The following is a 67,583-nucleotide window of genomic DNA, read 5'->3' as shown; positions in this document are numbered from 1 at the left end:
CAACAGTGCCACACACACACATACATGCAGAGACCATACACACACACACACACAAATGACTGCACACATTCACGCACACACTCATACATGCACTCACACACAGGTGTTGAACTCTAGTTAAACTGTTAAACCCCTTGTTTCTCTCTTTGACACATGCAAACACACACATTTAGTTACACATGCACACTTGCATGCACACACCGGTATTCCGCTGTGGGTCATGGGGGTGTATGATCTCGGATTATGGGAATGTTCCTGAGCTCTGTAATTTACTTAGCAGTCATTCTTGGATAATCCAGGACAGATGTAGAGGATAAAAGTCACAGCCTTTTATTTTCTAATGTGTCGGGCTCAGGCTGGATTTCATCCCATGAGATTACATCTCAGATCAGTTTCTATAATGTCTAATGTGCCAGGCCATGTTTATTCCTACCAAGATTTGATCTGGGAACAGTGGATGGTGGCTGACTAATCCTCTGGTGAATATTGGATTGACACAGTCACCAAACACAGCCACTCATAAAAATAACAACTTCCTTTTAAGGCAAAGAGTTTCTATCTTCATCTTTCTCCACACCACCCCCTTTCCTCTTTTCATGTAGCCTCTTTGACCTCATTTTTCACTGTCGGGTTCGCAACTGTTTTGTAATGATGCCAGGGTCAGGGCCATAACTAGTAGCACTATGTAGCAAATACAAAATAAATTAATACGTTGAGTTATTTCTGGCATTGCCATGTATTCTTAAGAGGCAGTAAAAAATAGAGTCACAAATCTGACATAGCACTTTCCAGCTGTCAAGCCTCCACAGACTGCAGTGCAAGCATGACATAGTGTGTGTGTCACTGTAAGCACTGCCACACTGAGTTCAGCGTGGCATTTCTCCCCACAGAAGCCATAGTGGGTAAGCCCTTAGATACAAAGTTGTCTGAAAAGGGCGCATCACCACCAACATGTGTGCGTGTGCACATACACAAACACACACTCACAGCACATCTCTGTTAAGGCCAAAGCTTGCATGCCAAAGCGACAGAGGCCATGACATCCCCATGCCACTATTATTCTTACAACTTCCTGCTATTAGAGGGTCTCCTGCCCCTCCAGCCCCTCCGCTCTTCACTGTGGATGTGAACTGTAGTGCTGTTATGCTCCACTTCAGAGGACTTTGGCATTTCCTCTGCTGGGGTGCGGTGGCAGCTGTTGTTAGAGATGGGGTCTAAATGTGGGAATGATTGTTTGTGTGTGTGTGTGTGTGTGTGTGTGTGTGCGCACGCGTGTGTGTGTGTGTGTGTGTGTGTGTGTGTGTAGCGGGGGAGTTGAACATGTGTGTTTATGTGTGTGCATGCGTGGGCGGGTGTAGGTTAATGGGGATTTTCTGCTCGTTTACGGAAACTGTTTCTCTAATTGTCACAGAGTTTTGGTCAGCTTCCTGCCGTTTTGATGCAGCCCAAACAAAGAGTGTGTGGGTGACAAAGTGTTGAGTGGACCACTCACACACAACATCCCTTCATAGACCTCTGAATGATCATGTCTACTTGATAATTCATTTGTTTTAGTGCTTTCGCCTGATTGTTCCACTGTGTTATGGCGCAAGGTGTGGCATAACATCGACCCAAAAAAAATGAATAGGCAAAATAAACTGATGCCTCCGAACAAGGCACTTCCTTGTCAGCGTGGATTTGCCTAAATCCTGTTTTTCTTGGGCATATCCAGGCTTGCATGGCAGGTTTATGTGTGTGCTCAGACCTGATGGGTGGTGTTAAAAGGTCAGGGATGTGTTTGGGTTCAGGGGTCACAGCTTGATCTTTGTCCCCCGGTGGTCATTACATTTCACCAATAATATGTTTTTCATTACTCCCTTCTCCACGCTTTCAGCCTGCAGGATCCACCTAGCTCTCTCTGTGAATGTGTTTTTGTTTGTGTCTGTACAGTCTGTGTGTGTGTGTGTGTGTGTGTGTGTGTGTGTGTGTGTGTGTGTGTGTGTGTGTGTGTGTGTGTGTGCTGTCATCCACTTGTGTGTGTGTGTGTGTGTGTGTGTGTGTGTGTATGAAGTGTTACAATGGTTGGAATGCTCTATCTTCTGCTCATTTTGTCATAAATACAGCCTTTCTGAGGACATTAGCATGCTCACTTGTCTTGTGGATTTACCGTTTTAGAGCTTAAGCTGCAGGAATGTGTGTGTCCTACCTTTTGGAGGCCAGTTGTGCCAGCTGGATTTTTAACAAGTCAGACCTTGCTGTTCACTAAACTTTTTTTTCCTTTCACCACAGGGAATTAAGGCACAGTAGCAAGCACAGATAAATCACCAGTTATAGAAGGTACCACAGTCTTCTGAGGGGATCAGGAATAATGAATCAATCAATACACAGTGTCAAAGATTTCAATTTACAATATTGCCAACTGGGAAAATAGGAAAATTTTTACTCTTTATTTTTCTTGGGCAAACTGATGGCTCTCATCTCCTCTCTCCTCCCTCCGTCTTGGGAATGCTGAGCTCAGTGGAGGAGTTGTGTTATTGCTTTCCTGGAGATATTGAGGTGGACGTGGGAGCGGCCTTCCTCAGCGGTGATGATACATCTGAGTGGAAGTCAGTCACAAGTGATAAGCCAGTGGTGTAAACACATTTATCTGACAGCAGTGCTCATACAAACCTAGCATCAGCTTGAGGCTACTAAGCCAGCCTTAAAACGCACAATGAGGTCAATTCAGGTGCCAGAGAAACATGATAAAGAAAAAAGGAAATGTCAGACATATGTTGGCATGTTGGGAACGAAAGGCGCTGGTTGGCAAGAACAACAGGAAAGAGACAGAAAGAAAGTGAGAGAACATGTTTGTCACACTGACAAACATATCCTTTGCATGTGTAGGCCTATGTCTGTGTGTGAGAGAGAGGATCTACACTGTGTGGGAATGTGGGTGTCTACTCACCAGGCTCTCAGGTGAGGTCACTGCTCAGCTATGCAGCTTCACAGCAGCTCTGCCAGACATATATTTCCCATGAGCCTCGGTGTGAGTGCATGTGTGTGCTATGTGCATGCATGCAATTTTAATTCACATACTTACACTTGTCCAGTGGGTCCACTTGTCCACACTTGTCCAGTGACACTTAACAAACACAGACACAAGAAACTGGAAGACATAGAATTTTCCAAACTACCATTCCTCTACCTCTTTTTCTCTGTCAGACAGCACAAGCACAACGTAAGCGTCTGACTTGCCCTTCATCACGAGGGTTCCATGCATCATTGAAATACAGCAAACATAAACAAGTGGCAGGGTTATGCTAAAAATAAAACAAGACCACAAATCATCGTAAAATGGAGCTCTATGGAGAATAGCCCTTAAACTAGACCATGTTGTCAGGATGATAGAGTATAAGTAAACTTTGCTTTGAGAGGTCCTGATTTAGAGGTGTGTGCCTGTGTGTGTGCGTACGTGTGTGTGCGTCTGTGTGGGCAGACAGTTTTGTTTATGGAACAGACCCTGGGGAGGTCTGGACCAACAAAGTGTCAATGAGAGACACTTTGGAGGAGGGCGAAGTATACACAGGAATGTACTGTCACACCTCAACCAATGGACGTAGTAGTTGCTCAGCTTTTGCATGGAATGTCCACAGCATGTGAGCGTGTGTGTGTGTGTGTGTGTGTGTGTGTGTGTGTGTGTGTGTGTGAGAGAGAGTGATTGCATCCTTGAGAGCCTGTGCCTGTGCATGTGACAGTGATTTTCCTCTGTCTTCTCTCCTGCATGGCTTGGAAAATGTATTATCTTTCATCAGCCAACACTAAGAACAATGAAGAGTATTTCATGGTTTTGATCCAACCATACTCCCCTCCAGCACCCTAGACTGACCCCACATGATGTTTACAGGTTTTGACAGTTGCTCACAAGCATTTCTCAATACTGCTGCATATTTTCAAAACTCTTCATACAACTGCAGCTCGGCACAAATGCCCCAAAATGCACCGAAACTAGCAAAACTCTGCATATATGCCTCAAAAATTCAGTTGTTGCAACAAAATACAAGCACTAATTTTCCTCAGGTAGCACGACAGTAGATGCACCATTTTACGTCAGTTGTTAAACATGTTTTCCTTTTTTTATGACTTTAAGTATTATAAAATGCATAAAATAAAAAGGAAGCAAAAAGATCCACTAATGTAATCCAGTGAAATTGATGTAGTTTACAGTTACTATATGAATATTCAACCAGAGCCTCCCTGACAAATCTTCCAAAGCAGATGGCAGACACTGAACAATTTGATGTATAATATGTGTGTGTTTGGTTGAAATTCAGGGATCAAACACAGAAATAAATAGAAAAAAACTGATTTTTACATACTCTCATTTCCCCCCAGTCCACAGTATGAGCAGTTGTCCAGTTCAGGACCTAAACATTTCTTCTTTTTTTTTTTTTCTTCCAAATACGGTTTCCTAACACAATCAAATCAAATAATCAAAATTGGTATCATCTATGTAGCATTACTTGATATGAAAAAAAGTTACAGATCCTCTGGCTTATGCTAACAAGCTCACTCAGGTAATAACAGTACAGATGAAACTGAAATTTTAAGTTACAGAGAAAGCACATAACGTCAGCTGGCTACATGTACTTGCCCCACTTCACACTTTCTGAGCTGTCACTTACTAGATATTCTGTAATCCTGCCACCGAAGAGAGTCTGCAATGTTAACGAGGTAAAATCTGTCAGTACATGTCTTACTGTCTGTTGAAACCGTCAGTCGGTACTTTCTCTCTGCAGCTACCGTTAACACTGAAGCTGTAGGCTGTAACATTTACAGACAAAACTAAACATTTAAACATTTATGCACAAAACTAAAAGTAATACTGAAAAACCAGTAAACACCAAATATTTTCAAACAATAAAAAACTTAATTGAAACGTGCCAACCCACTCTGGAAAGTAACTGAAATTAAACTGAATAGAAAACCAAAATTTAAAAAAAAATAAATAAAAAATAAAAAATTGCTGAAAAAAACATAACTATAAAAACTCTGGTTTAACTATTGTCTATGTCTACATTTTTTATTAACAATTAATCATAGTTAAAATACCTTTAAAAAAAAAAAAAAAGAAAAGAAAAGATGATTTGACTAAAAGAGTGAATTGTGATTGTCACTGTCCATTTTTTTCTCCTTATGATCAAAACATAACATAAGAAGGCCAACTGGATGAATGTCTTGGTGCTGCATTAAGGTTTTTGAAAAAGGAAAGTCAGTGTCTTCTTTAAACACAACATAATGAAATCCTCAGCAGGTCAGGCAAAGGTATTGTACTACTCAGAGTTGGACTGACGTTTTGTTTAGGAATTAAGTTTACTATTTGTGCTTTACATTGCTGTCTATTTGAATTTTTTGTGTCAGGTTTTGAACTTGAATTTACATGAGGACTCCCTCACAGTTCTTAATGTTCAAGGCCTCGAGCATGAGCAAGATTTATGAAGCAGATCATTCATTTTCTACTGCAATCATATGTCAGTATGCTCCATGAAGACACCCTCAGTTCCTCCACACTGTAGGATCCTCGACTGTGTTTTCTGTTTTGCTGCTCTCAGATGCAGATGCTCTTATCTGCTCCCAAGGGCGACCTGGGAAATGAGAGCCACATGTGGTGATGTCAGCGCGTGTCGGCGGCTCTCGGGCTGTGCTCAGCAACGTTGCGGTGTGGTGGCAGGGCAAAAGCTTGGTCGAGACTCTGAACGCAGCTCTCGCAGCAGCTGACAGAGCGTTCAGGTCTGTAATCAGCTCACATGCCGATGCCCATGAACACACAATGAATGGCGACCATGGACGACAGTGCGGGCACCGCCACAAACACACACTCGTAAATTCACATTTACTACAGAATGAAAGGGAAACTGAACTACGTCATTGGTTGTTAAAAGTTTGGCTGGCGGGCAGCTCGAGTGGTGTTTTACGGGATGATTGCGAGCCAAGGAGAGCATCATGAAACACACACCCATATGTATGTGCTCAGAAACACACACACACACACACACACACACACACACACTAGGCGTTTTTCTAGACATTAAGATGGCATTTAGATACAAATATTCCATCACACATGACCGCCACCTTTCCTCATCACCCCTCCCGTGATACCCATCATCGCCACTTCACTCCACATCACCATGGAAACACTGTGCCCTCCCCCGCCATGTCTCTGTGGTGTGCTGTGATCTCTAACCAGACTTCCTCTATTAAAAGTCCCAGCTCTGACGTGCCAAAAGTATTGATCTTGATGATCCATGTGCGTGCAGGGAGCCACTTGGAAATAGTTTCAGCTGACTCAGTTTCTCGCTCGTCCAAAGTTTCCAGGAAAGAAATATAAGAGGGCATGTGCTAGGTGGGTTGGTAACCATACACAGATTTTTTTTTTTTTTTTTTTTTTTTTTTTTTTAAAGCTGAAAGCAAAACATAATGCTTGGGCAAGATTTATGATATCAAATTTTAAAGGAAAATACACCCTAAACCAGAAGTCACATTGCTCTGATGATTGTGGGTATTTTTGCTCTATCATATCTAACACTAACTGGCAACTCAAAACTGTCCCTGGCCAGAGATCAGCGAACCAAGGCAAAATTAAAGAAGACACTGAGGGTGGTTAAAGTTTAATAGTGAAATAAGATCGATTTTACTGCAATTTTAGTCTAGAATAACCCTCACAGTTATAAGAATGATGAAAAGTGATTTGCAGGATGTGTGTATTTTTTCTCAGCAAGGCATCATCTTGAATGATTTTGATACATTTTGATTATTGCTTTGTTAGTTAACGTTTAATATCAAATCTGAGGATCGACTTAAGGAGCAGTAAACAGAGATGGCTGTGTGGCGTGGGAGCAATCAAGCAAACGAGAAACAAAGAATCCTTTGTGTATCTTTTAAGGCCTGTGAGTGCAAGAAATTATTTAGCGTCAGTGTATCTTTCGCAGTGATGAACTTTCACACTACACTGGCTGCCAATTTGCAGATCCCTCTTGATCCCCCAGATGTTGAAGGAGACGTTCCAACTGGAGATGTTTCCTCTTCTGCCTCCTCTCTTTTATTTTCTTTCTGCACTGGCAGATAATTCTGCCATTTGTTTGAAAGAGTAGAAGTGATAGTCAACAGGGTGACTGTGATCTGCAACATCACAAAAGCAGAATTACTGCTTTTTTGTGCGTATGTGTGTTTGGAGAGAGAGAGAGAGAGAGAGAGAGAGAGAGAGAGAGAGAGAGAGAGGGGCATTGCAAAGGTCTTAATTGAAACTTTACACGCACATAGGATTGCTACCATGGGATATCTGCTATGACTGGATTTTGCCTACAGTCTGACGATGAAATCTATGTATGTACAAACAAACAAACAAACAAACACACAAACAAAAAATTTCAATAGCATAGCTGATTTTGCCCACTAGAGGGCAAAATCAGACAACAGACAGTGTTTGGAGGTCTATTTGACCTATGAGATGGGACAGTGATGGGAGAAAGGACAAAAGAAATCATGGACATAGATTTGTCAGCAGGACATGAATGTTTATCTCCTCAGTGGTTTATGTGTTTTGGGAGTTTAATATATTCACTTTATCATACTATTTTTGGGAACCACATTTTTCCAATGTATAGTTTGCCACCTAGTGGATGCCATCTGACTGGATGACTAGAAATTTGATTTTAATCTCCAACTGACCTCATTAGCATCCCATGCAAATACACATTCATTTATTAAACAATAGTTATCAGAAGCGGGATCAAGTCCCTTTTTTGTGCAAGTCACAAGTAAGTAAGTCAAGTGAGTCCTGGAATTCAAGTCGCAGGTCAGGTCATAAGTCAAGACCGACCAATGCTAATCAAGTCTCAAGTCCTAAACTTTGAGGTTCAAGTCCTAAAAAAATGATCATGTGCTCTTAGTCTTTAGTCCCTTAGCCTTAAAATTTGCATTTCTGACTTTCCAAAAAAAAACAACTTACATTTCAGTGAAATTCCATACATGGGTAACTATGACAGAGACAAATGTTGCTTCAACAGTCATTCAACTGTTTGTCCAGAGGTGACTTGCTGATATGAATTCAGGTCATGTTGAGGTCAAAGATAACTTCCTCCAAGAATGGGTTAATTACAATTATTGATCTTTGGCTTTGGCGAAGGTCACGAGTCACTGGTTTCCAAGTCAAAGTCTTTCTCAATCTCTTCAAGTCCAAGTCATGACCCGAGTCCACACATGTGATAATTGTTGTGCAACCTTGCAACTTTTTAAATAAGGAATATGATGTTTGTAAAATATCCATAAGTCTGCACATTTGGATTCCACGACTGATTTGTTGTTGTTGGTTCATGCACAGTCAGCTTTCCTTCTGTATTGTATCAGTCTGAACGGAGATGACCGTTTGTTTGCAATAAACAACAATAATCCAGCCAGAACAGTGATTACAGTGTGAGTCATCCCTCATTTGTTTGGCGAGCAAATTAACCAGAATAAGAATTTGCCCCTGCTCATTCAAAGGATGACCTCTGCACAGTCACTCAGTGAGCAGTTTCCTGGTGTGCACAGTAAGACGTGGTACCAGTAAACAATTTAAAAGTCACCCGTGAACATCAAATCATGAACATCAATCTGAAACTTTAACATTCAAAAGGACAGCCAGTGTTGGACTCAGGCACTCTCATTAGACTGACACCAAACCATTGCTGATGTTGCACTGTGGGGAAGATAATGAGTAAATATGCCACAGAAGCTTTCATTTTAATGACTTTGCAAATATTTTTCAACAGTAAGAGTGAAACTGTCAGATTAGTCTTCTGTGAATATCAGCTAAAACTGGAGAAACAGTTCATGATCTGAATTGTTTGCGGCAGAAAGCACTGTAATGTTTAAGGACGAAAGTTGAAATAAAGCTTAAATAAATACAAATTATATGTGGCATGAGATGTTTCTACGCTTTACATCATTGTCACAAGACTACACTTTAATACAATTATTTCTGTTTTTCATTGCCTAATGATGAGGGAAGTGTCAGCACAGTTTGAAATTAATTGAGATATTTTTGTGATTTTTGTGATTGCTGAGTTTGAGTTGTCTAAGGTGCTTATAATCTCACCAAAGTAGAGTTCCCATTTTCTCTTTGAAGCTCTGTATGGAGATTAGGGGGGCACTCTTAAAGCACGCTTTATGTAATGTGGTTATCTATGATAGCTACAAGGGCTTGTACAAAGTCATAGAAAATCAAAAACCGGTGAAACCACTGAAAACATACCTTAGAGTTGAGTAATTACATTAAAAGGCACTTATTGCAATATGAATAGCTTTGCTGTATGATGTAGTATTTTCAATGACTTGTGCTAGTGCAAAAATGTGATGATGAATGTTTATAAGCAAATTAAGTCCGACAAGCAATTACTGCATTCTATAAGTCTCGTCTGTCATTAAATTGATTGATTTTAAGTGTAACTGCATATCAAGTCTAGAAGTTGCGCAATGATTCTGTGACATACATAAAGATGGAGTGTAAGATAAAGAGTGTGTCTGAGCATGTCAAACTCAGCAGAAGAATGAGGCCAACCAGTTGCAACAAAGTGTGAACTCAACATTTCAGTTCTCATTTCTCTATACCATTACACAACAAATGCTTTCCTATCCGTTTCATTTTTATATCTAGAAGTGTCTGTAACACCTTTACTTATGCCATGTCGAATTCTTCTCCTCCGGATATTGGCGTGGTTTTCTCTACTTGTTTATCCATGACTCAAACTCTGGAAACAATGGAGGATTTTGTATGCAACTGTGCATAGTGTCTTTCAAGGTTATGCAACTTCAAGGAAAGTGTGTGTCATGTATGGCAGGAAGCCTTTCAAATCGAACCAGTTTTGTTTCTTTAAAATATAATCCACAATGAAAATGCAAACATGTATTACTTGTAATTCTACTTGTGTGATTCATCATTTGCAGAGTCTGAGTCATATGATGTGGTTAAACCTCTCATGCTCTAAAATTTGTATATTTATGTATATATAACCATAAACCTGCCTTTAAACTCCAGTGTATTGCTTCTCTTGGCGCTATGCGTATTTCTGAATTCAAACATACTGTAAAAGACCTAGATGTGTGTCACTGCGTGGAAACTCAGACCTCAAATTATTAAAACGTGAATCATTTTGGAACTATAAATTCAATTCAGTATCATCCGATGGCTTAAATGAAAAGCTAATTTAATTTGTTTGCAACTGGAACATCACATTTAATTGGATCACATCGTCTTACATCACTTCGCATTATCAAGTCTTAAGTGTTTGTGTAGTTGCCAGGGCTGGTGAACCATGTAATTTGGTTGTGTTGAAAAGAGAATGCATTTTAAATGCCTATGTGGAGGTCTAGATCATAGGTCTCACATCAATATAATGTTGTAACCCAAACCCCAGCTTATGGAAGGTGTGGAAAACCTGCACCATTTTGTAAGATGTGATAAAAGATACAGCGCTTATCTGTGTTTTAGAAATAACACACTGTACCTGTACCTGATCCACAGCTGCCTCTTTCATTTCATTAAAATAATTAGAGAATTATAACAGACTTTTGACTGCAACTTCCTGGTCTTTAATGAGTTTTACTTGATAGATTCAGCAGGTCTTTTATTGTTGTGTCCGGTGGTTTTGATCATTATATGTAGCATATAATTGGGTCTTAAATTAATATTTGTTAACTTATGAATTAGCTTAGGTTTATAGTAGAGCAACCTTTGATTGTCCTCTTTAACAGCTGAAGTTATTTTAAAGCATGGTATACACAGGATTTATCATGAGTGTGTCCTTTTAAGATGTCTGATTGAAATTCACAAATTGGAAGTTAATTTCTTAAATTTTTCAATCTATCTTGACAAAAGAAAATCATTACCCACTGTAGAGTTCATCATTCAGTATTTCTCAGATATTGAGGATTAAAGCAGCCTGTTTGTATTAAGAATGACAGGGCATGGGTGTATTTATACTTTGCAAATGAAGTAGGGCTTCCTCTGTGATCGACTGACTCTTCCGTCTCACCTCAGTGATTAAATGCCATGATCTCACTATGAACCCGTTCAATACACTGACATAAGGAAATGACAGTAAAAGTGCCATGTGTGACATAATCCTGCAGAGGTTTTACTAATCTAATGCTTATAATTCAACAACATATGAATAATTTGTTTTTTCTTTATGTGGTGGCTGAAAAGTGTTCTGTGTCTAAGCAGGAAAACACCAAGAATACAAACATGAGACAACACCCAAGTTCAAAAGATTAACAGTTTTAATAAAAGCCAGGTCAAACATCAAAATACTGAAATGGCAAAAACTTTTTTTTTTCTACTTTTGTTTTAATTTTGTACAAATCACAGTGGTTGAAAAATATTACATTTTTTTGTTTCAAAACATTTTTTTTTTTTTTTTGCAACAGTAGCAAAACATTCTGATTGTTGAATATTTTTAAAAAGCCCTTAATAGTTTTGTGAGTGTGGTGTGCTCTTTCTCTTACTGTTTATTATAATAAACATGTTAACATGAGCAGTAAATGTTAATATAACTCAAAAGAGTCAATGGAAACAAAAGTGCATAACAATACTATACAGTACATAACCCACTTAAAAATTACAGTATAAACCAGGGATTAATCACACCATGTCTCTGTCTATAACCAGCTCTCCCTGTCCAGGGCCTTTCTCTGTGCATACAATCCCATGTATACAAAAGCTCAGTAAATACAGTATGGTGACCAATAATAAAGTAAAGGATTCACTTCAGCTGGGGCCACTCATATCAAAACCAAACTTACAAGACTGTACTGTAAGTCACTTTGGATGAGAAGTGTCTTCAGTAAAGCATAATATGTATTGTTGTCACAGCTCATATCTGCCTTTAATCAAAACAGTAGATCACAGGTGCCATTCCCCAACTTAAAATGCATTGACTTGAGGCTTGATTGCAAAATAGTGAGTTGCAGCTAAATAGTGGAAGCAGTTGGGTATATGTCTTGATTTTGGCTTAGAGAGAGACAGAGACTATTATAGAAAAAAAAAAAAGTAACATGAGAGATTTTTTTTAAATCTGCTCAAGAAAACTTCTAAATTATGGTGTACAAGAGGCATTTAGCAGAAATGTAATAGGCTACATACAAAGGTGCAGGCTGAGGAAGTGCAAAACACCAAATACAGTTGGTTTGCTGGTTTCCTTAGTAACTTTATAATTTAATATATGTACTAATACTGGCGGTTTTGCTTCTGGAATATTAAGGAAACATGGGCCTGTCCACAAGTGCTAAGATACAATGGGGGAAGCCGATTTGTTTTATTGTTGAGTATTTCTTGGTTTTACATGATCAAGTGTCATGTGAAACCAGAGGGCGGTATAGTTTCAGTGGAGCCCATGGAGAGCAACAGTGTGAGATTTCATCAAAGGCACAGGAAAGGAGACACCGACAACTAAAAAATGGTGATCTCTCAGTCACTAGGCCTCAAAAAAGGCAAAACACTGTGAACTTTGGGACAGTCAGGCCTGCAAATAAGGAACAATAATCCTTTTTTTTCTTCTTCTTTTTCAAAGGAGAGTGTGAAAAGTATAACAAGACACCCCAAATGAGTATTACAATCCCACGTTCGCATGCAACTAGGAGCAACTTTGGCCTGTAGGGGTCAGTGTGGGGCAAATAATCAGGAAGGAATAAAGCTAAACAAAGATTTTGATCTTGCTTCCCAATCTTTCTCTGTGTACACAGTAGCCTGTATCTAACCTAAAACAGAGACATGCATCATGCCGGGCCAAATCATTTTGTGCAAACAAGCATTTCAGGCCAAACCAAAACATTCCACTAAGCTTCCAGGAATTTAAAACATTCTTAAAATATGCATATCACAATACTTGAATTCAATTTAAATGCTATATTAAGGTTATGATCTCTGTTTCTAGGCCCTCTGCCCAACATATTTATAACACTTACAAGAATACACTTGACTGTGTAAGCCATTGTAACAGCATGAACCGAACAGCTGTAATACTGTACAGGGGAATGGGGTCTTCTGAACTTTGTTTTTTTGTTTTTTTTTTAAATTTGTTTGTTTCATATAGACATACGTTCAATGTACCCCCAGTATTAAATCTTACACATGGATATTTATTACGCTACTGTGAGCTCTGCTGATTAACATGACTAATTACATAAAGCTGAATTGCATAAAGTCCATGTAGCCATGAAGTGCATAAAGACATGTAGCACAAAGATAGCTACCGGCACTTTCAATGCCAACTAGACATTAAACATGAGTTGTTCTGTCTTCAATTCAGCACTGTGGGAAAATCTGAAAGACTTAAGTGAATATCATCATGCTACAATCATGAGGTTTTAAAACCTATGTACATAAGGAACAATTCATGCCAAGCACAGAAAGGTGAAGTCATAGACAACAGAAGAAAAGAAAAAGTGCTATCCAATACCGAAGAGAGAACAAAGTGTCATTATAATGATAAAGTTAGGCCACCACGCAAATGAACCACATTCCAAATTAAACCACATTCCACAAGTGGTTGCACCCTCCCAGCACACAGGCCAGCTAGTGCTCATTAAAAAAAAAAGCTTTCGCTTCCTCCAACTCAGTGGTTTTAAAAATTATTCTATAGCAATCTACCTGCTAGGCGTACAGTATTTTATTTATGGCTACCTCTGAATCCCTTGGTTAGAGGACATTTCCAACCAAGATGCGACTCAGATTTCTACATCCAAATAATTACCAATCAAGGCTCAGAAGTCTCCTCCATAAGGATGAAGGCTGAGACTACATATAGCATCACCTGAATCAATCAGACGGCTATATCATTATCATGACCATTGTTGACTGATCATGGTAACCTTTGCAGAACCCGTCTGCAGGTTTGAACATAATTTAATGCTTTTGAAATCTAAAACTAGCTTTTAGTTCTGAGAAAGTTTGTGCATCTTTAAGGCACACGGACCGAGGGAAGAGGCTTAATGGGTCATACCAGGCATTAGTGAGACAAATCTAATGGTCATCTTGCCTATGGGGAACTAAAAAGAGGCCATGGATGTCCATCAAAAACTCTCCCCGACATCTTCCTCTTCAATCTTATTTCCGAATTCCCAAATCCCTGCGTTGGGGTGGTTTAAGCATCTGTGAGGCAAACTCAAAATATGTAGGCTGAATGTAATGCTGACTGTGACTCTTTCACTTTCACTCCACTCTCACTCTTTCCAGAAAGGATTCAGCTCAATTCTCACTTGGGTCTCGTGAGATCCTATCTGGCTTCTATTTTGGTAGCGGATGAACGGCTACCATGAAAAAAACCAGAGCGCACCACATGTCTCACACAATCCTCTAGTTTCCATGGGTAAAGCTGAAGGGCGCAAATCCACAAATAGAACAACGTGCTAATAGAAACTCATCACCGTAAAGTCTTGTTTTCACATTCAATCCAAAAGCCCAAAGAAATTAGCACCCTTAAGGAGAAAATGAGAAACGCTGTCGTATGCCATCGCATGCGCATGTCAAACCCACCGTCATCTGAAACAACGACCAGAATCTCGATTTCAATCCAAAGTACAGTAACAGTACTTTCCTGGTTAACAAGGAAACTAAAGAGCTCACACTGTTTTTTTTCCCAATACAACAGCAGAAAAATAATTTTCACGGTTATAATTATGTAAAATCAGAATTCTACACATTCTTAACTCAATGACCAATTCGCAAAGTTTTAATTGAATCCTACCCACTATGACACTGTTAGCCTTTGGAGAATTAAATGTATTAAAAATCTTTGAGTAGAGCCTGACAAGGTTTAAGAAAAAATGCTCATGTGTCAAAACTGGGTATAACACCTTCTATGTGAACTTGTGAACACTCAGGTATAACACTAAACTGGACAGACACTTAATCTGCGAACATAAAATTGTGTGTGTGTTTGTGTGTGTGCGTGTGTGTGTGTGTGTGTGTGTGTGTTCATGTGGACACTGTCTTATTGTGTGTTCAGCACCATTTTCAATTCCAGCAAGAGGAATGGAAGGCAATGTCCAGCAGTGACACTTTGCACCTGACACCACAGGCTGAAAACACCACGAGGAGGAGGGATACAAATATTACACTGCCTCCTACTCCTACAAGCCACCTCCTCTCCTACGTCTCCTCATGCCAGTCAAAGCAGCAGGGAAACAGAAATAAACAGAGGATAGTGGAGTTTTAACAAAAACAAATCACAGCTTTGGTTTTCAGGTAAAAATGAATAGGCAGGTACAAATTTTAAACGCACTATTAACACTGTGCATGTGCTTTGCTTTCTTGAAACACTCTGCAAGGATGATTAGAGTCCTACTGTTGAGCTTAAAACTGAAGAAACTAGCACGTAGAAATCACAGGCATAAAAACTCCTGTTAGCTCCTGTAGTGAGGGTTAGTGCTGGGGCCCTGAGCAGTGCTGCCCCTAGTGGTATAGGGGTGTAAAGGCAGGCTGGCTGAGGCGCTTCAACGCAACCCAGTGGTCGTGGATGTTAAGAACACACTTGTTCAATACCGCATCCATCGTTCCTCCGTGGCAGTGGTATCAAGTAAGGATAGCCCTCTTCGCCCCCATCATTGCTATAGAGTGGTCACTTTAAGTGCCTCTGAAGTGGAATTTGGTGAATCCAACTCAGCAAGAAGAGCTTGTGTTTGTGTTTTTGCGTGTGTGGTGCTGTGTGGCTAAGGGTGGGGTGGGGGAGGGGGGTTTCGGGGGGTGCAGCGGTGGATGACAGCCACTGAGGACCATCAGGACTAGACTGGAGGCTGGTGGCTGTGCTCGAACCTCCTGACTGGAGCGTCCTAACTCACTAAGGGGATTAAGGTTGTCCTTACTGGAACGAGGACGCCCAAATCTGGGCTTTACCTTAACAGTCCCATCTCTGCCGCTATGATGGCAATCATCAAGGTCCTCAACACCTCTTGGGAGTAATGTGTGCCATTTCCCCTGATGAGAGTTTTCTAGACGGCATAGGGAAAAAATACAACAAAAAAGGTAAAATACTATAAAAATAACAATAACTAGGTTGTCCGAGTCAGCTCCGTGATGCAGCGCTGGTTTTAGAGGGGTGGTTTTGGGCACGGCTCTGCATGTGCAAGCTAACAGTCTGTAGAAATGAAGGCAGAGGTAACCTCCCCATGAGGAGTTGCAGTGGTCAACATGTAATAGTCATTAAGGTCAATGTGAAGGATGGAGACTGAGAGAGATAGAGAGCCCTTGCTCCCAGTTCAGTCACTCAAAGGCTGGGACACTGTGAGTATTGGTGGCGGGATGGAGCTCTTGTGGAGGGGACAAGCGGCTGCGCTGCGATGCCAGCCGCCCTTAAAGATCAGGGCATCTGGGGAGTAGCAAAGCACTCAACTGGGGTTATCATTCACTCATGAAAACCACACACACATTTACACTGACTCACATATGCAAGCATACCACTCGCTTGAGCCCACGCCAGTCACACAAGAGCATGTCAAAATGCACCCAACCACAAATTCACTCACAAGTATAAAGAGGCACATACATATCCCCAAACACACTGACATTCAGGCATAGTAGCGCTGATAGTCAATTCTCTAACGATAGAGGGTTTAAAAGCCGGCCTCCTCTGTACGTGTCAGAGGAGGGGGGTTATCCTAGGTGGGATGATCCGGCTCGGGATGAAGTAACCAAGGGCAATGGAGGGAACATTTAGGAGACATGTGGCGAGGAGGACGGGTGTCTCCAAAAACACCAGCCCCGTTTGGTGTGCTGTTTGCGCAGGATCTCCTCCTCACGCTCTCTCTCCTTCTGAGAGCGCAGGTAGCGGTCCTCCTCCTTCAGGAACCACACAGGAGGCCAGCGCTGCTTCTCAAAGTGCCTCTGGTTCTCTGCAGAGAGGGAGATCAAGTAAGAGAAAAAGAGATGAGGCATTTCAGATGTCACTTCACATGCACACAGATGTGAAAGGAGGAGGAGACGGGGACAACCTAAATGTGAAGACAGGAAGAATAATCAAAGAGGAAAGAAGTTGAACAGTGGGGAACGGAACACAACCAATATGCGACTGCAACGGGTGTGTGTGTGTGTGTGTGTGTGTGTGTGTGTGTGATCTGCTACAGAGAAGAAAGCTATCAGCAGCTATCAGAGAGGTGGAGGCAGATAACAGAGTGAAAAGAGAGAAAAGAGGAGCCTGTACCTGGAGACATGGCCTTCATGTCTTTCGGAAACTTGCGGCAGATGCTATTATAATTAGTGCAGATGTGGTGGAGACACCAAGCCGAGAGTTGCTTGGCATTGTGGAACTGGGTAAGGGTAAAAAGGAGAAAAAAAAAAAAAAACAAGACAAGACAAGAAATTAGCATTTATTGCAAGTGAGAAGGGAGATGTGAGATTGAAATAAATGAACTGAAACACTTGAAACAAATGTGTTTGTCAGGAATTACCATTTTTCACTGTCCAGTTAACATGCTCATTCAGTCAATGTCAATTCCCATTTTCCTTCCTTTAAGTAATACTAAATACAATTTCAAGGACAGAGGTAAATTTTCAGTAACAGACCTGTGCCAGCTCCAGGTACGCCAACACCTGTCCATCAATATCCGTTCCTTTCATTGCCAGTTGGAGCAGCTCATCCACAGCATGCTGTTCTATAGATGGCACACAATACACACAGTCATGTCAGTAGTCCTGTTTACACTCACCAAAACTGTGATACACCTCTGATAAACATCTATTCTGTCCAGGGTTAAAACATGACCAAAACACGATTCTGCCACCTAGTCGGTGTAAGGCACCCTAGTGAGTAGGATCAACATTTATCTCAGCACATGCCTAGTACTGTAGATATAGTCTCTACCTGTGAGGGCGACAAGGCGTGGCAAACACAGTCGGTTTGCCAGTACAATTAGTTCCATGGGCTCCAGACCAGGAGATGGCGTCAGCAGGCCACAGTACAGGAATTCCAGCACTCCACGCATACAGGCACTGCTGGTGTTAGGAATGGATACCTGGAAATGGCCAGAGAGAGTGGAAACATGCCAAATATGAGGTGAAGGAAGGCTCAGATTCAGAATACTAAGGATAAAAAAAAAAATGAACATTACACCTGAGTTTCATCCCATCAAATACATTACAATGTCAAATGGCACTAAGAGGCAGTAGGTGAGGAACACAGCAGGACATGGGCGATAAAACCCTCACAATTTAGGATACTACGTCTTCTACACAGTATATATATATAAGGGCCAGCAACTGGTGGGGTCGAATAAAGCAAATGAAGATATCACAGGACACAATCTGGTGGGGGGTCAGAGGTAAAGGGCAGAAAGCAGCCTGTTCTGGTTGACTTCCCTTTGATCTTGTGTCCCATGAAAGCCCTGTCTGGGGGCTACTGATGTGAGCAATGCGGCTAACACAAAAGATCTCAAAGCCCACACAGAATAGCCCTGCTACACTGGGCACAGTGGGATCCCCTCCCAGCCCTGTTGCACATCCGAGCTAGAGACAGAGCAATTTCAGAAACAAGGCTGCCAGGCAGACTGTATGTCAGACTGTCCATTTTAAGGGAGGGAGAGTGTGTTGACATTATGATCACAGGTAAAACATTCACACATCAATAAAGGTTACGAGGGCAGTGGTTGGGCAGGTATAACTAATAAACAAAACACTGCTAATTTAATTCTAGGCAAAGACAGGGGGATTTATTCTATTTGTGAGCTGGTGACCTGAGGACAACTTGTATTACACCTAAAGAGTCCTTCATCATTATGAAATGGCCTGGAGCGAGGCAATGAGTCCTTTACAGCTCCACGGGTGCTGCACAACAGGCGACCCTACAGTCTTGCCTCTCTAAATCTTAAGGCATTTGCATGGGCCAAACATATTAAGCTATACAAGCTGCCAATCATGACAGCATCCCCCTCTACTTATTTCCAGGGCTCTTCAAACATATCTATAAAGACAGAACATACATATACTGTAGCTCTATTCAACCCAACTACATGTCCATAGTATTGGCGGGGCCATTATAATAAACGAGCAACAATGCACACTTCACACACACTTCAAAAAGTTTAATAGAAGGGAAATAGCAATACATTTAATATAAGGGCACTGTGTGGCTGTGTGCCAAGGTGAGAACAAATCATATCAGCAAAATTCCCTGCAGCAACCGCTAGATGTCGCTATACTATCAAAGAGACCATTCCTAACTTAAGGCACTTGGACTAAAAAGGTCACGCTATATTTCACTCTAGTTAGCTAAATAAATAAATGCAAATACAAATGAGAAAGACCTTTTAATGGGCCTAATTACTGTAAGTCAGGTCAACAGCAACGCCGAGCCAGGTCATGCAGTCAAAGCCCAGGAAGGGAGGTAAATGATAACGCTGATGACCTGGGCTCTCCAGGGGTGCTGCCAGAATACCTACTGAGGTGCTCTTCAACCTACACTCTCATAACCAATTAGGAGAATGTCAGCTTGGTGCGACCTCTCGTTATGGTTGGAACGTCACAGCACAGAGACACGGGTGGTCTCCGGAGCTCAAAGCCCCACCTGGGTATGGGAAACATTAATGAGTGGACACGGTCGCATTTATGGATACTGACACATTCAGGGACAAACCAGGGACAGCTACCTGTATTTTGTCAACTGTCTCCTTCTTTAGTCTCTCAGTTTGAACAATTAAAAGTCAATAAGAAAAAAAAAGGATTAAATAAAGATGTCAGGATTACAATACACAAAGCAGTCAAAGCTCATAATAAAGCACTGGAAGTCACTGAGCCACCGCCACAAAAAGGAGAAGAGAGCCTGAGAACAGAGCCCTGACTGTACTGTAACTAAGAAATCAGGTTAAGAAGACTGAAGGAATGGAAGAAAATTGAGAATGTAACATGCCCTCACATTTGACTGTCTAATTTCCTCCACAGGTAATAGCCCACGGGGACACATACTCACGCGGTGAACACAAAACCACAGACACACACCTGGAACTAAATCCAGTGGTGTACCATGACACCGTCCATGGCTGGCAATTGTCAAGTCTATTACACAGAGGTCAAACCTCAGAATGCAACTTTGGTGCCACCCAAGACAATACCCAAGACAATACCCATATTTTTGCAGTTTTAAGTCTGGATACATTTTAACTATGACACACTATCCATGGAGTTCTTCCACAAACATGGCCATTGTATTCAGTGTTTAGCGGTGCTTAGTCAATTTGAAGGGCATATCAGTCTTAACGCTATTCTGCAATAACTCTTTTGTTCCCAACCACACAACGGCATGAACACTGAAAAGCATAAGCTTAAAAATACCGAGAGGGAAGTGTGAAAGGAGAATAGCGAGAATGCAGCAGGTGTGAGTGAAAATAGAACAGTGCTGGATGATCACAGGTTGGAGCACAACACACAGTGGCCAATAATTGACATGTATTATATATTCTGACACGAAGTTGAAGTTTCTAGAGCTTGTAAAACAACTTGAAATGGAAAGAAACTGATGTTTTTCTTAGCCGAGCCTTACACATTAGGATAGGACAATAAGTCAAATTATTCTCGTCACTATCCACTCTTGAAGAGTTAATTTTTTAGGGACAATGCTTGAATAGACCTCAGCATTCCAAACTTTCAATATTTGATTTCCACTTTTTCTCTTTCTGTATCACTTCCCTTTCAGAGTGCATGAGCAGATCATCACTGTCTGCTCTGTCTCAAGGCTGTGCAGATGCTATTGTGTCTGTCTGTAAAACCTCCGCTTTTACTGAAACGCCAGTGTTACGTGCTTCATTCACTGTTTCTGCTCAGTTGTATCAAAATTTCTTCTTAAACTAGCCACTCATTTATCCAGGAAGATGTATGTCTGAGAGAAAGAGATACAGCCAGTCAATGCCATGGCAATCCTGTCTGATGCAAAATGTGTGCCAGTGACACTTGCACTGTGCAGGATCAAAGGCGTATCTGCGGCTCTCAGGGCAGGTGGGACTTTCAAGGCCAGCAGGAAAATAGGTGATCTGTAGGTTTTTGTTGCAGCGTTTTATCAAACTCATAAACTGGAACTGCTTGAGCTTTTCAGCATCATAAAAATATGCAAATACAGTTACACACACTAGGGCTCATAAAAAGAAATGTTGACTGTGTCGCAGCTTCATTGTCCAATGAGGCTTTGAGGCTTTGTTTCGAGGGCACCTGTCGGCTGCGCTCTGCCAGCTTCGCGCCATAAACACTGCCACAATAGACATAAGCATAAACCATTTTGAGTAGCCATAGACACGGGCAGCACACCAACGATACACACTGTTCACCCTCACAGTGGCTGAAGTCCTGTTTTTAACACAGTCTGCAATAGCTGCACCACATAGTGACTAAAATAGTGAACAAAATACAAGCTATCCACCTGGAAACATGGAAAAAAAATTTAATTTAACCAAAATTTCAGGCTGCCTCCCATAATTTTGACACTGATACCTAAACTCTATTCAAAACATTTGTACTCTCCATCTTCATCTATACATCCATCCATCCAGATAGTTTCTTAGGAATACTTCCCTTCCTCTGTGGGCCTGAATGTACGTAACCTAACCCGACTGAGCTTGAAAGTAACTGTACCCCAGAGGATCTGGTTCTCTGACACAGCAAAGGGAGGCTCCGCCAGCCGACCAGCCAGAGACAGGAACTCCCTCTCTGGGCAGGTCAGGTCCGGCCCACAGACCCTGCCCCCGGAGGAGCACCGGAGGTCCAGAACCTGAGCCTCAGGGGACAGAAAGGCCTGGGGTAACCAGACCCGCCACATGAGGAATGGTGACCTGGATAAAGGGACTCTTTCGGGTTATCGTTAAGAATTCCCACAGGTTAGAGCTACATCCTCATTCAGCTGAGTGACGTTTATAAGTAGATTTTTTTTAACCAGCTCAGAGGATAACACTAATGTAGACACAAGCCCAAAACTCAACATTACATCTGTAGGAACTAACTTCAGACTTCAAAGGCTGACAGCGAGCAAACTACCAGGATTCAAGCCCACACCAAGTGCGATATAATCAAACTCTTATTTGTTTGATGGCGAACAACAGGAAATGACATGTCCCCTTGCAACAGGAAGTCTCAAGATCAGAAGGTTTCCTGCTCCTTTTACAGATGCCTGTGCATTCTTCTTTAGGTGCTTTATGTACGTGCTCACTGTGGGAGAGGCCTCAGGGGGCATGGTAATTGTTCCAACGTTCACCACATTTGCAGGTGAAACAGCGGTTTCTAGGTCACTCAGATGACAAGCGTTACACAAGTCTCCGACACTACTAGGCAGTGCCCCCACACCTATCAGATGCACATAGTGACAGGACACAGACTGACACACATATGCAAATGTCTGAATGAAGAGTCATCAAGACAACAAACTTCTAACCCAGTGCACCTTATCTCAGTTACCCACTTATTTTAACCTCATTTACTGAATCAGTTATCTGCAACCTATAACCCAAACACAGGGAACCCAGCATGGGAAACAAGAAAGCAACTCCACAATTGTTAATAGTTAATAATAGTAATTATTTGGTATGTAGATATTTTTTAAGGTTTATATAATTTAAGATGGACAGGTTAAAAAAACTTTTTTAAAAAAATGACAATTTTGCTTTTAGGATCTCTATCATAAAGTAATGTTGTGAAAAAGACTGAATTCTTTGACTGATTTAGTGCTGAAGATGAAACATGCTACAACTGAATTTTATTGTGTCTCAATATTGAAGTTCCATATATAATTTCAAACAACTACCAAAATAAATTAACTATGGATTCATCCTGTTCGACACAGAATATACATTCTAGTAACTGTCCAGTTTCCCCTATTTTTCATTTTTTGATATCTTGCAAGAAATGTATGTAAGAGCTTGAACTGAGGGAAGAATCTCAGATAGATATTACCTGTTGTATATGTGTGTACATTGTAATAAAAACATATCTAGATTGGATGGTTGTATCCATTGTGATTGAATTTACATTTTTGATGCTATGATTTCTGTTGTCATTTAAAATCAAAATAGAGTCACTGTGAGTGAAGAAACAGAGGTGCCCTGGGGTTAGTGTGGTAAATTTGTCAAAAACAGATGCGGCCACAGTTCAGGAAGTGAAACTTTCTCAGCACTTCTATCCACAAGTTGTTCACAGTGTGTTTTCCTTCCTCTGTCTTGAGCTCACCTCCTCGATGTAGCTCTCCATAAAAGAGCCGCGGAACATGGCGGCCATCCAGTCACAGCTGGAGATGAGCAAGGGCTTATGGGCCGGGAGGAAGCCGTCGTCCAATCGGAACACCACATCTAAAACCGGGGTGGGAAAAGAGCATTCATCTCGTGGTGTGCCACAGAAGCCCAAGCTACAGAGGGGGGAAGACAGACAGGACGGACATCCAGACGTACACACAGGCAGACAGAAGGCCAGACAGACACACACAGAGACATAGACACAGGTAGACAGACAGAGAGATAAATCGACAGAAAGACAGAACAGCTTCCGACACAGAGTAAGGGAAGGAGAGTCGCTGACACTACAAAGCAGACGTGGGGTCGTAGGTCATGGGGAAACTTCTCTGTGAACTCTGGCCTGCTGCTGTGGAAGGTAAAGCCACCACAGGGAACGCAGCATCTGTGCTAGCGTAATGATAATCCTGCAAGTGGTTGCATTTGGAAGCACAGGATTGTATCTATCTTTCGGTTAATCACTGAATTGTTTTACTAACTAGAGTGTTGGTATTAGAATTTGTCTCATTCAAAATGTGTCTGAATAATCCTGTAAGGGATGGGCCATGTAACGGCCAGACACGGGAAAAAGTAAATCATTCATTCATACATTCATTCATTCGTTCATTCAACAGAAACTGGGATCCATTACTAAATCTCTTATAAGCATTCATTTGGTTAGAGACAGATTTCCATGAGTGTTAACATGAAAACAACAGAGAAAGTATAGAAGAGCTGAATGTGAGACAGGAATTTTTCCAGAGATGGCGGATGTCTGGCATTTGCCTGTAAATGCTGTGACAACATGCAAACACAACAGCTTAGGGGGACAGACAGTAAGACACAGACACACAGACAAAGGACACACATACGAGCACGGACACAAAGAGACATCAAACAGACTGAAAACACCAAACAGCACAACAGGTAGTCATCAACTCTTTTGATGACAGCAAAAGGACTTGCAGAATACACATAAACCACTACACATAAAATTGCATATTTTCAAGCAAATATACAAAGGCAAATATATGATCAAATGTACGCAGAGTGTACATTTCAAGAGACTGGACTGAAAATGCTGGGAATGAACAAAATCCTCTCTGTGTCTCTCACTCTCACTTTCACACTTCCTCAACTCTCACCACTCCCCAGTCCTCCCTCACACACACACACACACACTCTAAACGATGCATACATGGAAAACATCTACAATGATGCTGATGCTATTGGAGGTACTGAAATACTGAAGGACTGGCACAGTGGTTTACCAGCAAAGGTCCCTTTATTGAGGCACTCCTTGATGCGGTTGGCTCTGCGGACATGAAAAGCCTTGGTGATCTCCTGGTTCATGAAGCTCTCTCTGTTCAGGACATTAGCCACCATCATCCGCAGGTCAAACACCTCAAGCAGCTCAGCAATGGTGGCCACCTGCATCAGGTCTCCTCGCCCTTCATCCAGGCTGCCTGTATACAAGTACTGAAGTACTGCCTGGGACCAGAGCAAACCAGAAAACCATCAAATAAATCCCAGTTTTCACTATTACAATTATCCTGATCATACTTGCAATTCAATTCAATACAATGGTTCTCATCAGCTAGAATGATTTCTATAATGTATGAATGTTTTTATTGGGATGTATCGATATCATGTTGATTCTGTGATCTGAGACTAGATATGATCTGGGATTTTGGATAATGTAACATTATATGGCATAAGTGTTGTCTTTTTCTGATTTTAAAGTCTGCACTACAAGGGACGATGAAAAGGGATGCAATTTTCTAAATTTATTAGGCAGTTCTAGTTTGTAATACTTTCCTCTGCTTGTTTGGTCATTATATCTACATTGCTTATGATTGATCATCAAAAACCTATTGTGTGCAAATATCTTGTGAAAGCAACAATAGTCATTCCTACAATATCATCACAATATTGAGATCAAGGTATTCAATCAAAGATATCATGATATTTGATTTTATCCACATCACCCAGCCCTCATAATTTTGGGGCTGTTAAGTCCATCACCTGGAATGGCTCCTCCTGTATAAGCGCATCCATGGTCACCACAGTCATGAGTCGTGGCCGCCCGGTCATGGGATCATCAACATGCTCAAGACACACACTCAGGAAGCCTCTTCCCCATCCTGAAAGTGCACGACCAGTCCCCAAGGCTCCCAGGGAGCACTGAGCTCGAGAGGGTAGGGCATTATCACTCTGGGAAGTCCTCAGGGAGCCCTGCTGGAGCAGTGGGGGACGGTTTAGTCCCCGCACTCCTCCATCTACCCCGTCTTTATCGATGTCCAAGCTCTTAGTCCGCCCAGCTTGCTCCTTGGCTCCTCTCCTGCTCTGCTCATCTTCATCCCCACTCTCCGAGTGCTCCTCGCCCTCCTGTTCATCCCCTCGTGGGCCCACAGAGGAGCTGTTCAGATCAAGGGTGAAGAGGTCATAAAACTTGGAGCAGGAAGTGGCCAGGTAGACTTTGTGTGCAAAAACACGTGTGGCGCCGCCTTGGAGGAGGAAGAGCACATCGGCGCACAGCGGCTGGCAGAAGAGGGAGTCGGGGCCTTCGCCATCTGTGGGAGGAGGGTCTGGGATGCCCACTATGGGGCGTGGGGGGCGGGGAGGCAGGAAGGGCGCCTGAAGAAGTGGCCTCTGCACCTTCTTCAGGTGGGACTTCCAGAACTGCAGGTGACGACGAGAGATGAGGGCAGCTCGGATGGCATTGTCAAAAACATCTTTGACTCCGAACTGGGCAACAATGCTGGTCTCATAGTAGGGAATGCCAAGTTCTTTAGCCACCTCATGGCCTCTCTCTGGCGGAAGGATATCTGTAGGTTTGATGGGTCTGTGAGTCAGGAAGAGATAATGATGAAGATAATGTTAAACAACAACAATGATAAGGCAGCGATTTAGCCAAATGCTTGTTGAATATGGCAACAATAACATGAAGCCACAAATGAGATCATGCAGTGATGGTTGTGCATGTGATGTTTTTCACAAGTGGACAATAGCATACAGACCAGCACACTACTTGGTAGATTACAAAATGACACACCATGCACACTATGCTTAACAACATCAGAATAGACCAGCTGCTAGTGTCATCTTTAGAATGATTATCCGTCAGTACAGTTACCATTATGGTGCCATTAACCACTCAGTGGCTGATTAATTGTAGGAGCTCTACATGAAATCCTATCTGAATACCATTTCAGCCCATGCTCTATCTGCTTTTGGCTATTTATGCCAGACATTAATTGGGGTCTCACTTGGCTAGGGGTCGGCGTGCGCGGTTAACAGCATCCAGGTCAGCGTAGCGCAGATCCAGCTGGCAGCCAACCAGGATGATGGGCGTTCGGGGACAGAAGTGCTTGATCTCTGGGAACCACATGGTGCGAACATGGCGCAGGGAGTTAGGGTTAGCCAGAGAGAAACACAGCACCACTACGTCAGACCTGCAGATAGGAGAGAAAAATAACTAGTTAGACAGAGAAAAACAGAGGATACAAATAATATTCTTCATTGCATGGAGATCAGTGTGCTAATATGAGAAAAAAAGATTAACACCAAACAGCGAGGAAGAGAGCTGATACACTGTCAAGAAACAGAGGGGAAAAATAGGAGAAATAATGAGATGGATTGGAAGACAGAGTCAGAGGAGGAGATGAGATGACAGCAGAGAGAAGACAAGGAGTCTCTGAGGTGAAAGGGATGCAAGACAGAGAAAAAAATAAGATGGTCAGTCCTGAGTCACTGACCGGCTTGTCAGTTTATGTTAAAACATATATGTACATGCAAGAAGCTTGTTCAAGAGCCGTAAGGCATTGTGGGAGCATGGCCAATGCCACTGAGCAAGAAACAAGGTGGGGTCACAAGGGTGCAGTTTGCATGTGTGTGTTTGCATGTGCATGTGCATGCATGGTTGCTCTGTTGGCCTGTGGCACTGGTGAACCACATAGCCCCTGTCCCTCTCTCTCTTACGTAAATCTCCCTAAGCCCCCCAAGGCTGCAGGGGCCACAAAGAGGAAGCTAAGAATAGATCAGTACACACACACACACACACACACACACACACACACACACACACACACACACATACACACACACACACACACACAGAAATTCATTTCCTCAGCTGATGTGTTAGAGCAAGCAGACAGCAGCACTTACGGCTGTTCTCTAGTGCTGATGTCTGTGGCATGGCTATGACAGGCCTGTGAGTGTGTGAATGAGTGTGTGTGTGTATCTGTCTGTCTGTGTCTAGGTGATGGTTGAGAGGGCTCTGTGTCACAAAGGCAGATCAATTAGCGCCAGCACAATGCTTACAGTGCAAGAACCTACTGTTCCTATATGTCCTGTCACGAAAACAAACTCAGGGCATTAAACACTATCAGTTGTGGATGACTACTTTAGGTCTATGTTACATTGGCAGTACATAGAAACAGGCCTAACAGCCCATGATAATGAAATGGAGAGCTAACATATGTGTGTAGATTGGACATCTGCATGTCCATTATCAATGTGTAACATACTGGGAAAAATGAGATAAATCTGAGAAAGATAATACATATGAAGTGAATGGCTTATCAGTCATCACTGTAACCAAACTGTTCACTGAAATTTAATACAAAAAAAAAAAAGAAGAAGAAGGGGAAAAACAATAAGAAAAACAAATTAAACAACAAACAAGGCCAACATGTCTATGAATAATAAAATCCTTGTCTGGGCAAATCAGCAACAAATATGTCATGCTGTTTTGAGCTGTAATTGTAGTTCCCTTTCAGGTCAGTTAGTGTAATTTTGATGCATCATTTCCTCAGGTTTTGTCAAAATCAGATTAGTGCTGTCTGGAATATTGCATGTGACATATAGATGAGCAAAACTAATAATAATATAGTGCCCCCATTGGGCAGATAAGTATAATTTTGACAATGTGACAACACAATGGTGAGATGTATCAGTCTCCCAAGTTTCAGAAAATCAAACACCCTTAGGCTAATCAGTGTAATTTTCAAAATGCTGTAATGTACCAGCAACATCATCACCACATTATTCCACCAAGTTGTGTCAAAATCCGTCAGTGGCATCTAAAGATATTTTAAATGACGGACAGATGGGAAAACAGCACATCGGAGATATTCAGATCCAAACCACAAAATGGGAGGTGCTGAAACAGATCCTGGAATAGAGAGCTTGCCAACTGCATTACACACCACTTTAACACTTCTCATATTTCCCTGAAGGAAAGTACCTCTGTTCCTGCACCAAACATGGTTTATTTACTGAGCAGACTTGACACTGTACAAAAAAAAGACACTAAGATACTGTAAAAGCAAAACAAGAAAAAAACAAAGAGAAAGAAAACTGTCTTCACTAACCTTTGTAGTACATAGCCGTTCACTTTAAAGTCGTGCTTACTTTAAAGCAAGTAAAACCACATTATTTCACCCACAGGCAAACGTTGTCTCTTGTTTTAGGAAAATGCAACTCCACAATAAGTGCTGAATGAACTGCTTCATCAAATGACTTTATAAGATGGAGATTTTTTGCAGTGCAGACACAGGTTCAAAAGTCCATCTATATTTCCACTAGTGTAAACTCGCTACCAAACTATTACATCACAGCACACACACACACACATACAAACATACACAGGAATGCACATTAGCACTTTGTAAAAGGCTCATTATCATGGCTTAGTGTTTCAGCTTGTGTCATGAGAGTGTACGTGCCGCTGCTCTCGTGGTCATGGCTGGGTCTGCCTCAGTCACTGTGTGTCAGCAAGTGTGTGTGTGTATGTGCATACATGCATATCGATATCAGTGTGCACGTATCTTTATTTACCAGTGGATTCATGTCAGCACAAGTTTGTGGATGTGTGCTTCCCAGTACCGCAAGCTGGCATGTTTGAGCTTAATAATCAGTATGAACTTGATACATCTGTGTCAAACAGCAGATGTGAGTCAAAAGAAAAGACAAACAAGCAAACCCGCATTGGTGAGTGTCACAGTCTGTTTTCTGCCAATAATTTACCACCTGAACTAATGTATAATAAATATCTGTGCCAGCAACTGTTTTTATAGTGTTTTCTTTGTGTGTGTGTGTGTGTGTGTGTGTGTGTGTGTGTGTGTGTGTGTCTGTGTGTGTGTGTGTGTGTGTGGTGGATCAGTGGATCCAAAATTCAAAGGTCATCAGTTGGGCCTGATTATGTAAGGACAGATACACATACGCACATGATCAGACACACACACACACACACACACACACATAAACACACACCAGCAGAAAAGATCTCCCAAATACTGAGTCAAACTTTCCATTTGTAATTACGAAATTAAGAGCTATCATGCAGGCACCGATAACACTGTGCTATCACTCAGCACAGCATCATTAATTATGTCACAACAATTTCATAACAAGTCAACAAAAAGCTGCTAAAGAATGTTTCTTATCATAAGTTCAAAACTACAAAGACACCAGTATAAAAAAACAAGTCTGGAAGATAAGTGGATAGGTTAGGTGAAATCATTACATAATTTTATTTATTTAGCCAAACAAGATTTTTTAACAACATTTTTGTACCTGAATAAATTAAGTTAATGAAGTTAATTTGGGACTGGCACAGGTTAAGTTTGGCTTAGCCTATTTCCAGACTGAAATTGTTTAGCCCAACCAGAATGTTCCACTCATAAGAAAGCATGTGACAGTCTGGGTATTTCTGACCATCTGATGTTTTGAGTTTTGATATCAACAAAAGGCTATGGGTTGGAAGAAGGTGTGGAGAGTGTGGAGGAGTAGAAATGTGTGGAGGGTGTAAAGCAGACTAATGATGGGAGGTGAGTGAGGCGGTGATGAGGGAGCGTGCTAAAAACAAGTGCGGGATGTGGGGGGCAAGGCAAGGTAAGGTAAGGTAAGGTACAGCAGGAAAGAGGACGTGAGGTGTGTGCAGGAGGTAAGGAGGAAGGTAGATTCAGGTGAACGGGTGGATGAAAAGAGAAAAAGAGGAGGTTGGTGCCTGGAGCTGCAGACGCAGGGGAGGCAGGCATGCAGAGAACAGCTGAGCTGGCACTGTGTCTTTATCAGCTGACTGCAGGCTGGCTGAGCATCCAGGACATGTGGACGGATATACACACACACACAAACACACAAACACACATGCAGACACATTCAAAAACACACACAAACAGAGGAAGACATACTGTACAAAATGCACACACAAGACAGAGGGGAGGAGCACTGAGTCACAAGCTGAAGCGCATGCAACCTACAAACGCACACACACAGTCTGTCACACAGAGACACTTGCAAAAAGTGACAGGGTGACCTGTTACACAAACACAGTGCATCCACCCACCCCTAAGAGAACTGACAGCTTGGTGTGTGCATGCACGTGTGTTCTGTGTGCGTGTGTCTGTGTGTGTGTGTGTGCCTGTGGATGTGGATGTGAATGTGTGTGTAAAGCCCTGCTGCCTGATTGTGGGTCAGGACTATGTAAGAGGCTCATTAAAAGATGAAAGTTCCAGCTAAAATGGATAAAGTGAGGGATAGACAGACAGAGGGATAGAGAGAGGGATAGAGTGATGATCCAATCATGTCTGGTAGAGTAAGGATATAGCAGCCAGAGGGCAGAGTTCAATTCAAAAGCATGTCAGCCAGATTAGACAAAAACAGAAACGAGCAGCACAGTCAAGGGTTAGTCAACATTATGTGGGCGTGTTTGTGTGTGTTTCAGATTAGCACTAAGTTACATTCTCCTGAACAAGCTTATGCTGAATTTGAGCAGATATTAGCTCAGAGAAACTGTGTCAATCCCTCACCAATCCCATAGCCAAGATGCTGCAATCTCTTGGCGCCACCAAATTAACTGGGACCTGTGGTTCCACACTCTCCAAAGTGGCAAGTGTTGCAAGGTGTGTGTGGTTAGCCAACAACTCAGTTATTAGGTCAGTGACCAGGTTCTGGCTGCAGGACAAACCTACTCAACTGAAACACAAAGAGAAGCAGTGAGTGTGTGCAAGTGTGTGCGAGTGTGTGTGTGCGCGTGTGCGTGTGTGTGTGTGCGTGTGTGTGTGTACTCACCTGCCATAGGCAAATCGTCTGTCTTTGTGATGATCCCCAAAGGTGTCCCATAGCCTCAGGGAAACACTGACTTCATCCACCACATCACGAGATCTCTCTAACACCTAAAACAAAAACACATAAGGGTTAGACAGATTTACCAGTTTACTGATATACCGGGCTGATACTGTCTTTATATATAGATATAGATATAGATATAGATATGGAAATATATAGATATCGGCATGTAAAGGCAATCTTAGATATGATCTATAGATCTTTTATATCATTAATGTCTCTAATGTCATTAGTAACTCCTGTGTTTATGTCAAAATGACAATTGTCTCTTTTCAGATGTAAAGATACTGAATATTGACACAAAATATCAGCTATTGTTAGATTTAATAAAAAAAAATCTGAATCAATACTGATCTTTAAAAAAAAAAAAAAGAAAGAAAAACACATATTGGTAGAACCCTAAAACACAAATCCCCATGACCATGTTAAAACACCTCAGTTCCATAATTTTAAGTGACGTCTGTGTTGTTACTTGAATTGAAGGATTATAAGGTCCTCTATGGGTCAACTAAATTGTACAATCTTTGTGCTAATGAAATCCTGCCAAAAGCAGTGTACACTGCCAAACTGCGGTGTCAAACTGTCTAAAATTTTTATTTTCTTACCTCCTGAAATGAGAAGTGAAGTTTCTGATGCAGTCAACAAATGCCTAATTGAGGCTTTCCTACATACTTTCCTAAACACTATATGCAAAAGGTTTACATATGGAAACATCAGTATATTTATATGTGATTTTCTCTACATTTCTTGTGTGTGTGTGTGTGTGTGTTTGTGCCCACCTCCTGGCATACACGGTACTGGTCGATGGCCCAGACGGTTGGCACGTGGGTGGCAAGCAGCTGATACTGTGTGAGGGTTGCATTGCAGGCCCGGGCACAAATCAGCCTGGTCTTGCCCACTGCGTTATCCCCTACCACCACACACTTAATGGTTTCCACATTGGGCCGCTCATAGTCTGTGTCTATATCCATGGAGAGGGCCCTGAACAATGCAAGAGAGGAGAGAGGAAACAAGAGATTAATTTAAAATTCATGGGGAAAAATTAAACAGTAAGGTAACCACAAAGGAATGTCATTGCATTTCAACAGTGAAGGCGACTGGCACCGAGCAAAATAGTTCTTAACTTTCGCCCAGTTCAGTCCAGTTTAGTCTAGTCTAGGGAAGCTTTGTCAGGGCTCTAAGCCCCCGTAGCTGTACTGACCAGTGTACCCAGGCTTCTGCCAACCTCCTCAACAGAACACATGGTTCGCAGGCTGAGGAATAGAGGGACTGCAGAGCTATTTCTGTACCAGCAGAGAGACAGACACAGAGAAATAGAGAGAGCTCCCTTGAGCTCACTGTCTCTTCCCCTCCCAGTTCCCCCACAATCTCTCCCTCCGCCTCTCTGCTCCCCTTTAGATGCCAGGATAGCATTCCCTCTTAAGAAATAAAACAGACAAAACATCTATCGCCACAGCCCAAAGGACAAAAAAAAAAATCCCAAACTTTTAATTCACAAAATTTTAATTCCGTTTTTAGGTCATTCATTGGCACAAAGAGAGCACTGCATCATTTATGACGCCAAATATATTTACTGTAGACTTGCATAGAAAGGCAAAGGACTGACCTCCGTTCACCTCCAGTCTTAAGCTTTAGCTGAGGACGGTTGTGGTTACATGCACAGCTCTACCAACTCTTCCTCTTTGAACACATCACAGCCCTATGAAAATCATATCAAAATCCCCTTTCAGTAACTGCTTACAGACATTTCTGACATGTCGAAACGCATGTCAATGTCCATTCTTAATAACATTCCTGGAAAAAAAATCTGATCTCTTGCATAACCAACCCACACATATACAGTTAGCGAGGCACGACCGCTTTTGTCAAGGTGATATTGATACTGCAGACCTGTTGTCAGCTAATCAGCCCATCGGACCTCTCCACCGGTTCCAAGACCCATCCCAAGGCCCCATAAATAGAGCCTCTGAAACATTCATAAAGGCCGTCACTTGTTGTTCCATTGACGTGGATGCCAGCGCGACACTTTTGCCCAGCACTGACAGACAGCACCAGCTAAAAACAGAATCTATTCATTGGACACACGAGCCATGTGTGCAGTATACCATTCAGTCACAGCGTCCTCTCCATATCTGCACACACGTCCAATCCCATCCTCTTTCCCCCTGGACTCGCCTCGCTCTATTTAGTCAAAGTATACCACTGTCACTGTAGGGATACTGAAATAATGGGGCTGTCTCATTTGCATGGAAACTTCCCAGTTACACTGTATTTTTAGGAAATATAGTCGCTCAGGGCTGTCTCATTACAGTACGAAAACACATCCTAGCTAAGTTCCTTGGTTTGGCAAAATCGTAAGAACATTATGTGTCTACTGCAAAGGATATCCCACAAGACCATGCAATGAGTCAAAAACTTTGTATCATACCATAACTAGCATAGCCACTGCAGTGTATGATCATCCTATCAGAGGCAGGATGACCATGCATATCATACCAAGTTCAAGTTTACTTTGAGCCCTTAATCTTTGTTACAATGGCCTTACAGGCCCACAGTTTACAGAAAACAAAAACCTCACCAAAAACCTGACTTAAACCCTGCTTTGTAATAATGAAGGTTCATAACTAGGTACCAAGGTACCAGGTACCATCCTTGCAAATGAGACAGACCCAAAATCTTTCCCCTGGAGACTGAGCACACTAATTTCCCAAGTGAACTCAAACAAAAACCCAAAAACCATGTTATCAATATTCTGTCTTTATGTTGCCAGAGATCCTGTCAGAAGCAGCCCCATTTGAGTCAAACAGTCTAGAGCAGGAAGTGTGGTACACCAAGCCTACCTTAGTCTATGTGAGCTGATGAAGAGTCTGTCTGTCAAAGAGGCTCTTTCCTGTACGGTCCATATGGAATTGAGAGACCTGACGTTTAGAGCTATAAATACGGTTCTTTCCCTTGACACCTGTCTGGCCGTAAAACCACCAGAGGCATGTACGTCTCTGTGAGTCAGGTAGGGGAGAGTGATAGAGGAAGCAGTAAAAAGTTACTACATCCTCGCTCTTATCTAACAGCTATCTGCCTAATGGCCATGGCAGCTGCCAAAGCAGCCGTCCTCCGAATGCTGTATTAAGGAAAGAAGGATGAAGGGCCAAGCGGGCAGCCTGACATGGTACACAAGCGCTTTTGTAACAATATATGTGGCAGAGGACGTGCGCAGAGAAAGACAGAAAACGGCATCGACAAAAACAGATGGAAGGAGATGGAGAGACTGCGCATGGTGTGGCTCATTCCCAGCATTTTCAGTGCAACAGGAGATAAGCAAAAGAGATTTGAATGAGAGACAAGGGGAGAGGGGAGGATTATTAGAGTCTTAGAGAGAAAGAGAGGGACTGTCAGGCCTTCATTGGAATCAGTCAGTCATGCCGCTGGGATCAACAGAGCAAGACCAACAATAACTGAGGTTGCTCAGGGGAACAAATCACTTTGTTTTTCCTGCTGATGCTTCTCTCTATAGTCAGCAGAGTGGTTCTCAGTGAGAGAGAGAGAGAGAGACGGCATGAGAGAGAGAGACAGAAAAAGGAGAGGAAGTGAGAGAGCATGTGCAGTGGAGTCTAAGATCCTCTATCACTGATCCATGTAAGTCTACAAGCATGGTGTGTGTGTGTGTGTGTGTGTGTGTGTGTGTGTATCTGTGTATGTGTGTGTGTGTGTGTGTGTGTGTGTGTGTGTGTGTGTGTGTGTGTGTGTGTGTGTGTGTGTATCTGTGTATGTGTGTGTGTGTGTGTGTGTGTGTGTGTGTGTGTGTGTGTGTGTGTGTGTGTGTGTTGTGTGGTAATGAGCTTAGGGCCAGGCTGTGAGGCATGGAACGATGTGAGCAGTGATGTAACTGGGAGGCGGCGTTGGTGGTGCTGTGGACTGTTTCTCAGGGGGATCAAGGACACCGGGCTCCCAGATATCATCTTCCATCTGCGGCCCTGCATCAGGCTCCGAGCGGAGCGCGAGTCTGATCATGTGGCGGTCAATGCACACACACGCATACACACGCCACTGCATGAAGACACAGCTAGCACAAAGAGAGGATACTCATACAGGCAATCATGGGCACAGAAACAAAGTGCCGCACCCAATCTTTTCTATGATTTGTGCGAGAGCTAGGTCTGAATGATATGGTACAAAAATGCAATTATTTTGACAGATATTGCAACTGCACTATGATTAACAATTTTAGGTGTCATTTTAACTAAAAAAAGATATTAAAATGATGATGGTGTGATTTTTGTTTGGATCTACGTCAAACAAACATGTTCTCTTACATCTGGAGAATACAATTTGTGGGCCAGTGCATCTCTGAGGCACCATAATACTTCATTTATAATAGTATTTGCCAAAAAAAATTGCAGCTCCTGCAATCTGGATATTGCTCTTGGCTATATTTCCAGTCTGATATTATTTCCATTAATTGGTCAGCCCTAGCGAGAGCAGAGCAAGAGAGTGTAAAGAAGATCAGAGAAGCTGTATAACTGTAGTAAAGCTCAGGTCTCATTTTCAGTCAGTGACTGATAGCGAACTGCACATAGTCGTCTAGACATCATCTGCTGGCCGGTGTCATTTTCCCAGCAGGATGGATGAAGAGGCTGCACGGACAAAGTGATGGAATGTGACAATAAACTGTGTGTGTGTGTGTGTGTGTGTGTGTGTGTGCGTGAAGGAGATGCTGTCCCATTTTGAGTGCATGTATTTCTGACTCTTGTAGTGACATACTGATGGGCGTTGGCGAGACCACAGTGATAGGAACGCTGTGACGGGAATTCAAACGCCCACGCAACACACAAAACATCAACCTTCTGCTACACTCCGCACCACCAGGGTTTGAGTCAGTGTGTATATGTGTGTGTGTGTGTGTGTGTGTTTGCGCATGCATCCGTTTGTGTGTGTATGTGTGGTGCAGGAGGTCCAGGCAGACAAAGAAACTCATGCATAATTTGGATAGTCCGTGTCTCAGTATGGCTTTGCTTAGGCCAGAGGGGTTTTTCATAAGGAGAAGGCTCACAGATCTCTCTCTCTCGCTCTCTCTCTCTCTCTCCCTCGCTTCATTCCACAATCCCTGGCCTCTTTACTTCTGTTATTTTTTTGTACACACCCCTCACTTCCTTTCCAAATCCTTTCATTTATCCCCTCTGTCTGGTTTGTTCCCAGCTGTGCTCGATCACCCACGCCTTCTGACCCGCTGACTAACTCTCTCCCTGTCTCTTTCCCTGTCCCTTATTCATTCCCTAATTGTCTGCTCTACTACACAGCTATTCCAGACTTCGCTTCACTCTCTGTCCTTTAGTAACCTTTTTCTCCTCCGCCCAGTTCTTTACACATTTACTCGCACGTCCGTCCACTCCTCTCTCCTCTATCGACCCATCTATCTACTTATAGTTTGGTGGATGCCAATCAAAGAGCGGCATTAAGCAGACACCCCTCCCACACCCTGTTTGCTTCTCTGTCTCTCTCAGTTTCTGTTATGTAATACCTTTTGCGATCCACTGGCGGCAGACGCTCATCCAAAACCCCTCCATAACCCCCAAATCCGTCTCTTTGTCCTCTTCCTTAGGGCTTGAGTTCACCCCTATGCCGTGACGCAGCTGCACACCCCTACACCCTCTCACCTCAATCCGCCCCCCAAGAAATTACCCCAATAACCATGGGTCAACACTCACTCACACAGAGTTAGGGGTTTACTCTCGGGCTGCATAATATATCATTTCAGCGTCAACATCGCAATGTGCACATGTGCAGTAGTCACACTGAAGGACATGCGATGCCAGGTAAGGCAAATTAACTTTTAAGGTCATGCTACAACTTCTTTTCGGCTAGATACAAAAGGAAAACTGGCAAGGCTCTCATTTTCTATGACTAATCTACAAGAAAAGCCTGTCCGATATTAAATATTTTTATCTGATGTAAGTGCTCTTGGATGAAGGAGTGCACTTGTTCACTATCAAAAACCCAAAGCCCCATTAGTTGCCAATCACAAACTGAAAATAAGTACTGCCTGTCTTGGTTGTTTGATAAACTGATCAAGTGACACTTCACACAGCAAACTGATAGGGGTGCATACAGAGCCTGCGTGTCACCTGCAAGTAAACATGCACAAGACATGGCTGCTATCAGATACATACATACTGTAATGTCACCCGGATGCTAGAGGCAGGTGCTCAGTAATGCAAGGCAACTTTTAGGTGTGTGTACTTTGGCTATCAGTGGCTCCAAATAATGTTCCCCTCCTGTTAGAACTGTGTTTCCTGTAGTGGTGCCTCCACAGTTCGGGTTACGACTTATGGTTACGGTTATGGTTAGATGTATGAGAAATAACTGGTTGGGGTTAAGGTAAGGGAAACAGACTTCGACACTACACCAGTGTCAGAGTCGCACAAGCTATAGAGGAAGTGTAGGAGTTCAAGCTGAGCTGGGAGGTAGCAGAGGTCTGGACCAAGTGCGGTAGAAGAGATTTGTTTTTTAAGAAGAGGACAAACTTTTAAAGTACCCAAATGATTAAAAAAAATAATAACAATGATTGTTGATTCACAATATATATCACAGAAAAAAGATATCACAATGTCCAACAATGTGCAGCTCTAGTCTACATTGTCACAGGCTTAGCTATCTAGTCAAAGTATTTGTGTGTAATTGGTAGTGCATGCAGGAAAATAAATGTCGGGTACATCTAATGTGCAGTCATGTATGCAACTGTTTACCAGTGAGGGTTTTTTTTTTTTTCTCTTTCTTTTTTTTCTTTTTTGCGCGCACATGACAGGAAACTGTCTACTCGTTCATGTATGTGATATAACATTTGTTCTAAGGGGTGTATGTTCATATATATGTGAGAGTGTGAGTGTGTGTGTGCATGTGTGTTAGTGTGTGTGTGTGAGACAGTGACTGCCACAGGCACAGCTGGCACAGACTGGTTACATAACCTGGTCTGTAGCCTCTGCTTAGCTCCCTGTGTAGCTGACAGTAGACCTCAGACCCACACACAGACACACACACACATGCACACGCATACTTGCTTTGCCCATATACACAGAGAAAGGTATAAGGGTTGTATTTATGTCTGTAGCTATTATGTAGTGATAGTAAACAGGACAGGAGGAGTGGAACAATCTTGTATTCATGTTAATGCAGTCTTTGGCAGAGGAATCTGTATGCATCTATCCTGACAGCGGTAGTAATGAATGAAAGTGTCTTTGGGGGGAGCATGGCTGTGTGTCTGAGAAAGCCTCTCTCTTCTCTGCTGCAATGCTTTGTAAACACAGACAGGCTTCTCCTGATGCCCTAATTTTCTACATGCCTCCCCATATCCCTTCCTCCTCCTCCCCTGTCCATATTTTCCTCCTACTCTCTCTCCCTCGCTCTAACTGTCACAATTCTTTTCTCTCTATCTCTCGCTTCTATTTCAATCCCTTACTTTCCAGTAGTCGGCCTCACTGTCCCTCCCACACGTTATCCTTTTCTACATCTCTCTCCCCTCTTTCATTCACTGTTTTCCTCCATCCCTTCTCACTCTTCAAAGCTTGCCGTGCTCCCTTGTTCATACCTCCATCTCCCCACCTCTTTTTGTTAAAATGATCAGATAAGCTGCCAATTCTTTAACAAGGTTGACCATTAATAAAGAGCCAAAGGCTTCAGTCTGTGACCCAAATATTACTGCAGCCTTGTCCATGGAGAGTTGGATTACGTTTGTCTGGAGGAAGATATTCCAGGACACACATCTCCTGTGGGAATGTAACAGGGGATTTGACATAATGTAAAGTATATTAAAAATGGGCTACGTGATAAAACCTAGTCCTAAAAACTAAACCATAGCCTGAAGCCGATTATCAAAGATTTATATGGTTTGCAGACATACTACCTTCTGACAATGTGGAGCACATCCCAATCTCTAATGTGCAAAATGCCTTTTCTCATCCAAGGTAGCACACTCTCCTAGTCAAAATACACTGTGTTCACACTGGAGCGGGCACACACAGACACACACAGACACATACATACACACACGCAACTGCAAGCTCTATTTACCTCAGTGCACCTTCCACTGTAGTCAGCTGCCTAGGTCAGAACATTCAAGCCAAATAATAATGGCTTACTCTTCCATGTGGGTCTGTTTCTAGTGCGATCTGTTATCTCAAAATTGTTGACAGAGTCACAGAGTAGGGCACGGTGCATAATCAGGACAATAAATATCTCTGTTCCATCTCATTGTATGCATTTAGTATGGTACAAATCATTGATCCATGAACAATAGCAGTAGAGGGCTGGGAGCAAGCCAAGACGTTTCAGTATATAACTGACTCAAAACCAAACTGGTTTTAGAGGCCAAATCACATGTCTGTTTAAGTAGCCAGATAATTTGTGTAAAACAGCGTTGGAGTGCGTGTTCAGCACTGTGAAATGGATCTCGAGACATTGTGACCAGGTTGTGGGGAAAGAGCCACACAGATCAAAGGAGATCCACTGAATTCGGCCAAGACTTCACACCAAAGTAAATACTGAAATTCTGGACACTTCGTGTTTACAAAGGACAAGCCACACGCCCACACCAGCCATTAAGGATTAAGATATTTTTTTCTTAAGATGTGATTTTTATTTTATTTTTTTTTTTTTTACCAAAGAAAAACATCCTAACTAACAGATAAACACTGCTCATTTTACGAGAGAGGTGTGCCAAAAGGATTCTGCGCACTAAATCTTGCATTTGTGGTTATCTGATGATGATAGGGAACAGGAATGTGATTTAGTCACATAAAATATTTATTCTTTGAATACGATTTCCTGTTTGGAAAGCCAGGGTTCTTTACCAGCCACAAAGCTACCTGTCTGTGTAACACAATCCCTCTAATGACCTCATAGCCATGGGGATCTGCATTACAGCATGTGTGTGTGTGCACACATACACAAGCGTCCTCCTACAAAATGAAATTCTGTATGTTATAAATTATTATATAATAATCCAATGTGTTTTCAAGGAAGATCCACCTGCCTTTGCATTAAATGATGTGGTGAAGGCCACTGCAGTGTGTGGTGCATCAATGAAAGCAGCCTCGTGTGCTGTCTGTCTGCAGCCATTCATAACCACCTGGCTCATTCATATTTTTTTTGGAAACCAACTGACCAAGAAACGAGGAAATCGATGTATTGTTACCAAGTGTGGCAGGATAAAGGGAAGGCTTTACACCACATTTAATACGATAGTACACTGCTCTCACAATCGGATGTTGTGAGAGGATAAAGGCAGGTGGATAGCAGCCTACACCCAAAAAGATGCACTGATAAGTCTTGCGTAACGAGCCAAGCCCATCCGCTGCACTACAACACTGAATCCAACGGCAAGCTGCTTCAACGGCGGGCGGTGCAGCACACGTGTGGAATAAAAACAACCAAAATCAATACATGTTTTGAGAAAAGAATATTGTTATATGTGTAGGGATATCATGCACATAAAATTACTGTAGGAAAATGAAATTATAGTAATAAGAAAGCCTAACTGAATACCATCAAGTAGCCAGTAAGACAATAAGACCACCGTGCATTCACTACAAAGTGCCACAGACACGCCGTGAGTCACTATATAAATATTGTAGGAATGGCAGCGTGTCTTTATTCGACAGGGGCGTTTGCAGCAGCAGCCATGTCGGTGAACTCTTAGAAGATATGGAAAATTGGGAGAGTGGTGTGTTTACTGTTTTTGTGCACAATAAGAATTGCATTAGGAGCATGTGACCCACTATTCCCGCAGGAGTGGTCCCTACCTTCCGACGGTTCCGGAATTGACCCACATGCCACTCTGCGGGTGGTTCAGCCGGTCACTTAAACCGGACAAAGACGCGCGGAGAATGAAGAAGTGGTCGCGGTGGTCCGGTTGTTTATCAAACAGCACATATAACTGCAGACGTCGCTCAAGACCTCTGCCCTGTCACACTGGCAACATCCTTCCTTCTTTCTGCTTGGCTTGATCTAGAGGGCTTTCACTTTCCAGCCTGCTGCTGCCTCGATCCTCTCTACTGCAGACCTGCCACGGCTGTTGTCAGGATTGTTGCCTTTTTTAGGTGAAATCGAAGCATAACCGGTCCGGAGGCTTTCTTGGTCTGAGCCACCCCCTTTTCTGTTTTTGTTTCCCCAGCTGATTTCCTCGCCGGCACGCCTCCACGGCTGCGCGTCACGACTCCACTCGGCCAACTCCCGACGCCTCGTGTTGTGCTGCCTTCAGGTGCGGTGGGAAATAGTGCAGTTGCGAGCGGAGCGGCGCACATGAACGCCACAAAGTGGTACAACTTCACAGTGAAAGTGGTGTTTCTGTTACATCCGAGCACAGCTGAGGCATTTAAAGGAAGCTATGATGGCAAAACGTCCGCTAACTAATTAAAACACCAATTTCCATTTTTTCATATCGCATATAGCACTACGTTGCATGGTTTCTACACTAGAATATACTTTTATTTCCTTTTATTCCTTTTTTCATTCATTTTATTATTTTATTTCCCCCGAAAGCAGTCGATTGCACTCATGGAAGCAGCACCGATAAGTTCTATTGCTGTTTTTAAACTTGGAACAACGAGCTTATAAGGAGCACCTGAAGGTAGCATCCGGGGTGGGAATTCATGAGCCAGTAATAAGAAAAAAGCTGCTAGTATTCCCGCCCCGAAACTGTGCTCTCCCGCCCTGTTAACTCAAAACATCCTGCAGACATGCAGCCTTTTCCTGTAGGAGCACAGACACCCACCGCTGCCCTGCCACTCTCTCCATGCAGACGGTCCCTCATCTGCTGTCACCACCACAGACAGAAACTAAAAAAGTAGATAAACTGCCTGTTCAGAAAAGCATTGATGTGTGTTTTTCCTTAAAAGATAATAGTGTAAATTCTGGTTCACAAATAAAAAGGTGGGCTCAGAGTTTTGATGAGTTTACCCTCAACTAAATCCCTGCTCATATAGACTGCACAGACAACTCTGGGCACATACCATATGAGAAGATACGGTTTGCAATGATCCACTCACAAAACTGATTTTTATGCAGCTCTATGCAGTAACATTCACTATCTGAAATGAAAAGCAAAATCAATGATGCAATAGCATAGCCATTCTGCATGGGCAATAGAGAAGATTTTTTTCCCTATGGTTATTCTGGGTTTATAGGCATAGCAACTAGCTACCACATGGCAACAGTTGTGTGTGGCTATAAAAGCCAATACAGGAGACAAGAAATAAGGCAGATAATGGATTGTTGTGGAAAATACCCAATCATTTGCCCTCATAGTTTTCCAAGACCTCAATGTCTGGGAATTCAGCTCTGGAATGTTAAGCGATGCCACAGGGGAAAACATTCCTGTATTGCCAAGAAGGAAAAATATATAGCTGATCCGTCAGCAAAGCCATATTTCATTGAGACCTAAATACATATGTAAATAACATGACGGTATCCACCTGACAACTTTGCCAAATCATGCTATAAAATAACTAAATAAATAAAATAACATTCTTTTGCTTACAGGATCAACCTTTGATTACATTTGTTAGATAAAATTTGTAGGACAGCACTCAATCTTATCGTTCCATTAGGGCACTGTGCAAAGTTTGGCCTTGTGGCGACCCTAAAAAGCACCTTCTACAAACTTCCACTTTCCACTTGATTGTGGAAGACCAAAGACAGACATCTGCTGGTGGAATCTGGTACTGATTATCTAGCATACACTCTAAAACAAATGAGGCTGGGTGTTTTGATGCTGCTATGACTGAAGAGGGAAAAGAGAGAGAGAGAAAAAAAAAAAAAAAAAAACTCCCGTTCCCACAGCTACATTATGCCAGTGCTGTCACTCAAGCTGGCTGCACTCTGAACTTACATCTCAGTGACAGATCCTGCTTTAGATCAGCCATCACAAGCTGACCTAGACTATATGCCAAGAGCAGAACACTTGATTGAAACCAGGATCGTGCTATAGCAGACCACGGATGGACAAGTATATGGAGGGACATTTATTTAACTGCAAGCGGGGGTCAGTCCAGCCATGCAGATTCACACAGACATGAATATATAAACATGCATTTTTTGCACACAAAGTCATAAACATGGAGGTAAAAGAAGTGGAGATGTATATTTTAGATTGGTCTTGAAGCCCTGAGAAAACCATGCCCCCTGACCTGGCTGGCATGGCCAGAATGAAACAGCATGAAAGATGGGCTGGAATGCTGCTGGAGAAAGCAGGGGTTCAACAGCACTGGCACTGAGAGGGCTTTGAAATGTGGAGGGGCAGCCCCTTTGTTCGAGAGGTGTATTTGTGAGAGAACTCTCAAGCAGCATAGGCTGAGGTGATGTCTGGCCTTTTCAGCTACTGTAGTACGAGAGGGACTATTTGGCTTTGTCTCCAAGCTTTATCGCTCTTTTATTAACTGTGTGGGAAGTCTACTCCCCCAAGCCTTTCCACTTTGGTGAGATTAAAGTTGGGAGAATGAGCTGAGATCATTCTTTGGCTAACGTGGCCGTGGTGACAAGGGGTGCACCACCCCTTGGGACAATTACTCAATTTAATCACCCGCATTCAGCGACATTCAACACTCCTCAAATTTTGAGGACGCATTGACGAGTTCCAATCCTCTTATTCGCTTGAAAACATTTTGCTCAAGTTCAGTTAATCGCCATTTCGATCAAGTATAACACTTTACAGAAATGAGCGCATACATTTTGTTTTGTTTTAGGCAATGATTGATTGCAAACTTCCTCAGAAAAGAAATTACACAGTTAATCTGTTGAATTTCTAATGTGTGTATCCAACTAGCATATGACGGCACAGCTCTCACGGCTCACAACACCATATCGACCCATCAGATACCATAAAATTCGCCACAAAGATCAAAGGCCAAACACAGAAGGACAGGTAAACACACGAACAACCTTTATACTCAAGAATGAATCGATAGAACACCATTCTATCACATGATACTATTTTGTTTATTACATCAGCAAGCACACACACACACAAACACAGATGTGACATGTCACTACCCTTACCTGTCTCCCACACTAACAAAAAAAAAACACCTCCGTCTTTCCACTGGATTTTCCTAATTTCTCTCCTTCCGCAGGCATTCAAGAGGTGCTTCATTCCAAATCAGCTATCCACTGTTTTAAAATGTGACACCTAATCTTAATCTCACCTAATCTTGGCATGAAAGTAAAATTCACTACAGACTATTGTTTTAAGGTATGAGGTAACTAAATACCTTTGGCCTCAAATAGTGTGATCTTACATGACATCAGTGGTGTATTTAAAATATTGAGCAATGGCAGCACCTATCCTTTTTTTAATTTTATTTATTATTTTCTTAAAATGGATATCTCAAATGTTGGAATGAAACCCTTCCACTCATCCACTGACCTTATTCTCACCCCTTCAACTCGCCTAAATATCCCACAGCCCCACACACCCCCTGCCCCAACACTGTACTGGAACTGTTCTAAAGCTGTCAAAACACCCAGCTTCTCACACTCCCCACATCCACAGAGAGTTTGCCTCAAACACACACCATCCACACGCACACGCGCGCACACACACACGCAACACACACACTCAATGGGAAACAGTCTGCATGCAGCCCTGTGCGCTGACACAAGTAGGTCAGAGCTGCAGTGGGTCTTCTAAACAGTCCTCTACAACCAAGGAACCGATAACAGTATCAAAGATTCAATTCTCACTTCATCCCTGTCTTACTATCTGTCTCTCTCAGACACACAAATCTTGCACACACTTACATATGTACATCGACATCGTGAGATAATTTGTGAGATTTTGTGGGGAGATGATTTCAGGACATGTTTTGTTTTTTGTTGTTTTTGCAGAGGAACAAAGAAGAGAAGCAACAAATGAAAGAGAGACAGATTTCAAATCCATTCCCCTGGGAAGGAAATTCAGAGTTCAAGGGTGACGGGTAAGAATGGGATGGCTGGAGGGTGAGGAAAAGCGACCTTGTGGGAAAGGCTGAAGCCGGTATTCCGAAATGAATAGTGGTAAATAAATGAATAAAGTGAAATTTGAGACAAAGAAATGCGCCGGCACACAAACACACATACTCTGTCTGTCCCTCTCTGTCTCTCACACAGCTCAGCACAGAGAAGTGGTTGAGATGTGTTGGCAACGCTGGCACCCTGGCATGGAACAGAGTGTGTTTTTGTAATAGCCGGCCTATTCAGTGATGGGTGACAGGCACGTTGCACGAGTGTGAGTTTAAGTGAAAAACATTCAAGACTAAGATAAGGCCTGGGAGAAAGCATGAGAGAAAACGTTAAGGGGGAGACAGAGGCCAAGGATGTTGTTTACTTGCTGAGTTATCAGTAGATTGTCTTATCTACAGTCAATTGGAAAGCTCCATGTGTGTGGCCAGCTGTTGGTGCCTCATTATATCCTAATGAAGACGTATCACTCCATTGCTCCTGACAGAGAGAGAAACACTCTACAGTGGAGTAAACAGCTTTCAGTGCATTAGTCAGAAGGTATTGAATATACATTTTATTAAGGTGTCTAATGTTTTGTGCGAGGGAATGCTAGGTTTTAATGTTTAATGCTAGGGCTGGGCTATATGGACAAAATCAAATATGTTATCTTTGACAAGACCTCCATATTAATGTTTGTGACAATATTGTGGGGATGAATATAGGTGCTTTTGTAAAATATTTACACACACAAGATTTTTTTTTTATAAACAGCAATTAGTAGTGTAATGTGGAGGCAGAGAGAGGAAAATAAGAGCTGCAACAGTCTAATAAGTTAAGCTTGCATCCCATTACTGTAATGCAGCCTTTAAAACCAGGAAACGACACCGATGCCATATCATATAACCATATGCAAAATCCCAGGTGATATCTAGCCTCGTACCATGATATCAATATGATGTCAGTATAGAACCCCGCCCTTTTTAATGCAACACAGCAAAATACATTTTGAAGTCGAAAAGGTCTGCAGTAGATTTCCGATAAGAGGAGACTGCATTTGACAAATGGATGTACTTGTTGTTAGCTACCATAGCATGTGGAATGACAATCAATCTCTGAGCTTGGCTGAGTCTCTGGCTGCAGATAAAAGCAGAGTTCAGTGACTACAATGCTGATGAATGATCAGGTCAAGTCAGTGCATTGGAGTATGCAGGGAATTTAAAGTGGCTGGGGTGGGGTGGGGGCGGTCATGGGGCGAAGGCTGGATGGAGGTGGGAAAGATTGGGGTAGAAATGACGGATAGAATGGAGGATGAGAGGGTTACAGATCACGAGGGAGGGAGAAAGGCAAGGGTGCAGTAGAGTGGGATCGGGCTGGGTTGCAGGTGATGGGGTTCACTGTGTAAAACTGCCTCCCGTCTGTGTGAACAAAACCAGACATCTGATTATGATTTTAAAACAAACCTAAATTCAAGTTTCTCAGAGAGGTTGTGGCCTTTGCCAAGCAGTGCCTGGGCTAAAGAGGCACGGAGTAGAGCCTAACAGTATCCTTTCGTTTTCCAGCGGCCCTCAGATGGCCAGGCCTGCCCATTTAGAGTCATGTGGCATCTCCGAAACACCTCTCAGTGCTAAGTGGGAAACACTTGGGTGAGAAATTCCAGTACCACCAAGGGCTTTTTGCACGGTGAACATGTTGCCTTGTTGCTTTAGTCTTTCAAAATCCTTTCTTGTAATCATAAGCCTGTGTCATCCAAATTGCAGGTTAGGACAGGAGAGCATCTGGGGATGTCTTACGTGGACAGGAGGGTTATGAGAGTTTTAAGAACTGCACGGATGCTCTAAATTCTTGAGTGGCACAAATCTGCTCAGATAAAGACAAACAGCACGTAGTGAAGGCGGGCCACTCTCCGAGTCAAAGTATCCTGGCAGTGATCTGACCGGAGGGGACGGGGCCTGCACAAACATGTCTTATTAGGGAAAACCACACGCACAAGATGATGTATACACACAGAAATACACACACACTAGAGGTCAGCATCAGGCTGGAATTTTCGCCCAAACCCTACTATGCCCATCTAATTTAGGGCCCTACCCTATCTGGTCTGACAGGTCCCACAAAAATTTGAGGCCCGAACCCGGTCAGAGCCCGAGTTCAATTTCTTAATAAGAGTACAACTGCATGCAGACACATGCAGGCCCAAATACACAAAGAGAAAGATTAGCGCAGAAGGAAATTAAATATTAAGCCTTAATATTTAGTGTATGAGGGCATTAATGTGACAGATAAATAAACAAGACCCAAACCCAGATGGGTCCGATGTCACAGGAGGCAAAAAAAAAACATACCCAACTTGAGCCCGGCATTCTTCTTCAGGGCCCGTTGGGCTCAGGTCAGGTTGCAGACCTCTAACACACACACACACACACACACACACACACACACGCCCACTCTGTTGGATAAGGACACACAGGTCAGGAGAGGTGCCTCTTAAGCTGTAGCTGTCAAGTGGCAAGGCTAATCTTATTAAGGCTCTCTTGAGCTGCTGGTCCAGGCCCTTAAAGTGATATTTCACTTTGCAGGAAAAAATTTGCATTATTTAAACCAAGACCAATTTCTAGGACTTTAAATTATCCTTTTGTTTGGGGTTGGATGGATTTTATATCAGGTCATATGTGAATTCGATGTATGGATTTGCAGACTACAGTAGACTGTAAAATACTGGAGGTGAATGGAGAAACCGTAATTCGTATGAGAAATATAGCCCCCTGGGGTTGCTATTACCTGTAGATCACTGCTGATGGTTGCCTCATACGGAAGGAAGCAAGCACCGTGTGAACGCTGCTACTGTTTTAGCAAGGAACAAGATTACTTTTATTTCCTCGTGAAGTGTGTACTAAACCAGTTAGAGGCTCGGTGGAGTTACTGGCAAAGGAAAGCTGGAGACATTATGGGGATGGAGATGGAGTGGGAGCTGAGGCCAGGGCTCTGACTGGAAATGAGGTCAAGTTTGGGTGATGAGACACAGATAGTTGTTGAAATGGGGACGGAATTCAGACTGAAACACGGGGCCAAGGAAGGAGCTGAATACCGGACCAGACGGAAGGAGAGCAAGGACAGAGAAACTGAGGACAGGATTGAAGATAAGGAGGGGACAAATGATGGTGGCATTTCCTCCCATGGAGCCAAAAACGGAGTTTAAGTAGCCGGTCTTATCAGCAATGACTTGATGACGACCTGTTTTTATAACTTTGTAATTATGTACGTAATATTTGATGTGTGTGTGTGTGTGTGTGTGTGTGTGTGTGTGTGTGTGTGTGTGTGTGCTTGAGTGTAGGTTGTTGATTCTTTTTTTGTGGAGATTTTGCTCAGTTTTATTGTTTCTGTTCACGTGCCCAGGGAGTACAGATGGAAACTGGCTAGTAGCTAAATCTGTCTGTTGGAAAACAAACGGGACAAAACTAACAACTAACAGGAATAATACAACCATAATTATATAGGAATAATATTATAATAATTACATAGGAACAACTATAACGACTATTCAGTGCAGCACATTTGTTAACTGACATTTTCTTAGCAAAAGTTGATATAAAAAAAACAAAAAAAACTATAATATCAAAATTTACCAAGGTGATGTTGTATTTTAATCTTTTGCGCAAAATGCACTGTATGATGTGGGCATTTGTTCAACATGCAAAGACCTTAATGTTGGCATTTCACTCATTCTACAGGGATTCTGGACTACACTGATTAAGACTGAGACTGAGGCCGGAACTGAGCCTAACGCTGAGCTAAGGGGGTTGAAGCTTAGAGCAAACCATAAAGTGGAAACCTACCTAACTTAGTCAGGTGAGACAAATCAGAATCAGAGTGGTATGAAATGTACGTGAGGAAACTCGGTCAGCCAGCTGTAAGAAACACAAAACTCACTTCAGGTGCAATATTCGCTGTGTTTGCAAATTTTAGCGAGCAAAAGCTGCAATAGGCACTGCAACACTAATGAGGAACAGAGGCAGGATGAATGCATGACAGCAGAATTCTTAAACTGCTGCTGATGCAGAGGGCACGCCAATGTCAAACTTTTTAAAACAAGTTTAACAAGTGTTATCCGCTCAGCACGTTCTCTGTGTCACCTTTAATTAGATTTATAACACCAATGCCCCAGACACATTGTGGCTTCCATGCCAGTTTGAAATTGACTTAATCTGCCAGATATATTCCCTATTAACCTCTTGATATGTCCTTTAGTTGGTGCATCAGCAGGGATCAGGGAGGATCTTATCATGGGGGTTCATTCAGATTGTCACAAGTAAGGTATTTTGTTCTTGGATCTCCGTAAAAGACTGTTATGATCAAGGAAAAGCTACATGGATTGGAAATTAGAATGTTAATCAATCAGTAAAATTACATTCTCTGCTTGCAAAGCTTTCTGAATATATCCTGCTCTAAAATAAAAATAAAAAAAACGGAGATACTCTAATACTGATTCATATCATCGGGCTGTGATGTTCATAGCATCCCGGGGGTTTTGTGACAAACTGCTGTAATTTACCCTTTTCACTCAACCCTCACTTTTCACTCAGGCTACACTCAAACTTCCCTTTCACTTCTTCATCCACCTCCTCTTCAGTCAGTGATATCATTTCCCACAATGCCCTTCGACACCAAAATTAGATGTTTACTGAGGACATTCTAGATCACTGAAAAAATGTTTAAACTTTATTTTAGCTACCCTGAAAATTTGTCAATGAGACACAGTTGCATCTGTTTTTGGCCAGCAGTCCATAGGACTAAGAAAATTACACCATCAAATCCTGAAATGGACCCGGAAATGCACAGGACATTATGAATAGCTGTTTCTTTTCACAGTGCCAAGTGTTTTAAGGTGGATTTTTTTTTTAGTTAGGCTTAATTTTCCCTGCAGAGATAGATGCCTTAATCCTGCAAGACGTTCAGATTGTTTATGAAAATTGCCAATATTCTACACACCAAACTGTACATATAGTGATTATCTAACATCCAACTTTGTCAAGCATTAGTGAGAGAACAGAGGGTGGGCAACGAAGATGTGATCTATAATCTGTCAAGCGGTCTTTCCAGCAATACACAACCTCGATTACGAAGCATTGACACCCCGTTGCTACTTGTGGTGATGTTGGTAACCTCGCTGAACTTCAGACATGGCTGCAGACACTCTCACACTCTGGTGAGGATGTGTCAGAGTAAACGTTGGGCTGGGGTTAAGATCAGACAGCAAAGAGGAAGGAGTGGTAGAGGGCAAAGGGAGCTCTCATTCCCCTCTGGTGCAATAACACAGAAAAAGAGAAATGGTTTTATACTGATCTAGTGTACTACACAGCTGTTCTTATAACACAGAGACATACTAAACCAATACAAAAAAGAAGTAAACAAAACAATTGAATGAACCGTGATATAATGATGAGCAGCGTGACTACATCCAGGTGGAAGGGGCATTGGTAAAATGGTAGAGCACAGTCGAGAAGAGAGAGTGATGCATTTGGCCTCAACATAGGTCAGGCCAGTATTCCAGAAACAGCCTGATCAAACAGAGAGCCAAGCCAAGCCAAACACCTCTGGACTTCAGTCTGGCACAGAGAAGCAGAGCTGCAGCCCTGCCGAGATCACACTGCACACAGTCAGTACACAGACCCAGGACACTCTATAGGCCTTTATAACAGACTGCAGCTCACAGATACTCCTATAGAGAGGAGGGACATGGAGGGAGGGTGGAAAAGGGACGGACTGCAAATGAAAAAGACAGACGGACTGAGATCCACAGAGACATACAGACCACCTTAACAGAGAGCCATTCTCCCACTGCATAACAGGAAGGGCCTTTGTTGTGTTTACTCCAAATAGCCTCCAAGTTGTTTATCCACTGGTACTGCTCTGTTAGTTAGAGTTCCTCATATTGTATTGCCCTCATATACACACAAACATACCTACAAATGCACCACACAAGTCTAATAGCAAGAATGCAGACCCATGCGGACACACAAGCACAACCCCACACACCAAACACACACACACACACACACACACACACACACACACACACACAGAACTCCACCCAATTCATTCTAGCCCAGTCTGATACACTGTGCACACTCAGAGTTGCCAACCTAAAATAGTGGAATGGAAAAATCTATACTGGTGCCCAGTTATTTCCGCACTGCTGCACTGTGGCCCGGTGCTCTCAATGGGCATACAATGGTCACCGCACACTGTGACCACATGTCATTCACTTGCCAAGCTGCAACATGGTCAGACAGGCTTTAATCACTTGAATAAGGGCAAGTAGCAGGGGGGTAGAGGCTGTCTTGGATGGTGCATTGCTTTCGATGCCAGCTAAGACAAACCACTTGTGAATGGAGGCCATTTGATACAGAGAGACATTCAGCTGAAATACATTGAAATACCAGTGCAGTCTGTGTTTAATATGTAATATGCAGGCACAATGCTTGCTTGTAAATGCACTGCACAGTTCCTTAGATGTATTAACCAGTTCGTTTGGATGTTTTGAGTTTCTATTGCATTAATAAGCACCGTGTGGCAAGGGACACAAATTGAAAGCCATAATAGCCATAATGGAGCGTAAAAACATGAAGGAACTCAATATCTCTGCATAACATTGTATTGAGAAATGCACTGGGCTTAAGTAGCTGCAAGTACATGGCATTAAATAGTAATGAAATTGATGATAATGATTAAATATTTATCTTGCAATAAGGCTGATGTAACCTGGTGGGTGTTAGAGAGAGGAGAGGATAATTTGCCAGACTGCATGACCACTTAAGAATTATCCGTCCTTACACTGGGGATACACTCCACAACTTTTAAAGTCAGATTATGAAAAGACCAGGTATATTACAGGGGTCAGATGATTTTTTTAGGATCACACACTTGACAAATTACAGCAAAAGACAAGGGGATCACATGCATCTAGACTTGTCACTTGCAGCTGAACCAAAAGGAGCACACCGATCTCACATGAAAACACGGGCTCCCCAGGCGAGCTATGACACTTTATGCCTGGCAACACAACTATCATAGCTCCTGGAATTCGCATTAGGAGGCACTCCTCTTCCTGGCATAACTCAGTTAATTTTTCCTTCCATTTTTTCCCCAATGCACCTGCATATTATTGCATTCTCTGCCATTTTCCTCTCCCTTGTTTCCTGTATTTATTTTTCCACTCTCAATTTTTATTAGCTATTGACGGGATCTGTTCCCATTTGTGTGATTGATGACAATGACCAGGTTCCGCTCATTACAGTCAAACTTGGTTGATATCATCTTAGTTGCTCTGACTCATGTGAAATTAAACGGGAAGGGAAGAGATTAAAGTCTTTCCAATTTTCTGTGCCAACCATCCACTCCAGCTGCCCCAAAATTGTCAGACGAGCAGACACTCTGCTCAAATGTGAATAATGGCCGAGATGGGGCTAATAGATGTCTAGTGTAACCCCAGCTTGAGATGACCATGGCTGATTGACATTGTGAGTTCAGTAATAATTTTTACCAAGAGACGTATCTTCCCATTTTTTCATTGAGATGTCTTTGATTGTGATCATTTTTTTATGATCTGATATTCCAAGCTGCATTTCCCTTCCGGTTTTACCAAACTCCATTTGAGACAGTTAACAGCTGAAGTTTGCCTCAATGCTTATAGTCGTTTATTGAATAAAACATGCAGAAATCTGAAAATCAAAATGGGAAAAAAGTCACACATGAAAATTTAAAGCTTTCCTCACTTTGTTTAAATTAAGGGGAAAAAATCATGAACTTTAAACAGATATAATCTGAAAAATCAAATAACCTACCCCTAAGTGATGCAATTTTCTGTGTGCGAGCAAACCACAGAGACCAGAGTCAGACAAACACCAAACACTGCCTGAGACGATGACAGATCTTCTCCTCCACAACTTATCACCCTGGGTTATCCTATCTGATTCATCCATCCTGTGTTTGTGTGTGTGTGAGCGTGTGTGTGTGTGTGTGTGTATGAGAATGTCAGTCAGGTTGCATCAGCCTCCTGAAACTGTAAAAAGCGGCAGCTCCTTTTCACATACATAAGGGTGATTACGCAGGCAACAATGTGTGTGTACAAAAATAGATATGAAGGGAAACACCTTAACAAACACGCCTATAGGTGTGTGCTATCATATGCGCGCACACACACACACACACACACACACACACACACACACACACACACATAAACAAACATTTAAAATCCTGTGGTTTCATGTGTGGCTTGGGCAACATTAAAACTGGTCTGACCCTGATTATCAGGAATGGCACCCTTGGGTGTTTCTCTCACTACCAATTAGTTTTAAGCCTCCAGCTCTTACTGGTAGAGAGACAATGATAAATAGTCGGACAGATGGAGAGAGAGAGGTATGCACAGTATGTATGCATGTGTGTCTATGAATACCATGTGTTTGTGAATGTGGGTTCAGTGTGAGTATGTTAGTGGGTTTGCATGTTTGATGGCAATGAAGTTGCTGGGTGTGTGCACACATAAGCACACTGGGCCAAATTAAGAGCAAGAAAGTAAGAAGTGTTTCAAATCAAAGCGATAAAAGATGAGGTTTAAAACTGAGGAATCAATGTCATCTGTAAATGCCCAATTGAATCAGTCATCAGTTCCTCGGCACCATGATGGTGCTAAAATAAAATTAGGGAGGAAAAAAACCCCAATCTAAATAAGTCATTTGTGCTCAATATTTGGTCTTAAAATCTTGTTCGTCTTAAAACAGGTGAAAAAATCTTCCAGTGGAATGAGATGATCTCCTTTGTTTCCGGTGCAGTTTCACTTGTTTCAGGAATTTTTCTGGAAATAAGAATATCATGTCAAAACGAGGCAGATCAGCCCACTGTCAAGAAAACAACACTTGATTCAAGAAAAATCTGGAAACAAATTGATTTCCATTGGAAAGAAGTGGGGTTGTCTCATCCCAATCGAAGATTTTTTTCACTTGTTTTAAGAAAAAAGAAAACAAACACTGAATATGAGACTACATGCCTTGTGAATATGACAGCTTCTGCAGTGTAAGACAATGCAAACAGCGACACTTGTCAAATTCTCTCATTGACAACAAAGACGAAATTGCAAAAACTCTTGTCTTTTCTCTCCTCCTCTCTCCCTGACACCCAGTCACCGCTGGCGATGGAGGTGCTAATGGGCTTTCTTAATTCTGATTTAATGAAAGCCGCAGCCACTGGAGGTGCGTGTTGGGATGTGAGTTGTTGTTATTATGGGAAGGCCAGCGGACAGACAGGCAGCCAGACAGGAGAGACAGAGTGGGCAGGAAGGTAAAGACGGAGAGAGCTCGCGGGCGACGAAAAGGAGCGACACCAGAGATTACAGCACAGCAAGCAGACATATGGGGCTGTTTGGTCCCGTCGAGACACAGAAAGCAGCTAGGGTGTGGTGTCTTCACGGTCGACCTCCTGTGTCCTGCAGGGGACACTCTGAGCTGAGGTTTCATATAAGTTGACAACCACAACCCCTCCACCCTCTTGCCAACCCCACAACATACACACAAACCCAAGCTCACACACCAAAATAAAATGCTCAGACACCTTCCTATGGTGTGAGATGCAATCTGTGATTCCAGCACAAGTGCACACTTGCGCGTACGCAGTTGGCATATCCTCAGTCATATGACTGTGGAGCCATCTCACCCAGGGACGTTGGCTTTATGCCACAAATGAGAGGAGCAGACGCGAAAGAAAGAGGCACCCAGGGATCAAATCACATACACAGAGTTGCACACTCACAAAAATATGCACCCATAATCACACACACACACACACACACACACACACACACAGGAAGATATATTTGTTACAATGATACATCCACTCCACTATGATACAACACAGAGGCACACAAACACAAACATGAACATAAATAGAGAGGAGCATACAGCCAAGCCTCCAAAGCAAGCATTGCTTTTCAGTATGTGTGGTGTAAAGTGCGAACCACTGCCAAACAGCCCCCTGCCTCTTTTTGAACACACACACATGCACGCATGTAATACACAGAGACACACAACAAGCATACAAGCACCCAGAAATACGTGCAAATATTTTGTGAGTGATATATATTTGACATCAGAGCTGCAGATTCAGATGTAAGGGCTTGAAGTAAAGGAATGAAAAAGCACCACCAATCATGTTATGTTACGCTATTAGCGTGAGAGAGAAAGGGGAGAGTGAAAGAGAACCAACATATTTGTTTTTCTGAGTCTAAAACCGTATAGCTCCTGACCAAGTGACTCAGTCCAGGGCCATTTGTTATCGATCCAACAGTTTGGTTTTTTTTCTTTTGACAGTTTTGCTTCCCATACATAGCTATTTCGCTCTACAGTGGACTGGCCGGTGACCTCAACTCTGACCCTGTCCTACCTCAGCCCTATGGCAACCTGTCATCTGAAACCATATAATGGCGAAAACCTGCCCAAGCAGATTTCTTTCCATTTTGGATGGTGGAATAGAGAGGCAAGAAAAGGGAGTATGCAGTTTGAGAGACATAAGGTGAAACTTGACCATTTGAGAAAGTCTTGCAAGCTGACTTAACTCATAGGAAAACATGAGCATTATAATTAAACTGACAAAAAAAAATCCCTTGTCTTCATTTAACATTTATGTTGAATTTAAACCAATACCGATTTTTTTTTTTTTTTAAATGAGGCTTTAAGTTTACACTTAAATTATACTTAATCACAGCACTCTGCAAATGTATACTTTTGTATTTAATCATCTTCAATAGGTGTTTTCTTCAGCACATTTCTTTCATGTAATGATAATTAAACTACATTTATTTTCCAGAACATAAATAGGCATAGTTTTTAAAGGGGTCTGTTTTTACTCGGGCCACAGAGAAGCTGTATTTAGACAGCGGTCTATGGTGACCTTGCAAGCCCCACCTGAAGATTTATTACAATCCGTAGCAGAGTTTATCAGTGAGGACGTCAAAATTGTTGACAGGACCAAAAAAAAAAGACTGTTTTCGCGGTGTGGAACGTTTGACCCAGAGACTCCGAACTCTTTCCTCATATTCTGTCAACAGTGAAGTTGTGTAACGAAGCTGCCCTATCTGCGCAGTCACCCTGGATCTGCAGACAGGACACCCAGTCTAGCCCTGGCCTCGGCCCAGTCCGGACAGAGGAAGGCATCATCCTCCCCTGAGGTCAACAGACTCTCTTATCTCTCTTCCCTCCCTCTTCTCCCCCCACCCTCGTCCTCCTCTCCAGCCCTGCCATGCTCTGTCCTGTCCTCACTGGCTACACAACACCTCCTTATCCACGCATCTCTCACCACATACACGCATAAACAACACGTTCCCCCACACATGAACAGTCTGCTTGTGTCTGCCGGTGCATGTTAGGTGAGTGTGTAGATGTGTGCAGTCATAATGTGTTGGATTTAATATTAGCAGTGTGCACTGGCTTTCACCAGACCACGTATGTTTCTGTGTGGCACTATAATCACATTTGTTTGTTCACTGTAACTCAGACCAGCTGCAGAAGCCTATAAAGCTTATCACACCCTCACACTCATTCACACAAGCACACGCGCACACACACGCTCTCGTGCACACAGATCAAGTGACACGCAGCAGTAGATTACGACATTAGGGGAAGTTAAGACAGATGTTCAAAGCGTCCCTACATGAGGAGTTAACTCTGAAAGAAGACATGGTTGGTGGGTCTAGAAGCTTACAAATTGTTTTTATTTTCACTTCTCTGACAGCTTTCATTCGCAGTATTTTTGGTTCAATCTCCGAAGAGCGAATACGGAAATGTTTCTTGTGAAAGAGGGTTCAAGCAATATCTATTTTAGAGTCACAAGTGTTCTAGCGCCTGTTACTCTCTCTCTCTCTCTCGCTCTCTCACTCACATACTCTCTTGCTCCCCCAGCCTGTGCCGTTCTTACTTCTATTTCCCCTAAACCAGAGCCCCTTCACGTCCCTCTTCCTCAGGATCTGCACTCCTCCTTTCCTCTCTCTTCTCTCGCTCTCCACGCCTCTTTTCCTCGTATTTGCTTTCAAACCTTCTGTTTTTACTTCACTTCTATACTCCTCCCCTTTCAGCTCTTCTCTTCTCTTCTCCTCTGTCTCCTTCTTGTTTCTTCTCACCTCTTTACCTCATCTCCACTCTTAACTCGGGAGGCCAGCTTTCCCTTCCTTCAACTTTCCCCTCTCTCACTCTGCTTTCTGCTCTTGCATACTCATTCTTTGCACACGGACACCCTGTTTAAAAAACAACCACAGAGGCAGCCAATATGAGAGAAAAAAAAAGAGAGAAAGACAAACTGTACAATTGCCATCTTCCGCACAATCTCTCTCTCTCTCTATCGCGCTCTTTCTCTCGCTCTTTCTCTCCCTCTCTTTCGCTCTTTCTCTCACTCTTTCTCTCCCTCTCTCTCTTTCTCTCTCTCTCTCTCTCTCTCTCTCTCAAACTTATTTAAGAGGACAAACATCATGTGGTGCTGCTAGGAGAGGACACTGTTGACTCTGTGAGTGTCTGTTTGTTAGGGCTTTTTTTGTATGTGCTTTTTTTAATGAGTGAACGCCTGTGTTGGTGCCAAAGGATATGTGTGTGCATGTGCATATGTGTTTGTGTGTGTATACATGCATCACTTACAGCAATGCCACAATGTTTAGATGGACTTCTGTTCTTCCATGCATACACACAGCTTTGCATGCACATACAAACAGTCTTCCCCACATATCCCTCCGCCCCCAGACATTCGGGGTCCAGTTGAGTGGAGGCATGGGTTGGAAGCCGACTCTGTGCGTGTGTGTGTGTGTGTGTGTGTGTGTGAGCAGCATGTGTATGCATGAGTGAATGTGTGTGAGCGATATTTCTCAATACACAAAGACCCAGCGTCTTATATGGCTCCCAGCTGCACAGAGTTGGCCCACTCGTCCGCCATTTAGCAGCTAGGAATGTTTGGTGTGCAACCCCACTGGAAAGCCCCAGTTACCCCCACAGACTCCCAGCCTCCTCTGGAGACAACCTATTCCACGAAGCAGGGGCAGACGGAGGGACGGGCCTCACCCCAAGGAAGAATGGTTCAAATTCCACAGCTGATAGAAGAAAAAAAAAGCAGCAGAGTAGGACAGAGTAGAGGAACTGATGTCAAGTCTGTCAGACCATCCCCCCACACCCACCATCTGTTCTCGGCTCACAGAGTAGGACAAATGAGGGAAAGAGAACCCCAAAAAAAAGCCGGAGAAATTCAACACTTGTTGGGGTTGTTGGTGAAGCTGATAAGAGTGTATAGGCTGCTGGATGGTGTTTTGACAGTTGTTGGAAATACAGAGTTTCCTTCCATGCTTGGCCCCCTTTGTGTCTTTTAGTGCACGCGGTCGCTACAGTGGCCATTGTTTTGAGTGTGGGGGGGACTCCGTTGTCACTGAGTGATGTAACACCTCAGCTATGCCTTCAACTTGGACTTAGCTGTCCAAGCAGCAGGTGTTTGGTGGGGATACTGTGGTCTTTATTTTGGCCAAGCCAAGCAAACTAGACATTGGCTAAGCATAGATTGACATACAGATTGGTCAATTACTGTGTTACTAATGAGAAAATACAGTCAAAACCGATTCATAACCAAAGGAAAAATATACTATAATATAATTTAAAATATTCCAGCTGGGACTTATAGTATCTATTGTGCTCAATAGTGAGTTGATAGTAACTTTATGGTATTTTATGTTATTAGTGTGGCCTATGTTTACCCCCTATGCTATCACTATATGGAGATCACTAGAATTTCTATAATACTGCATAGGGATATGGGATAGGGATTAAAGCTAACTTGGGCTGTAAATTATTTATTAGAGAATTTGCCCCCTTACAAACAACAGCCAGTAGACTTTATCAGTGGTGTGCAGATTTTCTCCTCCGTTTACTTGAGGTGACACACCCACATTGATAATCCAAACTCTGGGACGTTCTCTCCACTTTTGCTTTTTAGTATTAACCTTACGAAGCTGGTCCTGGTCTTACCATCAAACACATAAGTCTACTGTTCTGCAAATTTACACTTATTTCAACAAACTGACAGCCTACTGTACGTCCTTTGCAATGCCTTCTCATCCTCGTGTCTCCAAAAACACAAATAAAACAGCGACTGGATGAGAAGTTCAAAAACGAAGCGGCAACTTCACGTTCAACCCCAGCCTTGTCGTAAAGCTGGAAAAAGTGTAAAATAAGGAGCTCCAACTTATTGAACCGTTATGCAATCCCTGTCCACGTGTAGTCTGCACTGTAGACTGCTTTGTTGTAAACACGCCTAAAGAAGACTACTATAAATGACACGGAGTGCTTTTTCTTTATGTAATTTCCATTGCTTACCTTTTAAAGACATTCACCAATGGAATCTGTTCGGATTTCTTTCCGCTCCACGTCCACTTTCAGTTTACACCTCTCCGCCTTTCTTTTGCTCTCAGTTTATTCTGGGCAGCGCTCGACTCTCGCTTCTGTCCATTGAACTGCAAGACACAAACATATGCGATCACTTCACAGCATTCCTCTGGATGACAGCATCTAATCACGGGTCACATGTTTTAACAGTTGTGCCGTTTTACCCCAGACTTGAAAGTCCTCCAGTTATCGCCCTCGTTTCTAAATGCGCGTATTGGGCTATGATCTGCGCGGACTGACAGAAAAACACTCCCGACTGCAGCCGAGAGACGCCAAGAAGAATGTAATTACACGAAGACTGCTGCATATTGCAAAACCTGCAGACATGGTCTTGTTTGCAGGCCCCAGCTATTGTGCCTGGAATCTGTCTGGGCTGTTGTTCGTCTCTGGTGCTGATGCGAGTTTTTTCCGCGTCCCTTTGTTATTTCTGTCACACCTACAAGGAGGGAGCTTTCGGAGGAGGGGACCCTTGCCTCCACTTTCTTTTGTCTGTGTGTTCGTCTTTACACAGCAGTGCTGCTCGTCATGGCTTTACATTTGTATATGAAATAATGGGCCGATGTTGATTTTCGATCACTCGGATTGCACATTGTATTTTGCCGAACGATTTTTATGGCATCGTATACATTTTATGCTGATAAAATTTGGCTGCTGGTCTCGAATCTGGTGATGCCTTTAATTTCGTTTGACAGTTTGCTTTCTTTTCTTAAACAATTCAGATATCTTAAAATAAAGTCATTTTGCTGCACCGCACTCTCGCCCCTGTCCAACTCCTTGGACGCGTCTGGCGCGTAACGTGCGCTATAGTATCTCACCAAATTGTCGCCAGAAGTTTAGTCGTAGCTGGAGAGGGGGCGACGCCGCCGTCTCTGTCTCTGTCTCTCTGCCTCTATCTTCTCTACTCTCCTGTCCTTTCCTCTCCTCTCCTCTCCCGTTGTCTCTCTGAAGCGGTGGCAGAGCCCAGTTATGTTTCACTCCAGACCAGCCTTCACCGACATCACGCCAGCGCCTATCAACGAGCGCAGTGACGACAGCCTCATTGCCAGTCAGTTGCGCCACACCCATCCATTCATAAACTGGAGAGAGTGCCAGGCTCCAGACTGGACAGCGCACACGCAGGAGGTGGTAACATACCAGCCATAATAGTCCTATAGGGACCGGTAACATTACCCTGATATTCCTATAGAGACTTAAACTGTGCTACTTTAAATTTCTGACGACTTTTTTTTTTTTTTTTTTTTTTTTTTTTAATTTTCGAATGGCATCACATTAATATTCTTATAATATTTCCACATGGACTTGGGGTTTTGCTGTTTTATTTGTATCTTATCCTTTTAGGTTTTATTATAGATACTACAATTCATATTCAGAGGAGTTGCTTTTTCTCAGGTTACCGTGTGCCATGCACAGCAAATTTTCTGCTTGTGTACAGTTTATGCCATAAATCTATATCCCACAGCTTATACCATATAATTTAATGACTTTAACTTTGTGACAACAAGACATAATTAACTGACTGGCTTGGTAATGTATGTAAATTGAACATGTATGCCAAACTGTAATGTAACCATAATATAATGTATAATATAATGTAACTATAATACAAGAAGCAAAGATCAACATCTGGAAAGATGAATGGGGACAAAATATGGCACCCAAGCTCTTGAATGGCTTGACAGAGGAATTACACCCACTGAATGCCTTGCTAGTGGTCATGACCTTGGCTGGGCAACCTGGAAGTCCCAAAGTAGATTGCATGCGGAGCAGGAGAGATGCAAAGCACTGGTGAAAGCCTGGAACCACAACAAAAGACACGTGCAGCTGTGGATCAGTGCAGACCATGTCCCACCTGCTGGAAGGTGCCAATGCCCCCCGGTGTCGCCCAGAAGACCTGGCACAGCCCAGCCCATCAGCTGTGGTCTGTGCTCGATGTTGGCACAACAACATTTGGAATTGCTATGGACTCAAAAAGAGGAAGGATGTGCCACTTTATTGATCTGAAGACAGTGTTGTTGTTAAAGGACACTTCAGCAGGTGGGCCAGCTCTTGATGCCACCCTGCTGTTCACATCATGTCCTCCAACCTGCCTGTTTGTCACTGTCAGTGTGCCATTACATTACACACTTCACAGTGTGCAGTGTGTGTGACTGCAGTCCCACTCCATTGTTGTTATCCTAACACCTACACACACCTAATTAAGAATGACACTAATTGGGTGGGTAAGTCTCGTAATACACTGTTGTGATGTATAGCTGGTTCCCACCCTGAGGGAAAGGCCCTGTCTACAGGTGTCCTACAGATACCATTAGTCACCGTATGCCACATGGTCTGCTATGTTTCCCCTGGCTGTCTTATCCACATGATTAAGTTGCCTTGTCCCCATTTCTACTATATCGTGTTACTGTTAACATTTAAACTTTATGTAAATACAAGAAAGATTTGTTGAGCACACCCTTTTCTTAAAAAAAAAAAAAAAATCCTACTTCATACTCACATATGGCACTTAAATACCTAGAGGTTACCTCAGTTGTAGAGATGGGAACAGAGAGCAGTACTACCATGTCCCAAACAAATTTTATCAGCTAAATCCAGGTATTTGAACCAGCAACCTTGCAGTCATAAGCCAGCTTCATAAATTTAGGCTGTCACAACCATGGTATGAAGCAGCAGTAGCCACTTATTCTGCACCTGTCTTATCCATATAGGCCTACTGTATTGCCAAAGAGTAGGACAAAACTTATGACGTGTGAACATCTTGTTTGGGCTATTTTGGTTCTGTTTGGGCATATGGACCGGGACATTTGCCTCAGTTATCCCCTGCTGACAGCAGCCAGGCACCTCATGCGAAGAAGCTTACAGAGATTTCTGGCGTCAAGCTATTTTGCACTCAATTTTAGTGATCTTATCAAAAAAACTGTTTAAGTATTAAACTTCCCCATGGACTGTCAAAGTTACAAGTTGAGACAGGGCGGTATGTAAAATGAAATGTGCATTCTCCCATTTAATTGCATTTGTTTTGGTAGCTAAACATGAACTGCATAAATACTATTTCACTCCACTGGAACATCTGATGTGTTCAGCTTGAGACATTGTTTTCCTTAATGTGGGAAATGTGTTTAAAAAATGGATTTGGAATTTGTAACTCTATGTATAATACATATTTGACTCCCCCTGCAGTTCAGAATTGACCCACTAAGGCCATGGCATAATGTTCTGTGGTACTTCGGCTATGATGTGCCATGGGAAAATATCAGCTTTGTAACAGAAGTCAAAGAGAGGCAGAATCATTCCCATCTTAAAATAACTTTTGCTTAAAGTTTGGTTCTCATACCTTACAAACAAACAGAATCATCTTACTATTATGTAATATTATAATATTATGGGTTAGTGGAATATGTAGAGGCACAATAAAATTCAATAAAATCTTGAATCTTGAACAAGAAGGCACTAAGTGGAGCACAGACCACCCCTAAGGTCACAACTGGATGTTATGGCCTTGTTAGTGCCAGGCTACACCCCCTTTCTCTGTGCTGTTGTCATAGGACATGACCGTTTTGGCCAATCAGCAGGCAAAGTTAGTCAGCGACATCTTGACCCATGACCATTCTGCCCGCTGGGTTTGAGATCACCCGTTTGCATTTGGAAACTATGGCCCTTTTTCTGCTAAGTCCCGCACTGCAACAATTCCTTGAGGCCCAAAAAGTTAATCACTTTTTCATTGGTCCATGACCTTCCCACTAAGTTTCATGCAAATCTGTCCAGTTCTTTATGAGCTAGTCTGTAATGGATGGATGGATGGCCAGATGGACGAACGGATGGACGGACGGACAGGGTCAACCACATAACCTCCTGACACAGGTTTCACCTCCTTGGCGGTGGTAATTAAATATAACCGAGTGGTTATTGGATTGGACTTAATCAGTTTTCTTTGACAGTAAAGAGAAAGATGAGGAGTGATGAGCACACTCTGTGTACCATATATCGTCTTTTAAGTTTTTTATAGCATGTTTATCGATTGCTGTCTCTATGTTTATGCTCTGCAAAGCCGAAATTGAACAAGAGAGAGGAGACAAGAACAGAGGCAAAGAGATTAGGTGGAGAGAGAAATAAGAGGATGGAGGAGAAGAATTCAGGTGGGGATGGGAGGGTGGAGAAAGCATTTAAGACAGTAGATTACAAAATATCACTGTAGGCCTGCACAGAATGCTATTAAACCTTACTATGTTGCCTCACTTGCACCTGTCTTCATGAAAAATTGCACCAGACTGATGCATTTTGCGACTGAAAAGTTGCCCCCAGATCCTCCTACTACATGTCAGTAACTGCTTCTGGACAGAGGCCTGAATATTCTGAAATCCTATCAACACCCCTGCCTGTAGCTCTCTGCCTCTCACAGCATCTGCTCAGCCAAGCAGCTGAAACAGTCAGTGAAGTGAGTGGAGCAACCTGCCCAGGCTTGCTCACATCTCAGTTGCTGTGTATCATAAGTCCTTGGCAACCTCCCTCAGGCTGTGGCCAGCAGGCGTGGAACACACACACACACACACACACACACACACACACACTAACATAGACTGATGGCGGTGCATCAGGCTCCAGCTGTAGCCATGCCAATGACACCATTAGGATAAGTTATTAACATGAACTCTAAAAAAAAATGCCCCATTTCCATGCTGTGTCCACTCAATCTTCTGCAGTGTATTGACAGTGGTGTTGACATAATAATATAATGCAGGTCATATGACTGTCTGTGTGTTCAGTCTGCCCATTTGTCTTTTCTCATCAGCCTTTTTGTCACGTCTCTCCTTCATGGTACAGACAGGTGCACTGGACCTTTATCCCAAAGTGTCTTGTACAGCACTTTTCCATTGGCAGTGGCCTCTGCTTTAGTACTATTGATGTGGCCACACGGGCACAATAGGGGCACAAAGGGGATCTCCACATGGTTCACTCAACTGTCTGAGGGGGCAAACTGCTGATCCCATGGGTGTGAAAGGCCTGCGTCGGCTGAATTTCTACAAACAAAACACGGGCGCCCTGTGCATCGACCACCACTCATAAACACACACCCACCCACCCACACACACGCACACACACACACACACACGCACATGCACACACACAAACAATCTAAAATACACAAACTAACCCACACACACGAAAAGGTGATTTCTATCCCGCCTAGATCGATTTCACTCAGCAACTCTGTGTGCCTCCACCGTGGCGGGTCAGCGGCCACAATGGCCTTTGACACCAGCTGTCGACTGACCACAATGGCTTCTAACACTGGGCGCTAAACGACCACAATGGGTGTCTCTTTGCCTCAGAGCCTCTACCATTCTTCTTGCTGATCCCTGGGACAAAGCGGTGTTACAGAAGTACCAATTGAGCTTGAACAATCGCTGACAAAAGGAGGCACTGACTCGCTGTTTCCAGCCCCCTTTGCCAACTGTGCCACATTGCGGGCAGCGTCGTGTGAGGCTAGCTTAGCGTACTGTTTATACCACCAAGCGCAGTAATATGGCTGTGACTTGAGTGTGTTTGGCACAGTTATTAATCTGAGCAGGATGATCTCATGGAGTCTCCAAGTGGTAGGCCACCGTGAAAGATTCAGATTTGTAACCATGAAGTCTCAATTTATCACATGTTAGGAAATAATAGGGAATAAATAAATAAATAAGGTGTTTGTGAAAGATTCAAGTTTGATTCCAGGAGATCTCAACAGTGCATTGGTGTTGAAGTTTGTGATATTGCTGTATGGTTATAAAGTCATCTTGACTCCACAACAGTCCTTGATGTCTTTTTTTTTTTTTTTTTTTTTTTTTTTTTTTTTTTTTTTTGATGATTTGATGGCTATGACTGGCTGCTTTGATGCGAGGAACATAAATTACAATCTACAGAAAGTGTTTTTTTACTGAGTTGCATGGCATTTTCTGCCTGGTTTGAAGACATCAGAAGACACAAGACAGCTGAGAGACAGACCACCATGTACTTTAATGCATTGGTTCTCAACCTTTTCGGTGTTAAGGACCCCCAAACTGATACACATCAGGCTGTGGACCCAATAAGAGGTGATCCATCTGATAAGATTTAATTATTCCAAAATTGTCTACTTTAGATTGGCAGATCAACAGTGAGGAGTGTCAAAACTATGAACAGAATAGTCATTCTTATAGAGTCTCTTATTGGGCTAACTTCTGGTCGATGAAATAATAATTAAAATGTTCCCCATTTTATGGGGAGCCCCTGGAACCTCCTAATGGACCCCAGGTAGTTCATGGGCCCCAGTTTGACAACCACTGTTTAAAGAAACATCTCACAACCAAACAGAAAAAGCTACACTACTATCAACATAGATTAAATCAACATTTAGATATAATCAGTCAGAGACTCATGTGTGTTACTTTAGTCTGCATGCATTTTTTTTCTGTAATTTGCGCAATAGTATGATGACTCTGTTTTGTGGATCTTTTATTAAATTAATCTTAACTTTTTCCATTGTCGTCTGCCTGGGGAACTGCCTTGGCTCATAAGAAAGGCCTTGTCAATGTAGCCAGTAGAGATTGTTAGGGTAAATCAGGCCTAATTCAGAGATATTTATTAGAAGCATGTGCTGAAGGATGCACACGCCATCCTGGACAGTCCACACCACTAATGTGTAGATGCTGATGTTGGTGCCACATTTGTTTTCTATTGTCTGCTACTTATTTAATCTTACTGGTCTTTCATTAATCTTTTCATCATTTTATTGATCCAGGAATTTGTCTGATCTGGTCCTCACACTGCTCTCTTGTGTTTACTGCCTCCTTTTGATTTACTGTCCCCTATTGTTTTGTTTTTGTTTTTATTAGTGTTTATATTGATCTTTTTGTGTTTTGTTTTCCCCTTTTCATTGTGTTAGCTGCATGTTTTTGACCCCGCCTGTGACCAAATCTTCCCTCTTGGGACATTAAATACTTGACATGATTCGATTTGATATTACTCGTAGGAGATAAATACATTCCTGCTACCCCAAGGTGTGCAGGGAAATGCTTTGTGCATCCCTTTCAGCGTTGCTACAGGTATTGTTGGACCAAAGTTCTTCACCTTGTTCCTGCAGTTCAGCCAAATGGCCAACGTCACACGGCCAAACACTAAAAAGTCACCAAGACTTTTACTTTCCTTTTCCAGACACAAAACTCAAGACCCAGAATGCAACTCCCCTCAGCGAGAGACTCCCCCAGCCTGTCACACAGGGTAAGGGAAGGGCACAGTAAAACCTGAAGTACCCTTCTTAGTACCTCTTGCCACTGGTGCATAAATTTTCCCCCAGACTTATGTTTTTAGTATGAAGTATTTAGACAGTATGAACTGAAAAAAAGAAAAACGAGGCCCTTAAAGATTGTTTTCCTGTGGTATGTTGTCCAGGCATGATTATTTGTGTGTGTGCATGCACACTTTGGTGTGAGAGTTTGTGTGTTTCTGTGCGTCCACTGAGGGGCCAGGTGTCGCTCAGCCAGTCTGGACCAAGATCAGAGAGAGCAGGATCCATCCATGCCCCCATGCGTCCACCTGCTCCTGATCCTCGGCACGGGGTGTGGTCCGTTCCTTGACCGGTAACTCCCCTATTTGGGGCTGCTGGCCTCGCTGTGCCCGGGCTCTCTGTGTCTCTGCTGGGCGTCACTGAGATGCTATGAATAGGCACTGGGCGACGCTCTGTGCCGTCAGCTGGGCACCAGCACGTGCGACTCATGTCGGTGGAGTGCGGCGCAGTGCTCCCGACCGGCGTCACTGCACCGACGGTACTGAGGTCGC

The 67,583-nt window shown here is 42.7% G+C and overlaps 1 protein-coding gene across 3 annotated transcripts; it reads right to left on the bottom strand.

The window, feature by feature from the left end:
* Window positions 1–12,984: 12,984 nt before the first annotated feature.
* On the bottom strand, window positions 12,985–60,716 carry rhobtb4 (Rho related BTB domain containing 4). Of its 3 annotated transcripts, none has more exons than XM_030059846.1 (12): window positions 60,605–60,716; window positions 59,721–59,857; window positions 32,145–32,346; window positions 31,309–31,412; window positions 26,499–26,684; window positions 25,255–26,074; window positions 24,501–24,720; window positions 23,192–23,310; window positions 17,856–18,006; window positions 17,558–17,646; window positions 17,196–17,301; window positions 12,985–16,887 (listed from the first exon to the last, which is right to left on the bottom strand). In XM_030059846.1, exons 3-12 carry the CDS (start codon window positions 32,334–32,336, stop codon window positions 16,709–16,711), a joined length of 2,166 nt encoding a protein of 721 aa, XP_029915706.1. In that variant the 5' UTR covers window positions 32,337–32,346; window positions 59,721–59,857; window positions 60,605–60,716; the 3' UTR covers window positions 12,985–16,708. The 3 variants fall into 3 exon arrangements, with proteins under 3 accessions (XP_029915706.1, XP_029915707.1, XP_029915705.1); XM_030059847.1 differs by lacking the exon at window positions 60,605–60,716 and adding an exon at window positions 59,954–60,125; XM_030059845.1 differs by lacking the exons at window positions 59,721–59,857; window positions 60,605–60,716 and adding an exon at window positions 41,157–41,488.
* Window positions 60,717–67,583: the final 6,867 nt, after the last annotated feature.

This window comes from Myripristis murdjan, chromosome 9, assembly GCF_902150065.1.
Source record: "Myripristis murdjan chromosome 9, fMyrMur1.1, whole genome shotgun sequence".
Classification (NCBI taxonomy): Eukaryota; Metazoa; Chordata; class Actinopteri; order Holocentriformes; family Holocentridae; genus Myripristis; species Myripristis murdjan.
This window is presented reverse-complemented; position numbering and strand designations above follow the sequence as displayed.

What these genes read in the sequence shown, in the direction of transcription:
- rhobtb4 (XM_030059845.1), bottom strand. Translation starts at nt 41,185, where the DNA reads ATGTGGGTCAATTCCGGAACCGTCGGAAG. An exon ending in AATTCCGGAACCGTCGGAAG is followed by an intron (nt 32,347 to 41,156) that starts GTAGGGACCACT and finishes TGCATTGTTCAG; the next exon opens with GGCCCTCTCCATGGATATAG. An exon ending in AGACGATTTGCCTATGGCAG is followed by an intron (nt 26,685 to 31,308) that starts GTGAGTACACAC and finishes TCCTATCTGCAG; the next exon opens with GTCTGACGTAGTGGTGCTGT.